The following is a 72,089-nucleotide window of genomic DNA, read 5'->3' on the forward strand; positions in this document are numbered from 1 at the left end:
GTTATCAAACTATTTTAATCCTGAAACAAAATACAATTAAATGTTATTGGAAAATACCATTTTATTTTACATAATTGGTACAAGCATAATCAGACTAGAGTGCAGTAGCCAAGCAAATACACTTTTGTTTTCTATATCAGTGCTTGAACCGCTTGAACCTAGTGTTATATCTTGTCAAATGGTATTGAATGAAATCACATGGACTATGAGGTAAAGTTGTAACATTAGTTTACTCTTCCTCCATTAGTACACTCAACGTAATGATGGCATACGCATACATGACACCTAGTGTTGAAACGTGTGTCATACCAGGATGTACCCAAACTGACCAATGGCGAAAATCAGTGGGCTATTAAGTAACAACCACGACTTGCGGTCTGCAGATATACCTTATTGACTAATAGCGAAAATCAGAGGGCGTAACTTAATATTCAGGAACCCCCATATTAAGTAATCAGACCTTATTGTGAAAAGGTTTCCCCTACATTAAAATCCGCGCTTCTCGCGTTCCTTCTGGAAGAGACAGGCTAATCCATCTGTATCAGTATTTAGAGGCGACTTCATCATTCGTGAATACTTTTTATAGCCGCTTTATTGTAGGTCCACCTCGGATATAAACGTTGTGAATGAGTAGTCTCCGCTTCAGAGAAATTACATGCCGAGTACAAATTTGCTCAAATTGCCCCGTCCTGCCTAACTTATTTCAAAGCTAAAGGGTAATTGTGTAGGAACCATTCTAGACCCATTTCATGAAACAAAATTACGGCGTTTTTAGTTTTTTTCCGAGTGGCTATGTCATGGTCTAAATAACAGATAAAAAGTATTGCTCTGAAACCCCAAAAGACTACTAAATACCCAACTCAATAATCAACATGCAGCAAACATAAACATGATTAGTTAACACTTGAATTACACATTGTTTAAGTTTTCATAGGATAAAAATCCCCACCTGTGTCTCGGAGTACTGTCATGGTGCAGCGCGTCTCTCCTCAATTCAGTTCGCGAAAAAATAAACATAAAGATAAAAATTAAGCTCGCAAAATTGAATATATAGTAGGGCTGGTCGTATCGATCTAAATATCTATACCAAGATGAGCATTGGGATCGATAATTGTTACTTTTCTCTCCGAGTTCAAGCGAGCACAGCTCTCTCCAAGTCTCCGTGCAAAAAACGCACCCCTCTCTCTTTGCCCCTCCCCTTCTCTGGCTAACGGAGGCGGAGAGTGGAGAGTCAGAACAGTGAGAGAAGCAGAATATAGCGGAAAGAAAGAGAAGCGCTGTGTGGAGTTTTTATACTCCAGCTGATACAGACTCTTCCACATGTGATGTGTGCAAAAAGATTATTCGCCACTGTGGTAACACCACCAATTTGCACAAACATATTAAAGTTCACCAGAGAGAGAACTCCGAGCTTCAAACAAAGTTGATGAAGGAGGAGGGGGGAGAACGCCAAACCAGACCCCCAACACAGAGACAGAGGTCTCTGGCAGAGGCTTTTCAGCCAAAAACTCTGCAGTATCCAGGTAATCTCTAGCAAGTAATGTTGTTCACAGTGATCAGAGAGGCGATTTTAGCAGACTGATAGTTACAATCATAAATTCAGCCAGTTGAAAAAAAATCTTAATCGTTTCACTGGAACTCAAAAATATACACTTATATAAAGATATATACCTCAAACCTGAAATATGAATATGGCTGAATATAATAACCCTTTGTGTTAAATTGTGGAACATTTGTATTCCTATTTAAGCTACATGCAGCTTACAGTTACAGACTTATTATCTTAATCATTTTGTTATTTCACCTAGATAATTCACAAAGAGCCGTGGAGATCACAAAGAGCATTGCTGAGATGATCGTGAAGGATCTACAACCCCTCTCTGTGGTAGAACATGAGGGTTTTAAAGGTGTAATAAAAACGCTTGACTCCCGCTACAGGATTACAAGTCGGACATTTTTCATGGGAGAGAAAATACCTTCACTGTATGAAGAGTGTTGCTCAAAAGTAAAAACAATTCTAGATGCTGCTAACAGTGCTGTATTGACCACTGATATGTGGACATCAAGAGTCACAGAGCCTTATTTAACTGTCACTTGCCATATTATTGATGAAGACTGGCAAATGCAAACATATGTGCTAGAAACCAGTAGTTTCTCAGGAAAGCACAGTGCTGACAACATTTGGTCAGAATAGAAAATAATCACCAATTGTTTATATTGTTATATTCATATACATTGTGGCTTTTGTTTACTTATTTTGCACAACTGACTTTGTTTTTCACAGATATCTGTGTAATGGAAGGTATTTTTGTTTGAGTGGTTGACTTTGTTTATATTTTGTTATATTATTTTTATAGTTTTATATTGTTCTAGTTAGTAAATAAAAACATTAAAATCTTTGTCCTGTGTTTTATCATAATCAACTAACTAAAGGCAAAATCACAAAATTATTCAATGATCGTGACGTTACAAGTAAAAAGTATTGGTATCGGCGATACTAGCCCTGTATTTACTTGGTATCGGATCGATACCAAAATTCCCAGTATCGCCCACCCCTAATATATAGATGAGAATCGGACACACGTCATTTCCTTCCTTTCGAACGACCACGTGCTGTAAAAGTGTAGAAATATTACTGGCACCATGTCTAAAAGTTGCTGCATAGTGTTTTGTACCTCAAAAGTGATAAAAACGGTTTTCGAGTTTCTTTACTGCCCAAAAAAGATGAGATCTGTGGTTTCAGGTCATCCGCAGAGAGGGTGGAAATGGTCAAATACAGGACCCGTCCAGTGAACGCGTTTATGTCTGTGGCCAACACTTCATCACAGGTTAAGTTAATGACGCTAAAGCCAACAGTTATAATGTTAAAATTCAAAGACGTGAATGTTGATGCTGTATTGAAAAGGAAGCACATAGAACATTCGGAAAAATAACGTCCCTGAAATGTTTTAATGTCATGATAATCTTCATAATAATCCCAATTCAAATTGTTGTTGTCTAAATGCTGCATTAATGACATGAGAAAGTTATAGGGAATTCAATTGAATCTTCAAAAATTAAATTAAGCATCAGATGTAAATGTCCGGAGCCAACTATTTTAGCAATACATATAATTAATCTGTGAGATGATTAACTGTACAGTCCATAATTAATAAATGGTGACTTTTTAGTAAAGTATCAGCTGTTTGTGGGCTCATACTCCAAACATTCATTATGTGTTGTCAGTTACTTAATTAATGCATATTTCATGAGTGCATTTAACCAAAGCTGTGTAAAGTTCTTTTGAACCAGTGCCTGCATTTGATTTGCACTTATCCTACTGGTTTCAGGATTCCATGTGAATGATTGCCAGCATCCAGACTATGTCCCATCTATTTTTCCACATCGGCGACAATTGACAGAAGGCTAAGTAAGGTTACAGCACTACAAAAATGCCAGGAAAAGAGAGGCTGGTGATGGTAATACAGTCCTAAATGCCAAAAGAAGGCAAAAAAGGGCACCGACCGAAGCATCTCCCATTGAGCCCACTGAAGCTTCTCTCAGTGAAGCTTCTCTCAGTGAAGCTTCTCTCAGTGAAGCTTCTCTCAGTGAAGCTTCTCCCACTAAACCCATTGAAGATGGTGCATTGAGCAACAAGCAAACACCAACATAGTGTCTGTCTATGGAGACACGGAAGCCAGCTCTCAAAACTTTTAGGCTTGTGTGAACCTTGTGAACCTCATCTGTTGTTGTAATGGTACTTTGGGCTGTGGACACTTCTAGGCCCAGAGCATACTTGTACACTTGTACTGCCTCTTGTTCATGCTCCCTCCCCCAGTCAATTCCAGGAGCCTTGAGTTGATTTTGGACCGACCCTGGACGAAGAATGTCTCTCAACAGCGTTTTAGATGGTGATGTTTGGGATGTGTGCAGTACTCTATGCACTGATGTTCCAGTCACCCTTCATTGCGACTGGTGCTTGGTTGCTTCTATGGCCTCTACTTGTTCCTCAGTGATGGCTAGATTTGTGAACCATGGTGTTGGCCTGAATGCTTCTTAAAAGTATTTAAAGGTGCTGAGACCAACAGGGAGTTCTCCAGTTGCAGGCAACATTCAGAGGAACTGCTCCAGCTGCTGCAGATTGGCTACTAGAATTGGACTCTTCTGGGTCCTGGCTTCCTTTTTCCTCTTTGCTTTATGTGATTAGAAGCAGATGTTGTACATTCTGTCTCCCTCCATTTTCTTTCTGGAGACATTGTACCACGCACAAGCTAAGCTGGTGGGTGTGACACTGGTATAGCCTAGACCAGGGGTGTCAAACCGGTTCCACGGAGGACCGAGTGTCTGCAGGTCTTTGGGTTTTCCTTTAAATTGGTTCCCAGGTCAGACCTGAACAACCAGGTGGGGGTAGAAATTAACCAATTAGTGAACTAATTAATCAATCAGGTACAAGGTGAGAGCGAAAACCTGCAGACACTCGGCCCTCCGTGGAACCAGTTTGACACCTGTGGCCTAGACGGACAGATGCCTCTATCTTAAAAAGCAACACCCCTACATGAGAGCATGTCTCTCCCAGTCTAAAATATATTATAAACCCTTTTAAATACAATAATTTTATAACAAAATGTCATTAAAATGCATAATTCTTCTTACTTTTCTTCTTAAACGATTTAATGTAGAACTGTGAATATTATTGGTATAATACAGTCATCTTACCTCATAGACATAATAAAGAGTAGACGCCGCATTGGCTGCTGGGGCGCGAGAAATACGGCCGCCATGTTTGACCGGTCATACTCCTATTTGCGTAGCAGCAGAAGCAACGATGCCAGAGCACTATGGAGCATACTCCTGCTCATATCGGCGGACCATCGAAAGCAGGTCTCGGGGGATTACTTTTCACAAGTAAGATTTAACATTACCGTATTATTGGTTGTATTTTGTGACTAGAATATTACCAGAGAGTTGAGAAGGAGCAAGGATCTTTGATATTACTGTACTGAAATCGTATCCAGCTAGCTAGGCTATGTTTACTGCACCAGCCGGTGTTCACCCAGCGAACTGAGACTTGATAAGTCATATTCTATAACAATGACTTAGATTACAACTGACTCAAGAATGCTATTGTAGAAATAAAGCAAATATTACTGGTATAACATTGGCCAGCTAATATATTCATATAAATAAAAGACTGTATTATCATTGTTGTGCAGTACTAGCTTAGCTAGAAACTTAGTATTTTGGTGGTAGCTTCACTATTTTCAGAATCAAGTAACTTTTTTCAGTAGTAGTAACTCCTTTATTTACCAAGTAGCTTGGCCACACAAGTTACTTTTCTTGTCATGTGAAATTAGCACAACTTAAAGTAGCTTCCTATGTAATGAACTAGCCTACTGCTGTGTTTGTGTAACTTTTTTTTTTATATATATTTTTTTTGTGTTTTGTGTTACTTAGCTTGCTACATTTGACTGGGTGGTAGCTTTTGTGTAGTGAAGCTTTATTCATGACAGAGTAACTAATAGCTTAGCTCACTGCAATTTCCAAGTAACTTGCCCAACACTGTGTATTATTCACATGTAATTCACCCTAACAAAAGTAAGTTACCTCTCATGTCTCATACCCACCATACTTAAAATAAAGGCAACAGAACATCTGATAGTAGAATGTTTTCAAACAAGCTTATTATTTAGTTCAGCGGTATGTGCTCACCTACAGGTTCAGCGAAGATCACTTGGAGCTCCTATTTAATTCAATCAGAGCGTCAGGTAGGGTTGGTGTTCTTTTAATTACAATTTTGAAAATATACCTAATGAAAATCTTTATGTCTTGTGAGTAATGTATGTATTGTGTGCCTGTTTTCCATATAAGGACGCTGGAATAACAATCCATCGGCACTTCCAGGCCATCTTCCGCCGCCTGATGGTTCGGTGTGGTGTCTCACCTGTGTAAAGCACTATATAAATTATAATGTATTTTTTTTTATTATTATTTTAATAAGGTGCTGAGTGCTGCAGAGAGGGTGATCCGCCAAGCTTCACCAATGCCAGCTCCTAAGGTGTCGACAGTCACACACATCGTCCGGGAGGAGATTGGAACGGAGGATGTTTTTCTGCTTGGGGAACACATTGAGGAGACTCAGTTTGGCATCGACAACCATCATTCTGACTTGTTGTCATTGGTTGTGTCTGTGCTTCTCAAAATAAGGCTGCACCACATTACCAAACTCACCTCTCTTGAACTGCAGAAAGGGAGCACGAGGAAGAACTGTCCTCTTTCAGGGGTTTTAGAGCGTGTGCATGTGTGTGGTTCCACGACAATTCAAGACTTTAATCCTAAATTCCAGCATCCCAAAACTAATTCTAAGCTTTATCTGTACTTTAACCTTACTCATCACACATAGTATCTTTATGTCATATCTGTCATCATTCTGACAAGATTAACACTGAATCTGAAAGCAATGGCTTAAAACTGCCTGAAAACAGTGGTCTGTCACATTTTATGTGAATACTGCTGTAAGTGTTGTTGGGTCTGTAAATACCTCTGTTTGTTTGAGTTTCATGAACTGTAGCCTCATGGTGTAAATTTGTGAGCTTGTGTATAATGAAGTTTATCCTTACATTATGTCCTTGTTATTGTCTTAGCCCTGATCCCTTTCCCTCTGGGTTCTGAAAAGCACTTGTAACTGTGTTTTGAAAATTGCTACATTAATTAAGTTTGCAGACTTTTCAAGCGAGTTTCAACAAAGTAAATGTGTAGTTTAAATAAAAACAGTCACTTTTCATTTCATCCTGCTATTTTAGACTGGGACCCATGTGAGTATGTTGGGATGGGGGCTGTGAAATGAGAGAGAGAGAAATATATATTTCTGACTTTACTGCCACTATTTACACATTAGGTGTTTCAATCAGAATGATAGTCAAACTGGAAATGTTCCTGTTTTTCTCCCTTTTTGGGGATTATGTTCACAGTTTTGATGAATATAAAACTATGAATATTAAAAGACGCCGAACCATGTGTCCTGTATCATAGCTACATGTATGACCTTTGCAGCAAAAAAACCCGCGTGAAAATCAGTAAGGTATTCACTGAGGTATGATTAATTAAATGCGCTGACAGGCCGTTTCACCTGCCAAAACAGATTACATTGAGTGGAGCAGCTGACCGGTCCAAGATGGCGGTCCCACGGCTCGTTAGCGCCAGTAGGCAGTAGCGGTCGATGCGGCGTCTATTCTTTATTATGTCTATGTCTTACCCTGCCGTGAGCCTCCAGAAACTTGTGAGCCTCCAGGGATTTGTAATTCCTCATTTTGCTAGCTGTGTAAATCCCTGTATGTAAGGATGAAAATTCATGTCAGGTGGGTGCACTGCGTTCACATTAATTATTTGGTTGTGATGAATTGATATTGAGCATATTTGTTCATGTGTATGTGAACTGTATGTGACAGGGATGAGGATGAAATTATAGTCTACTGAACGTTGTAGCCTACCATATAGTTGCAGTGTGCTAGCTAGCTTGCAATACACGTTAGATTTAATTACTTTACAGGAACGTCACACTGGACAAAATAGCCAAATAGCAAAATAAAGTGACAGATGTCATAAATACATTACCTGGAGATTCAATAAGGTTGTTGTATATGTCAGGATATGACACCTCCAGCAACTGGGTCGGGTTGTTCGTCCACTTTGATGTCGGCAGACTGAATGGACACTCAACCCCAATTTCTTTAGTTTTCTCTAGGTAACGTTGCCGATCAATGACTGGCCATAGTGTATGTGGTCTGAATAGCTAAAAAGCAATACGGTTTTCTTACTTTATATTAATTACTTCGGATTTTGTATTGACCGCCAGTCAACTTAAATGGGCTTTTTTCACCCAAAAGGGGGCGGGAGCAAGACGCGAAGGCAAAGTACCGGATGGGTTGCTCTCATCTATGGGGGTATTTAATAGAAGCGGGTTTAATGAAAACGTATAGTTAGTTGACTCAGAGTTGATGTAAACTCTGGGTTTACGGTTTTAAAGAGCCAGTTCAGCGTTTCTATGAGTCAGTTACAACCGCAACATACTCTGTGAAGCTAACCTGCACGCTATCAGGTTTCATCCAACTAACCCTGAGTTTGTCTTACTATTTAACTGAAACCTGCCGTCTGAATGTGTCAGATGGGGCTTGATCTTTTCTGAAAGAGACAATTGATATTGAAGCACAAATACTCCACAGAAATCTCAGTCGGGAGAGAGTGATCAGACCCCGCTTGGATGTTTCATCATTCCCTAATGATTATCTGTTTGAGCATTACCGTTTTTCTACACAATCGATCATTTATCTGAACAATATTCTCATCTCTCATATTATTCTTATGACCAATATTATTTTGTATGTACCATTCATAGGCGTATTACACTCACATTATATTTATAATATTCAATACTTCTACCCATATTGTTCATATTTCCCAAACTACTCTCTTTAAAATTGCTGCTAGTTTACATCGTTATGTATATTATTGCTATAATTTTACTATTACACACACACATAACATAAATGTTTAATGAGTGGAACACTCGAGATTACTTTTTTCAATTAATACTCACGCATTGTCTCAGGCAGCGACTTTCTGCCACGCTAGCTCACGTTCGTTTGCTGTTGTTGCTGTTTTGCATTTTTCTTTAATACATTCTGTTGAAGTCTAACACTTCCCCGAGTTGGTTTGTTGGAAAGGAGAATAAAACACAGGGAGTCAGGGCAATTACCGTAGTTATACGTCCATTTATTACAGAAGCTTCTGGAGACACGTGTCGCCGCACAATGTCTAAGGATCAACATTCAAAACATCATTTTTATACTTCTACTACGCCCAAAAAGATAGAGGCGTTAACTTACAAAGTGTGTGCCATTGGCCCAATCCCAGTTTTATTCCTTATAGGATAACTGCAAGTATCCCCTTGCCCCCCTTTCTGGTTTCTGTCTTGTCTGTCCGACTATGTGTGTGTGTCTCTGACCTGTGACCTGTTTCTCACAAAACAGACATACTAAATCTTTCTATCCCTGGCAACCGCTTGAACAAGTTTTCCTATTCTCCTACTTCCTCCTTCAGTTTCGGTTCATATTACAGACATTTAATATTTTGTTTCATTGGTTACAACAGCTTATAACAGTTCACTAACTTATACAATCACTACATCTACAATTCTCATATTCTGCATGTGCATTCATAAATATATCTAACTACTGGGGAGAAGCACGGTGTCTGACAAATTACAGTGCTAAACAAAAAATATTGTGATGGATGGGGTGGATGGTGAATGGATCCCACCTCCTGTTAGCATCTGTCCACAACACAGGCAATCTCATCCCTGGCAAGGCAACGGGGAAAACGTGCCCTTGCGTTCCGTATTGACTACGCCTCAATGTCTCTGCGTGGCAGAACAGGCAGGAGGTTCACCAAAGTGAGCCTAATGTTGTCAGAAATATGTCAAGCTATTTCCTGGTCCCCTTCCTTGCTCTTGTCCTCCCACTCCTCGCTCTTCCTCTTGCTGCCCCCGTGTTCGCTACGTTCTCACAAAAAAAGCTTGCCTGAAGTTTATTTGTAGTGCTGTAGTGCTCTATTTGTAGTTGGTGTTAAATTACGGCAAAAGTGATGTGTTTTTTGTTTCAATTTCAGGTATGTTTTGCATTTTTATCCCAATAATTACAAGAGATGTCTTGAACAAAGTGTCTAAGGTAAGAAATAGTGTGTAGCGTTTTGCAAAGTGTTATGCAGCATTGCAAATAAAGTGTAAACCAGAAAATGTTTTTGTACTTTTGGTGCATTTGTTTAAGACATAGTTACAAAAGTTAAGGTTTTGATTCTTTTGTCTAAGCATTCACTTTTAGTGTGTAAACATTTGGCAAAAACTGTAAGTGAACACTACATGCTCCCTTTTACATTTATTTAACCAGGGAGAGACCTTGGTTTCAGTGTGCCCTAAGAACATTAATCCATGAATAAAACAATTTAAATTAAATAGATGCAAATCTCAATAAATCAAAACAAACATTTCACTATAAAAATCTAACACCATTTTTTAAATGTACACATGGACACCAAGGCATCCAAACCAAACTCGAATTGATTACTATTCCACATGTGTTCTATCCATCCATTGTTCTATTCCTAAGTTTCACACAAAGGGCACGCTGGACCTCCCTTTTCGCAGGACACTAAAGGGATACTGTATACAACCTTTTTAACTCAGATGGGCCACAAGAACAGGTACACTGAAGGCTTCAATCAATCTATTAATCAAATTTATTTACAAAGCCCTTTTTACATGAGCAGTTGTCACAAAGTGCTTTAACAAAACACCCAGCCTGAAACCCCAAGGAGCAAGCAACATGTGTTGATGCACAGTGGCAAGGAAAAACTCCCTAAGAGGGGCCAAACTTAGGAAGAAACCTAGAGAGGAACCAGGCTTGGAGTGGTTACCAGTCCTCTTCTTGCTGGGCCGGGTGAACATTTTAAGAGAACAGATTGCAGTAATTAATAAATGCATGTGGTGTGAGTCTAGAAAACATTCAGGCAGGATGACCAGATGGACAGGGACAACCCAGGGGAGGAAGGGGTGGCAGAGTGGCAGCTGGAATCGTCAAGTATCGTCTTGATATACAACACAACCAGTTGGACTTTGGACAGGGACAGCAACAAGTCTTTCGAGCCTGGTACTCTGGAGGTGTGGGCCAAGACCCCATGTCCTCCTACGTTTAAACAGAACAGGAGAGAAGGAAAATTTAGAGCATATTCCTTAGATTAACAAGGATTTACAATCTAGGAGAACTGACACTACTCCCCAGGCACAAAAACATAGCAGCGTAAAACCTTGGGGTTGAGACAGGGGGCGGTCCAGTGACAGGGTCCAACAGGCATGAAGACAATCCACCCACATTGCCAAGCATCAACCAAAGGGACACCCACCAACCCCAACCACCCTGAAAGAGGGTATCGCCAACAGAGTTCACTCCCATTCCTTAACAAATTGACAGGAGGACTCAATTATCTACTGATAGCATTTAAATGTGTGCCACAAACAAAGACAAAATTCCCCCTCCCACATTCATGACACTATCAGCACATCTAGCAATCTTCTTGTCTAAATACAGACTCTGTACCTTCCAATCAGCTCAATACTTACCAATATATAAATATTGTAGAATTAATACATCAGTGAAATTCACATTAGTCAAGACTCTACATTAGACAAATTATGAATGTCGTTTAATTAGGCATGCCAAGCCATTCTTTAGTGTGTCACGAACAAAGGGAGACAAGACGCACAGAGAGAACAGAAGACTAACAAGAAACTCAAAAGGAACAAAACAAGACTCAAAAACAAAGGTAAAAACAAAACAGAATACAAACAATGATTGGCAAACACATGAGGAAAGAGTTACCTTAAATCGGTACAGTTGTCTGTTCTCCAAATACGGGAGAGGGTGTTGGGTCTGTGGTGCTAGGGTGTGGCCATGTGGAATTGCACAAGCTAAAAAAAAAAACATGGTGGGATTCCCCTTTGCCTGCATAAAATTAAAAATGTTAAAATTAAATTAAGCCAATACTAGATACAAAACTGGGGAATCCAGTTCTGGTACTGGAACCCAAAACAGTTCTTACCTAGTATTTAATTGCACTCCTCTGGTGTGCCTATTCAGCCCCTTATTATTAACCAAGGACACAAACCAGAAGGGTTTCATCCCTTCATGACTTAAGTTTAAGCAATTAACCTATTCCTTTTCAGCAAATGTACAATTCTAAACCCTACATTTTTGGGAATAATGTACAATGGAAATTAGTTGTCTAAGACACACTTGGAGGAAAATCCTCCACACCACAAAACTTTAAGTCAACGGCCTCATGTAAAGGTTCTTTGAGCAGACGAACACTATGAACACATCGGAGGTGAGCTCTTTGACTTCTTCAAAGCCTGACTTAGATGCAAAGATTAATATTTTTATTATAAAAGATATTCTCTACTGTGAATAAAACAATGTAAATTAAATAATGTAAATGCGACAATTTTCACGAGGGTCTCACACACATTCCCATAGTATGACGATCCAGCCAGCCATGAGGATCATCAAGAGGTTTGGCTCTGTGAAGGAAAAACCAACTAGAAACAGTAAGTGTGGAGTTTACATTACGGTAACCCTCAATACAGTCTTAACTACAGTGTAAGAATTAGTGGACTTAGTAATGTAACCTATAATTAAAGCAACAGAGTGAACTGTGTGGAATTCTATCAGCCAGGAAATGAAAGAGGGAATTTGCTTCATTTGAGGGATGATTGTGTGCCTCAGTGACACTGATGACATAACGTATATATTCGGCATTTTAGATTGTGCGCTAAAAATAATGAGTACATATTGTGAAACTACCATTCCACCATTACACCAGATACAAACGGGGGACAAATTAAAGGAAAAACTTTTGTAATGAGGGGTTTATGCACTGCAAACCCACTACAACATCCCCCTCTGTATAGTTCTACTGTAACATCCCCCTCTGTATAGTTCTACTGTAACATCCCCCTCTGTATAGTTCTACTGTAACATCCCCCTCTGTATAGTTCTACTGTAACATCCCCCTCTGTATAGTTCTACTGTAACATCCCCCTCTGTAGTTCTCAATGGCCGGTTCTTGCTAACAATCTAATCACATCCTGCTTTGACATTCTCAGTCATCTGGGAAAGAGTTGCTCTTCTGTTTTTCCCTACATGTTGCAGTAATGCACAAGCATCCCGTTCATTGAATGTGTGCTTTCAAACTATTTCTGACCCATGGATCTAAATGCAGATGTACCTTTATTCACTGCTCCTATTGAAACACCTGCCAGTTGAGCAGTGTTTCTGACTGAAGCTCCTGCCATCTGTGCCTTAATAACAAGCCCTCTTTCAAAGTCACTTAGATCCTTTCCTCATGCTATATTGATCCAAAATCAAGGTCAACCGGGCCTGTTCAGCATTAGAACACACGCCACAGAGAATGATAGGATGTTAATTGCTTAATTGTATCATGCAGTGCACCTGTGTGGAAGCATCTGCATTCATTATGTACCTCTACTCATTTACTCATTAACATGCAAGGAGTCTACATATGTCCCTTTAATGCTAAGAAAGTGCAATACATTTGTTTCCAAATACACAAATATTAGGAAACAGACACTGAACTTACCCAGGTGTCCAGAATGACTGGCAGATTGACTCAAACTTCCTCCAACGGTCTCCAGTGTAGGGCACGCTGAAATAAAAGAACATAGTTAAAAGCAGAGCTGGTCAGTCATCATACTCACATCCATACTAACCTATGTAGACAGAGCTGGGCATTTTATACAACATTAAAGAGGGCTCAGTCATAATACCACAGAGCCAGAAAGAGAGAGATTGTACCAGATAAACAATTTGAATCAAACAAGTTACAGTTTGAAATTACAGAAAACAGGAAAGCAATATGCTCCTCAGTAACCCTTCCATGGCATTATCTGCTCATTCTCTTCTGAAACAGCACACCACCACATAAAGGGGCTTGTTTTACCCTCAGACACAAAAGCAATTAGCTCCGTCTTCCAATTAGCGATTGTCACATTCACATTATCAGCTGGGAATGCTGTTTGTATGATCAGCTGGGAATGCTGTTTGTATGATCAGTTTTGCTTGCACAAGAAAAATCCTCTTCTGGCTCCCGTTGACCTTCACTAGCGATTTCCCCCCCACCCCCAGATCTGGAGTCTGAGAGCAACTAGCAATTCAACAAGACGAAACACTTAGCTTTAGACACGAATCATGGGTCCTCGTCAAATCCCAGCATGAGGTGAGTTAGCGATCCGAGGTGTAACAAGCTCTATGTGGTCGGAACTAAGGTCTACAATCACTTCAGTGTTCGCTGCCTTTTAGACCCACTGAGACCCACTATACTTCTGCCATTGGGGATGTAACATTTAATAACTCGACATCAACACTTTGAGCAGATACTATTAAGACATTGTAATGGGGTCCTATACTGTAGATGCTTAATAGCACAATGAAGTCATCAGAAATTGTTACCAAAACATTTTCATGGTTCTGTCCCCCATGGTACCATGAACCATCTCAGCGGTACTCACTGGCAGCAGTGTAGGAAAGACTCTTCCCATCAGAGGCCTCCAGGTCCAGCTCGATCTCTGCAGACACGTTGGAACACACAATGAGGACCTGGAGGTCCTCTAAACAGGGAACACACTGTCCAGTCATGGGAGGAGGGGTGCGGGGACATTTAGGCAGGCCTTGCTTTGCTCCACTTTCTTCCCACAAGGTTTCATCATTTTCCTTGTTAAAAATGCGGTTCATCTTTTGGCAAAATAAATCCTCCTCCAAGCATTTAAAACATGTGTTCAGAGCTGTAGAAGAGAGACGTATTAACAAAGCAGTTAAGAGGGACTGAGAGTGACGTTTTAGGCTTACATTTATAGTAACACGATAAAAAATACCGTATGGTCGTTTTGTAAGTTACTGTACAATACGATCAATGCCATATTTTAAAATTACAATACAACTATGCCATATTTTTTAAGTCACAGTGCCTGAAATAAATGTTTTGATCTTCGGTCTGCCCTAGCTGGGCCTTGGTACAAAATGATCCAAACAGATGTTTGACTTATGTGGGCTTCCTGTACAGGTCAGTGTTCAACAGTGTGTGAATTTACACTAGACAAATATACAGGTAGGCTATGTCAGAGGTCCTCCAACCTCTCCCAAACGTCTCCACTCAAAGTATTAGATGTTTTACAAAGCTAGCACACCTGGATTACCTACTAATCATGCCCTTTTCTACTTAATTCAAGTAAAGATACTTCAGGGCTACAACAAAACTGTGATGTTTGGGGCTCCCAGGGGAGAGGTCTGACAACCACTGGGCTATACAACCAACTTCCACTTTTAACACATCTGCTCTAAAATGTGTTTGGTCGGCAATTTTTTTCTCTCTCTCGTTCTGTCCCTCTCTCGTTCTCTCTCTCTCTCTCTCTCTCTCGTTCTCTCTCTCTCTCTCTCTCGTTCTCTCTCTCTCGTTCTCTCCCTCTCTCTCGTTCTCTCCCTCTCTCTCCCCCTCTCTCGTTCTCTCCCCCTCTCTCTCTTCCAACGGTATTTTGTAGGACTTATAATAGTCTGTGTAATGGTTGGCTATGAACACTGACCACCTCCTATGTGTCCTGGTATAAATGACTGTGTTTACGTTGTAAGCATTTGGAGAGTAAAATGAAAGAACTATGGAAGGTTATCATCGTAAACCTCATGCTGAATAAAGGCTCTCCCCTGACTTCTGGTTGCATTTATTTTGTTCATGGATCAAACTTGGACAGAATCTAACAGCTGTTTGAATTAGATTCTCATAGCTCTTCTTGCATTGACTCAGGTTGTTCCAGGGTACTCCTTTTTTAATAGTTTGAGCATATAAGGAGAAATAGGCTCCAAAGTCACAGCCTAGTCTTATTTATAATTTTAAAAAACTGCCTGGGTAAAAGCTACTTCAATATCAATAAAGGGGAGTTATCCCAATTTGAACTAAAGTATAAAGAGGTACAAAGACAGCTCACCTTTGGCATAAGACTGTGACTCACTTAAGACCATACACACTGCCCAGAAAGACATAGCTGGAATAAAGCAAATACGAGATCTTGTTAGGGAATTTTCAAAACAAGCCACTTGTCAACAACCAATAAGAAAAAAAATGCACTGAAATTTATTATTGTTGAGAAATATAGTTCTTTCTAAGACAACATAAAAGCATCATAACTGCAAATTTCATTACATTCCTAAACATTGTCTTGAGAGGCTGTTCTAACAAAATACCAGATATTAAACAAATGAAGGGGCTGGAGAATCCAGATGCTTTTTGCGCAGAGAATGAGAACAATTATCAACACAAAACAAAATCAGCATTATATATTATATTTTCCATAGCCACAATTGAATATTCTCTAGTTCAAATGAGCAAAGTACAATTTTGTGGATTAAACCAATTTAGTAATGGCAAGATATCGTCAGTAGCGTAGTCTACTAGGTGACTGTCGGTTACGTACCAGAGCGTGTTAAATTGATGGCACAAGTTCGCTCACATCATTAGTATTGACAAAAATAGTCCAGTACATAGTTCACTTACATAGCTCACAATTGCGCGGATTATTTTGAAGTAGGCTACTCACTTTATTTTTTATCATACTTTTTACATTATACATTTTACTCATTTAGCAGATGCTCTTACCCAGGCGGACTAAGAGAATATCACCTGCGCCGCTGAGTCTGTTCATACTGTGGTGTCGTCTGGAAAGAGCTGCGCCGCTGAGTCTGTTCATACTGAAGCGTCGCCTGGAAAGAGCTATTCCACTGAGTGCCGTACAAGTAGTGATGTGCGGATCCATACTAAAGTATCGATATTCACGATCCCAACGTCTCCTGCTCTAGTATCGATTCTCATATAAAATATCGATATTTAAACTCAGTAATGTGGAGTGAGTGTTTATGTTATCTTATGTAACTTGTTGTCACCAGAAAAGTGTAATTATAACCGGTAAGGGGAAGGAACTACTTATCCTTCATCCTTCCGCCGGTCAGTTGTGTGTGCACTGCGGCTCTGTGACGTCAGTTCTGGAGGACTGCCACAATTAAATAAATAAATAAACCATTAAATAATTACTTATTTAACCTCCACCTCAGACCGCCGCTTCATTATATCATCACATTCACTCTTATGACTTAACCTCACAAGTTTTAACGAGGTTTGTAGTGTTACCACTGTATTTCACTGTGTTTCCACACACATCACACACAGCTTCACGGCTGTCTTTACAGCTAAAATACAGCCAGACGTGACTCCTTTTGCGGTCAGCCATAGTCACTCTGTATGGAGGACTAAAAGGGCCACAATTATATAAATAAATGCACCATTAAATAATTACTTAAATGTGTCATTAATTAATTAAATACCAATTCATTTTATGTAAAATACATATATAATTATTTCACTATTTACATTTACATTTCATGGTCCTGCATTGCAGTGCTTCCTGAATTACTTAAAACTGTCAAACTGACCCATCAAACTCAGTGGGTGGGGCTAACGCGAATCTAGTCTGATCCATTGCTTTGGTCTGAAGTAGAGTACCTGGATAGAGACGATGGAGGATCTCTGTGAACTTTCCAGGGAGTTGGTGAGAGACATTTTTAACTTAGCGGAGGATGTAGAAGCAGGACCTGCTGACCCAGAGCATGTAGCTAGTAACGCAGAGGAACTTATTGAAGTTGTTGGAATCATTTCCGCAATTTACGACGAAGATATCAACCACTGAGTGATTGCAAATCTAGAAGTTGTCCACCGCTTCTCTGGGACCAGGGCGCATCAGGCCCAACACACACAGGGACTGGGGCCGTTTGTCATTTGACCTACCGAGTGCAGTTCTGGAGCATCAAGTTCTTTGTGGAGTTCCCCCTGGTCAAATTGCAGCAATGTTCAGAGTGTCAAAGAGGACCATCAGGACCATCATACTGTAAAATGGTATAATATAATAATAGAAAAGGATATAATCTTAGGAGGCGAAAAATCTCAGGTCATGTCTGTTGCATGTGGGATCTATATATATATATATTTATATATTAATAGGGACAATATCTGATAGTATAGTAAATTTTTGAGGCTGTGGTGGTTCTGTAATAGTTGACTGTTTTACACATATTATGAATTTAATTATGACACCACTATATCCTCAAAATAAGTAGCCAGTGAGTGTGTGGTTATTCACTGTGTCTGGCAATAATAAAGCTCATATGGTCTTACAGAGCTTTATCGCCGCTGTTGAGCAGCATGGGCTGCCATCAAGGGTACGGTCTGATAAAGGAGGGGAGAATGCAGATGTGGCAGAATTCATGATCAGAAGCAGAGGTACCGACAGGAATTCACACATCACAGGCAGAAGTGTCCACAATCAGCGGTTAATAAATATGTTTGGCAACTAGGCTCACACAACTAACATAACAGTTAAATGTACTTTAGCATATGTCACATATATTAACAATTTGCAATTTTATCCTAAACACAGAATAGAGAGGATGTGGAGATGTTTATGAACATGCCCTGGACCTCTTCTATCAGATCTTCACTTCATTGGAATATCAGGGAACACTGAATCCAGACAATGAAGTCCATCTTTTCGCTCTGCACCGGATCTTCCTTCCACTGGTTCAGCAAAGCCTCAACTCTTTCTGAGATGCTTGGAACTTTCATGGTCTTAGAACTCAAAGGAATCAGTCCCCACAGCAACTCTGGAGAAGTAACAGAGAGCAAGGCCCTGAGGAGGATCCTACTGAGGTTAATGATTAACTTTAAACACTTTTTAAAATTGTTTCCCCAAAGGAATTATGGGAGAAAATATTGCGCTAAATGTGAAACTTTAAATGAAACATTTATTATAGACTATTGTCTCTTTAAAATCTCCTGAGCTTTCAAAGATCAACCTGTGAGCTGTAGTTTCCACAGTGCATACTATGCACAGCTGTATTATTTTACAAAACTGAATTTAATAACTAACATTTCATTTCTCACCGACTTGGTGACCAAAAATAGCAGTCTTGTGTAATGACATGTCAAACTAGTTTTAAGTACAAGATTGATTATGCTTGTCATCCATTCAGGTTCCTGAAGAGTATGGGATCAACTGGAACGGACCTAACAGCCTTCATGGAGGCACAGTGTCTGGCCCCAAGGTTCAGCTGGCCCGTGAACTCTCAGATGAGGAGGTTGCAATTTTGCCAGCTCCAGGAGTTTCTGTTACTGAAGCACTTAGACTATATGTAAAGACTGAGGAAGTGTTATCAAGAATCTTAGAAGACTGATGTCCAACCCATGTTTTTATTTGTTGTGTTAAAACAAGCAAGGAAAAACTGAAAAAGTTTACTTAATAAGAAAAAAAAATAGCTGTTTTATAGCTGTCTTCCTGTCTCACTACGGTCCACAGAATGACTAACATGAATGCTGTACTGTTAGCACTGAAGGTGCAGAACTGTTTGATTTCAGTAAATGGAAAAAATATGTAGAATAAAAAAAATTGTCAACTACTGCACAGTGTGTTAATGTTTTCAAAGACACTGAACTTGTGTCAATTCATCTGAACAGTATATGCATTGACATCGGTCTGAAAAAGCTTAAACAAGCCCAAATCCAGTACTGTTTATGGCAGCAACAAGTGCTTTCTCAAAGTCCCTGTAGATTTTGAAATGAGCTGGCAGCTTTAGTGTTTCAAAGCATGTGGAGGATGTAGGAAGGGGTCCCCCAGAAATCTTCACTCTCAGTTCAGGAGGAAGCATCTCCCAGCCAACCCAGAATGTCAGCAGCTGGGCCAGGGTACCCGATGAAGCTAAAGGTCATAAAAGGGATTAAAGACATGTAGTTCAACTTTAATTGATCATATCTATCCATGAGACACAGAAGCATTTGTAAAGAGAGCAAATAAGGTGTTTATACCGGTTTCAATGAACATCCTTAGAAAGCCAGTGATGCGGCAGGTGGAGTCTAAGTCAAAGTCTTCATCATCACTGTCCTCAACTGGCCATGTGATTTTTTTATAGGAGCATCTTAAAGAAAACAAAAATGTTAATTATTTTAAAGGGAGAACTTATTTTAGTGAAGGAATTTGCAGATCACATTCTTGGAAAATGGAAAAAAATTTAATATAGGTTTAATTTATGTTTGTTTCAAATGCTACTGGATACTTGAATTTCCCTCTAGATAAATAAAGTATATATCTATTTCTATCTATCTATCTATCTATCTATCTATCTTTAGAATACAGTGCAGTGTGGCTCCATCCGTCAGTTTGCCCTGTGTACCTGTGTTGTTTGTAGATGATTCTCCAAGAGCAGCAGCACTCACAAGAAGCCTGGGAGGGATGACTGTGAGGGACCTCCAGCCTATGTCTGTAGTAGAAGATGAGGGATTCTGGGCATTTGTAAAAACACTTAGCAGAAAGAAAATGACTGTGTGGCAGCTCCGTCGCCACACAGCTGGCACAGCAATGCCAGCAAATTTTGCAGGCATTGAGACCAATCACTCTCTAGCTGCTAGTACATTTCTTGATGCTAGGTTTAAACACCTTGGATTTCAAGACAAAAACAATGCTGAGGGAATGAAAAAACGACTTTCCTCTGAGCTGAAGGAAGTCTACCAGACAGTAGAGTTCTCAATCAATCAATCAATCAAACAAATTGTATTTGTAAAGCGCCTTACAACAGCCAAAAGGTGCACAAGGCGCTTTCCATTAAAAGCTTCAGTAGACAACAGAATATAAAAAATATTAAAACATACAAAAATATAAGATAAATAAAGAAAAATGTATATATACATATATATACATACACATACACCCGCATACACATATACACACACATACACACGCATACACACACATACACACACATACACACACATACACACACATACACACACATACATACATACACACACATACATACATACACACACATACATACACACACATACACATAAAATATATAAAATGAGCAGTCGAGTCAGAGATTACGTGTTAAAAGCCTGTCTGAACAGATGTGTTTTCAACTGCGATTTAAAAACACTGAAAACGGTGATGTTTCGCAGGGATGGTGGTAAAGCGTTCCACAGAGTTGGGCCCTGAACTGCAAATGATCGGCCTCCAAACTTTTTGTATTTGAATTTGGGAACGACCAGAGAGGTGTGTTCAGAGGAGCGGAGAGCTCTAGCAGGTTGGTAGACCGTTACTAATTCGGTGAGGTAGGCCGGGGCCAGACCATTGATGGCCTTGAATGCAAACAGCAGGACCTTGTACTCCACCCTAAACCGCACCGGAAGCCAATGGAGCGAGCAGAGGACTGGGGTGATGTGAGAGCGTTTGGAGGTGTTTGAGAGGAGACGTGCTGCTGCATTTTGTACCAGTTGAAGCCGATTGAGGAGTGATTTATTAAATCCAGTGTAGAGGGCATTACAGTAGTCAATCCTCGAGCTGATGAAGGCATGAATGGCTTTTTCAAGGTCAGCTTGGGACAAGAATGTTTTGACCTTACTAAGAAGCCTTAGCTGGTAAAAGCTCGCCTTAACAACCGCACTAATCTGTTTATCAAATTGCATACTTTTGTCAAAAATAACACCCAGGTTACGCACAGTGGGTGCAAACTGGGGTGTGAGAGGGCCAAAACTAGGAGAACTGCAGGGTGAATCCGGGCTAAACAGAATGTATTCAGTCTTACCTTCATTAAAGTGAAGGCAATTCTGAGAAAGCCACAGTTTAATGTCCTGAATGAAGTTATGGAGAGGGTCCAGCGCAGAACGATTGTTCAGAACCACAGGAAGGTAGATCTGAAGGTCGTCTGCATAGAAATGGAATTGAATGTTATGATTGGAGATGAGTTGACCAAGAGGCAGCATATAGAGTGAGAACAGAATAGGACTGAGAATGGAACCCTGAGGCACACCAGATGACAAAGGGGCAGCTGAGGAGGAAAAATCATTAAGCATAACTGAAAAAGTTCTGTCAATAAGATATGAAGAGAACCAATTGAGCACTGTGCCCTGCAGACCGACAACATGTTGAAGACGGGAGATGAGGATGGCATGATCCACGGGGTCAAATGCAGCGGTAAGGTCCAGTAACACCAAAACCACCGAGCTTTTACTGTCCAGGGCTCTGAGAATGTCATTATGGACCCTCAGTAACGCTGATTCGGTGCTATGTCTAGACCTGAAACCAGACTGAAATGTATCCCCCATGCCGTGCAGTTGGAGGTGAGACTGAAGCTGGGTGAAAACAAGCTTCTCCATCAGCTTGGACAGAAATGACAGGAGGGATATTGGGCGGAAATTGGACAGTATGGAGGGATCAAGGTTGGGTTTCTTGAGCAGCGGTCTCACAATGGCATGCTTGAGAGCAGTGGGAACAGTGCCCAAACTAAGACAGCTGTTTAGGAAGGAGACAAGGAAAGGACCTATGATGTCAATAGCCTCTTTCAAAATCCTGGCAGGAACAGCGTCTAGAGGACAGGTGATAGGCTTCAACTCATGGACAGCTTTTTTTAGGTCCACAAGAGTAACTGCATCAAGTCTCCAGCACACATTGTGTCGGTTGGGAGGGAACGGCAACAGCAGGGGCTTGTGTGATGGTTTGCCTAATAGACAAAACTTTGTCCAAAAAATACTGTTTGAATGCATTGCAAGTATTTACCAATGCCTCATTCACTACACCAGACACCGGATTTATGACAGTGTTAATAGTGCTAAACAGGATTCCAGGACGGTGGCTATTGCTATTGATGAGATTGGAAAGGTATTGACCTTTCTCCCACTCCAACTCCAAGCTCTGCATTGGCACCTACTTTTAGCTCTGCCTCAGTGCCTAGCTCCAAGAGTCCTGCACTTGCCCCAGACTCAGCTCCAACAAAAGTAGGGTTGTAGGCAGATTTTGACACACAAGTTGCGTCTACCCAACATCACCGGTCAGCTACCACAGACGTAATAATTGAAATGCGTCGTTACTCAGAGGAAAAACTGATTCCCAGAGAAAAGGATCCACTTGTTTGGTGGCAAGAGCATCATCAAACCTTCCCAGGTTTAAGCAAACTTGCTGTAAAGTACTTGGGAATTGTTGCTACTTCTGTACCTGCAGAGCGGATGTTTTCAAAGGCAGGAGAGGTAGTGAGCAAAAAAACGGAACAGACTCAAGGGGAAAACTGTAAACATGCTCTTATTCCTTAACAAAAACCTGTGAATAAGGACAGTTTTCAGAACAGGCTCAGGTTTAACATTTTCAGGGGAGCTTATTTTTATTTTGTTTTTTTGTCAACATTAATGTTTTGTGAAAACAATTTGAGTTAACGGTTTTCAAGGGTGCCTGATTTACATGTGTTGTAAAGAACAGCAAAAAGTGGATATGGAATATTTTGTGACAAGGTTAAGAGTCAAAAATGTTTTGTGTGTGTGTAATTTTCAACCTGTTTTACAGTACAAGTCTCTGAGATTCTCTTTATAATTAAATAATATGAGAGTAGTTTATTGTCTTCTCATTATGCAGCTATAATTTGGAATTGATAAGCCTACAGCCTACTTTTTTACTTTACTTTAAACTAGTTGTCACATCACACTACAAATAAAATACTTAAAAAGTATTGGTATTGGCAATACCAGCCTGGGTATTACTTGTTATCGGATCGAATAGGAATTAACTGGTATTTGTAGTTCTAAACACATTTAGGGTGTTTTCACTCACTTTTTGTCTCTCCTACGGTGTTATTCCTCGCCTACAGACAGAGTCCATCACGTGCAGTTGGTGCAGTTCTCTTAATCCATGACCATGATGATCTCCCCTTGTGTGTCGCTATTTTCTTTCTAGCTTTTTGATTTTGACTTAAATAGCGCCCCCTTTTTTGATTTGTTCTTAATTTTTTTGCTCAGGTGATTATTTCTTGTACATGGACAACATTTGGAAATACGCATGTATATTCTTCTCCCCAACTAGAGTTTTGTATGTTAAAAAAAATTATTTAAAAAATCCATTCAATGATGCTGATGGGAAATTATGCAAACTAGGCGATGACGTAATTTAGCGACTTCTAGGACAGCCAATAGCGACTTTCCTTACTGAGGAGTTGGCAACACTTGTCCCGGCTCTCGTCAGACGATGTTGGATCTGGCCGAGTGCGGTCGGTGTAGCGGGAGACAGATGTATAAAAGACGATGTTTAATGTGTTTAAACAGGCTGATTGTTGTTAGTATAGATTTTTAACAGTTGGACAAATGTATTCTCTTCCGTGTATATTAGTTTATTATTCAGTTCTGAGTGTTTTAGTGAGCTAGCTTACATGTTATGTTTTCACATGTATGTGCGTTGGCATTCGCCATTTTGTGTTCTGCACTGCGCCCGTATAAGTATATATATCTTTTTCTTTATGTTGTTAGGCGTGTGTTGAGAGCGTATGACCAACGCTGTGATTTTATCTTTTTTAAAACACTGAACATGTATGTTATTTGCACAGGACTTGCTGTGATACATTTTTTTTTGTAATTTTGTAATGCTGAGAGGCAGTTAAAGTGTGAGTGTGTGACATGAGAGCAGTTTTATATAAACCTAAATATTAAAAAAGTATTTTTATATTCTTATGTGGTATTTTTGCATTTATTGTTTCATATGTTGGGATTTTATTTAATTGAGAAATGAAATTATTTCTCAGACGATGTTGGATCTGGCCGAGAGCGGCGTGTATCAACGCTGTGATTTTCTCTTTTCTAAAACACTGAACAGCAATAAATGTCCTGTGCCAAAGCCCGAGTCTCCAGTCGTCTGCTTCACACGTTAGACACAACGCAGGTAATCGGTACTGAGGCCAGGCCGGTTACACATCCGTGTGTGACTTTGGGCCAGACTAAAATAGACCACAACCCCTTGCGCAGTAAGAGGATTAGGTCTCCACGATACTCTCGTCTTTTCAAAAGTCTGTTATTCTTGTCATATGTTCTATCTATTTTGTCTTACGGACTCTTGTTTGTAATATTATTGAGATGTAAGGAAACGTTTTTTTTTTTTATTTTAGCCTACACATGGACTTAATCGCTGAAATTGACCCGTTACTCACTGTTAATGAATTTTGAGCTATAGGGAGTACACTGTAAGAGAGGATTCTGTGGTCATGTAGATTTGAATTAATGTATTAGGTCAAATATATTCAATATGATTGTTTTTGATTTTGTGGTAAATTTTCAATTACATTTCAAATAAAAATGTTTGGAATAAAATCCACCCATTGTAGTTAAGTAAAACATAAGCATTATATTCATCTAATCCCAAATCGAGAGAATATTGAGTGAATTCAAATTAATGTAATCAGGCATATTTTAATTGAAATGCACTTCCTGTCAAAGTGCGCCTTTTTTAAATGCAGCAGGCTACTATCTAGCCACAAGACATTTGAAGAGAGTACAGACAGTGAATCTCCGTCTTCTTCCACATTGCTCATCTTGCAAAATTGAACTCGTTGACTAAAGTAAGAAAACTTATTTTGTTATGACTGGGCTAGTAAGAAGAACGCATGTAGTGGTATATTACAATATAAAAAGACACAAATTTGGCTTCTGTTGGCAAGGCTATATATTAATGTAGTCGTGTGATTTTGTTGCGGTATAATATGAACACAGCGGTTAGCTAGCACTTAACGTAACGTTAGCAGGAGGTGAGGGAGGTTAGCTAACGTGACACAAACTTCCTCATTTTACAGCTAAGCCGTACACTAAACGTTTCTGAAAACATTTTTGTAGCAGAATACGGTTTCATATGTGATCAGCTGCGTTTAGTTTGATAGTTTGAGTTTCATGAGCCGGCCGCCGAACTCCATTGAAAAAAATGTCTATTTAACATAAAGATGACTGGTGATGAATGGCTTGTTAACTAACGCTAGTCATTTACATTTTTATCGAAATAACCCCACACTTACCCACAAAATATGTGCCGAATCAAACAGTGGCCCCTACAGTTACTGTATTCTTTAAAATATCATGTTGCTGGTCCTGAAGGCTTATTTCAATTTGTGTATTTTTATTGGGGAGTTCTGCATTACTTAGGGGCTGAACTTCTGTGCTTTCGGCGCCTTCAGCAGACACACCCTCTGTGTCTCAGAGCACTCTTGCCACTTTTTTTTTTATAAAAGACAACTTAGAATAATAATTTGTCTGATGTTTTTTCCACAAAATAAGTTAAATTATATATCATAAAAATCCTTAAAATTAAATCAACTCCTTTTCCCATCTAAATATGTAAATATTTTGCATGAATTCATTTCATTTTTCACACTGGGATAATTTTCATCTGTAGAAATGAAACTGAAAGGCACTTCTCATATTTAAAACTTTGTGTTTTTCTTAGGTGCCGCCAAATGAGATGGCAGTGTAAAGTCTGTGGATTCAGAGCGACAACAAGTGACCTTCTGCACCATTACAGACTACAGCACAGGACGTTTGAGATTGGAAATTCAGTACCTTGTCTCGATTATGATTGTCCATGCTCCTTTAAAACATTAAGTGCCCTCCACACACATTTGTCAAGATATCATGCAGAGGATAAAGCTAAGGGGACAGACGTAGTCCTCTCTTTCACGTGTTATTTGCTCAGCTAAATATCCTACTGAAAAATAATATTTCCAAAAGCTCTGCAATCACCGAAAGAGTCATGTTTGTGCACAAAAGCAGAAAGCACAACCATCATTCACTTGAAGACTTGAAGCCAGATGTCATTGGTGAACACCAAACTTTACCAAATGAAAGCTATCCTTTAGTCCCAGGTGATAGTGATGATAGTGATACCAGTATAAATCCTCCATTGGATATATCAAATGAAATTCACCAAAGAATTGGCTCACTTCTCTTGAAGTTGGAAAGTGTGCACCACGTTTCTGGTAAATGTATTGATGATTTGGTGGAGGAGCGTCATTTTACATACACGGCTTCTGCTCCAGCAATTCGTCAGCTTGTCAATGCAAGTTTGAAAAGGTGTAATTGTGCTGTGGAGGAGGACATTGTTAACAAATTGGTGGTGGAACTATGCAAGTCACACCCTACAAGCAAGGTACTGGGAGAAGATGGGCCCTCTGGGTCAGTTTTATACTAAGACACTAACAATTTAATGTTGCAGGACACTGAGAACTTGGAGGAACTTGGAACAGCTCATAATGGCCATTACTGTGACCCCAAAGCCTGGAGCTTCTACAAGCAACAGCCCAAAGAACATTGGAATCGTCATAGAGGGCGTGGAAGTCATCACGGGACTTTGAGATATTGCAAGGGCTTGCTCTGTCCTCCTTGGCTTGACCTATGCGCTGAATCTCAATTATCCAGACAGCTGAAGTACACCTTTGAGGTATTCCAAAAACTTTTCTTGTTACTGGATGATTCAAAGCTGTCAAACAATGTCCAGTCCCTCAAGAGCAAACTTCTGGCTTGAAATAAGACTGGTTGCAGAGCAAAATGTTGTGCTACACAATGTCCAGCTTCTACAGAGCTTGAGAATTGCAGATTTGAAAGTGTTACGTTTTTAAGTTGGCACTGATTTGTCCCACGAATGTTATGACATTTTACATTTTTGTAAGTTCAAAATACAAAGGTATTTTACTTTGTACAAATTGCACTTTTATGATTTATGTTTTGGCACATGCCATTATGGAGGATTTTTCTTCAAGATCTTTATTGATCTAATTGAAGTGAGAAAGCATGCAAAAAAAAAAAAAACTTTTTGATGATATTCTAATTTTATGACCTGTGTGTGTGTGTGTGTGTGTGTGTGTGTGTGTGTGTGTGTGTGTGTGTGTGTGTGTGTGTGTGTGTGTGTGTGTGTGTGTGTGTGTGTGTGTGTGTGTGTGTGTGTGTGTGTGTGTGTGTGTGTGTGTGTGTGTGTGTGTGTGTGTGTGTATCCCACTAATTGGACTAGCTCCAACTCGAAAAGCGTAACAGCTGACACATTAGGAGTGTCTCCTAGCCAATGGGATCTTCTCCTCCTAGCCAATGGGATCTTCTCCTTTTTACTTCAGCTGACTTTTAATCAGCGAAGTTTAAATGCGGGTCTTAGTGCGGTTTGTGTTCAGCCTTAACACTGAGGAAATGCTCTGAAAATCTCAAATCGCATACTTGCATAATATATAATACGCTGAAAATAGTACGACAGAACTTCCTGGATGGTCTAATATTTCTGGTGGATTTCCGAAGAATGTATCTGTAGCAGATACGAAGAAGTGTTTGTATTCCACCAAATATCCCTCGTTTTACTGCGCATTCGTTTTTGTTTATTTGCTCCTTATTCAATGAAGGGATTGGGTATGTATTTTTCATGGGTAATGCGCGTATTATTTGCGTGGGTCGTTTTGTGGACGTACTATTTGTTGTCCCGGCTCTCGTCAGACGATGTTGGATCTGGCCGAGAGCGGTCTGTACTTAGTGCAGTCCTCTCTTTCACGTGTTATTTGCTCAGATAAATATCCCACTGAAAAAGAATATTTCCAACACCTCTGCAATCACCGAAGGAGTCATGAAACCATAGTGTGTTTTTGTTGGATGTACATTTAAGACAAATATGTGTGGGAAAATGTTGTGCCCAAAAGCATGGGAATTGAACATCTGAAAGTGCTGCTATGTTTGTAAGTTAGCACTGATTTGGACTCTTATCCCACGAATGTCAGTGACATTTCTATTGTGGTTAGTTCAAAGTACAAAATGTTTTTACTCCATACAAATTACACTTTTCTGCTTTTGTTTTGGTACATGCACTTCTGGGTGATCATTATTGACACAATTTAGTGGCTAAGTGAGGTGAGAAATCATGGAAACACATGTTTATGGACACCACCATTTTGTAATATGGCATTTATTTTGGTTTTTACAAAATAGTTTGAAGTCAGCATTCTGTCCTTTTCAAATGTCTGGTTTGAAATGCAAGATCCAACTTCTGGTTTAAAATGACTGTGGTTGCAGTGTACACTGATGTGCTACAATGTGTCGAAAGCACAAAAGTGAATTGTTAATAATAAAATTCTTATTCCTAAGAAATAATATTTAGAATTCATTGCATTGATTAAATTCAAAATTTATCTGCATATTGATTTGATGATTATTACTCAATTATATATCATTGATATGTAGAATAAAAAAATTATTAGTACTATTTACACATTAGGGAGTTTCTACTCAGTATTTTTGTTTAGGTTATAATTAATTATGTACTGTTTTCTTTTCAAATCTACTCATATTAAATGGGATACTATTAAGGGTCTCTTAATTAATATTTACTCAATACCAAACCTTGTGAAATGTAATTAATAATATTGCTTGTAATCTGTTGCCTCATTTTTATTGAGTAGATACTGTGTTGAGAATAACTTCATTCTAACAATAATTTCAGCTGCGACCCCAGTGGAAAGTGCACCTGCAGCAAGTCAGAATGAAATATTCTATCAAGTGGTGTGTATTAATAGTTATCATAAATAAAGATGAGAACTATTAATAGTTCTCAACGCCCTAAAGACTGTGGAGATGATAGTGGACTTAAGGAGAAGCACAGATGCCCTTCGCCCCATCGCCGCCCCATCGCCGTGCGTGGCTCCCCAGTCAACTCTTACAAAAGAGATCAACCTGCCAATGACTATCATCATACCATCATAGAGTCCATCCTGACCGTCTGGAACACTGCAGCCGCTGCCAAAGACAAGGGCGATTTACCGCTCTGCACAGAGGGTGATTGGCTGCAATCTGCCGTCTCTACATGGCCTAAACACCTCCAGGACGCAGAGGCGAGCGGTAAAGATTGGGTCTGATCCCACTCACCCAGGAAATTGACTATTCAGTGCTCTCCCCTCTGGCAGAAGGCTGAGGTCTATCAGGACCTCATGAACATTCCCCTGGAACCAAATTGACTATAGCCCACTCGCCACAACACTGAACAGAAAAATCTATAACCTTCTACCACATACACACATAACCCTCAACTGGACAAGACTATTACCCCTCCCCACATACATAAACAACCCTCAAATGGACAAAATCTTGCACCTTACATATACTGACCCAGGACACCTAGCCTCCAGACTGGTCACCATGGACTGACACCTAGCCTCCAGACTGGTCACCATAAACCGACCCAGGAAACCTAGCCAACAGACTGGTCACCATGCACAGACACAGGACACCTAGCCTCCAGACTGGTCACCATCCACCGACCCAGGAAACCTAGCCAACAGACTGGTCACCATGCACAGACACAGGACACCTAGCCTCCAGACTGGTCACCATCCACCGACCCAGGAAACCTAGCCAACAGACTGGTCACCATGCACAGACACAGGAAACCTAGCCAACAGACTGGTCACCATGCACAGACACAGGACACCTAGCCAACAGACTGGTCACCATGCACAGACACAGGACACCTAGCCAACAGACTGGTCACCATGCACAGACACAGGACACCTAGCCAACAGACTGGTCACCATGCACAGACACAGGACACCTAGCCAACAGACTGGTCACCATGCACAGACACAGGACACCTAGCCAACAGACTGGTCACCATGCACAGACACAGGATACCTAGCCAACAGACTGGTCACCATGCACAGACACAGGACACCTAGCCAACAGACTGGTCACCATGCACAGACACAGGACACCTAGCCAACAGACTGGTCACCATTAAATGGTGGTCACATATCTATCACGTGACAAAGGATTTACGGCCATTTTAACATACTGCCATCACATAATGTGTCTTTCATTGTCTTAAATATAAGTAGGAGTTTTAAGCCCAAATAATGTAGGCTTTCCTACATGTCAGATCAAATACGATATGATCACGTACCTACACATTGACGTTGTGAAATGACTTCCTATTCACATAATCCCCCTCATGTTCTCCCAGGGGCGCTCTGATCGGGATATACAGTCAATCGCACCAATCACCCTCGGGATTCCTATGGAAAGAATGTGTTCTATACAGTGGATATAAAAAGTCAACACTACCCTGTTAAAATGCCAGGTTTTTGTGATGTAAAAGAATGAGACAAAGATAAATCATGTCAGAACTTTTTCCACTTTTAATGTGACCTATAATGTGAACTATTCAATAAAAAAACAAACTGAAATCTTTGAGGGGAAAAAAGGAAAAGTAAAAACCTTACAATAACCTGGTAGCATAAGTGTGCACACCCTCTTATAACTGGGATGTGGCTGTTTTCAGAATTAACCAATCACATTCAAACTCATGTTAAATAGAAGTAATTACACAGGGTGCGGTTTCACCAAGGCCCACGGTGGGTTGGTGCTTGGTTACGTGTGGCCTCGTGCTCTGCCTCTGTCATTAATTATTGTTTGTATTTTCACTTGTATTTTCAAGTGTATTTTCACTGAGATGAGAGTCGATATCTTAATTACAGAACACCATCGGGGTAAGCTAGAGGAGTTGCACGGTCTCTTCAAGGACACCAATGACCAATATTTGGGTCCGATATACAAATGTTGCTGTCAAAATTCTAAGTAGCATAAACATTAACACAAAACTTTCTTAATATGCATTTAAAAAAGCATATTATACTAGAACAACTAGTAAACATACTAGAAAACAGAACATTTAAAAATTATATATTGAAGAATAAAGTGCAGAAATTATTGGGAACATACATTTTATATAGATAAAGATAATTGGCTAAATAGCTCCCCAGGTATAGTACATTTTACTGTTTGCAATCTTTTTCGGGTCTCGTTCCTGTAAAAATTAATGAATGAAGCAAAACTTTACTGTAACTTTAACTTGTCTGTGGTATAGCCATCTGCAATGAAAGTTTCAAAAGTTAAGAGGGTCACAAAACTAAAATATACTTAAATTATTAGAGCACAAAAATGCTTCACTTATTACAGCACAAAAGTATTGGAGAACCTATGTGTGTAAGTTGGTCCCGATTCTAAGAACGTAATGTAGGCCTATTAACATGATAACAGGGAGCCTGTCATTCCAAATGCCGGCACATTTGGAAGATCCAGTCGACATTGGCGCACTGATTGTGAGAAGCTCACTACGCAGGGCGACCTTGATCACTAATAAATATTGGCAACAGTCCTGAAAAAACATTGTGATGTTTTCGTAATATGAAACATGTATTTCAAAACATTGAGAGCTGGAAATGATTTAGCGTATTTCACTCTGCAGTTTCAGTTTCATTATTATTTTCTCTCTCTCCGTGATCTTAGGTCTACGTATCGCGTGACATGACAATTCAACATGGAACTATGGCATATGGCAAGCCGTTTTATCATATAGAAATGTTTGATATCAACAATTCGAAAATTTTATATCAACAATGGCATTTTCGATATGAAGTAATGGAAATTTCTATATCAACAATTCGAATTCTTTATATAATTGTTTTGTGTGCAATTGACCTTCACGTGGGCGGGAGTACATTTGCAGGCAGTCTGTTTGCAGAGCTGTAACATTTTTGCTACTTTACAATGCCGCCATTGTAAACCTTGCGATCCGTTGGCGTCCGTCTTACATCTTAAAATGGATGAAGTTTAATTTTTTCAAACGTATCTATTCAACCTACGGCTCTTTTGTCGTGACAAGAAAGGTAATAATTAAATTATTGTTTATCAATGTAAAGCTATACATTATTTGTAATAAAACTACTATTGACTAACTTTCATTTTTGGAGCTGTAGGCTGGCATGGGGTTAAACGCCTCTCCTGTAATTCTCCACCAAACCACGGCATTTTTTTCTTAGCAAGTAATTCCACAAAAAACGATGTTGACATAAGTTGATCTTATTTTTTGTGATGTGATGAAATTGGACCATGAAACTGATTTTTTTATATGTCAGCAGGAAGGCCTTAGGCTAAGTAGTCCACTTGTTCAGAGATAACAGTTTAAAAAACGTTTTATAGCAATCCTGTTTTTATGTGGTGATCATGTTTGGGGCAAAACGCCCCCTCTCCTTTGGGGGAAATCCTAGGGAGGTATTTTACCCATGAGAAAATATTGGAAATATTATAACAATAAATGTTCTGAAATATTACAAAGGTTCAAGATATAGTCTAATATTAGTAATATTTTGTTTAATAGTTAGTTTACTGAGCATATATTAATACTAATATAATAGTCCTATAGTATAATGGACTAATAATCAATTGGCACTGATATTGAATTAATTGCTAAATATTACTGATTTAATGTTTTTAACTTAATACTTTCGCACGGTTAACAAAACCTTTAAAAATAGTCATCAAAAGTTATTTGAAATTGTAATTAATGTTATATATATAGCTTTTTGCCTTTAGATATTGGAATGTTCAATATCACGGTTAAAATTAGTTTCGTTAAGTCACTTTATTAATACTGCTATCACGATTGAGTTCTTTTCAACCGTATGGATTACATTCATAGAAAATAATCTATTCTATCCAGGGGACATATTACCCCATATGGAAGGGCATTTTGCCCCCCGATAGTGGGGTAAAACGCCCCATTTACATAGTTTGGCATTGGATTAAGTTGCAATAAAATAAAATCATTCCGCCCAACTTTTTTTTTCTAAATGTATTTGTCTGACTGTAGTCAATATGTTTATATAAAAATCTGACCAAACCTTGCTTTTTTGAGTCCGAAAACAGAGATTACCCTTAAGGGGGGCGTTTTCCCCCAAGTTACCGTAGATCCAAAAAAGTCCATAACAATACAAAACCAAAGCATAGTACATAAGTATTTTTTTCTAGATTGTAGTTACTTAAGTTCAAGTCACAGTCCTGACTTTGATACACATTGCATCCCTGTATCTGTCTCACTATAAATGCACCTGTGAAGTGACTTTGAGGGAACCTCCATTTTGAATGTATCTTTTTTATTAGGTAGGCATGGACAAGACTGGTAAGACGTCATCAGAAGAGATAAGTTAATGAATTCTGAAGTCACACTCAGGTGACTAGAGTAAAAGGGTCCCATCAATGGTCCGGCCCATGATGTGTATTTGACCATTGGAGGCTCTGTGGCAGCATCTTTCAGGACATATCAGTTTTGAAGTAGTCCAAAAGTACAATTTAAAGTAGGTTACTGAGGTGGAGACAGCTGTTGGGGTAGAACTCCGCTGGCAGCCGTTCAAATGAACGAAACAACCGTTCAATTGGACGAGAAAACTGACCGAGTCAGTCTTTCACCAGTCATTCTCACTTAACCAAAGGCTCTGTGTACGATTTCGTTTGTGTTAATCATTACAATTCAAAATATACTACTACATAATTTTTTTTGTCCTACCATGTGTCCAATTATAGGTTACAAAAATGTATTTATAATGCTACTGTCTTGATCTATTTTCCTTTGCGAACATAAAACGAACAGCGTATTCCGTGGTTGGGTAGAACTCCACTGCCAGTCGTTCAAATGAACGAAACAACCGTCACTAGTTTTTGGGAAGGCTCTATATGACGTGCTGGTCTTGTGTGACAGTTATCGAAGCTAATACTGAATTATTTGAAGTCACTCAAGTGACATGGTTGAACGGAACACACCTCGCCCTGTCATTGTATCCCTTAAAATAGCCCCTGATTAATATTCTGAGTTGTAATCTGGAAAGTAAAATATGGACGGGGTCTTATTTATTTATTTATTATTTATTTAACCGGGTGAATTGAAAACAGATGCTTAATTACCGGAATGGCCTGGGTAGGTCACAATCACAAGTTAAGTAGAATAAGGAATTTAAAACCATATTAAAATCAATACTAAAACAATGGATTAAAACAATACTAAGACAATAGCTAAAAGAAACATGGAACCAAAATGGATTAAAACAGAAACAGAGCATAGTCAAGAGAAACAGACACACTCCTTTAAGAAATTGTCTCCAAGCAAATGTTTAAAATCTCCTAAAGGTACCACATTATCCAATTTAGAAGTATAAAATCATTCCACATGCGAGGGGCAAAAAAGGTAAAAGTAGTTCTATCAATTTCAGTAGAGATCTTAAGGAACTCTGAGGTCAACCTTTCCTGAGCCCATTTCTGGTTGCCTGTGGATCTATAGGTTAAAAGTGAATTAATATAAGGGGGTAGTTTATAGAGATGAACTGAAAAATGCATAGCTCAACGTGATTTTAAAGAGAGCCAACATACTTTTTGCTAGAGTAAGCAATGATGAGCCCTGAACCTGTCACCAGTGATAAAACGTAAGGCACTGTGAAATACTGCAAACTTTAAAGGAAAGCCTATCATTGATCCAAATGCCCAAATATTCATATTAATGGACATGGTTAATGACGGCTCCATCCAATGTACAAATGCATGAATCAGATATACTTTCACATACATTGGGAAATAGCGTAAACTTGGTTTTGCCTGTATTAAGTCCTAGTTTCAGTTCAACAAAGGCATTCTGTATGACCATAAAGGACAGACTGTTTAAAGCTCTGAGAGTGCCTGGTTAGCCATCGGTGCAAACCATACACAACAGCGCCATCTGTATGAAGGTGAAGTTTACAGTTATTCAGTGTTAATCCAATATTTTTTATGTAAATGGTGAAAAGAACCGGTCCAAGTAGTGATGGCCATTTGAGGCTTCATTAGCGTTATTTTAGCAGCAGTATATCATGCTGCCCGCACTCAGATTTTCTTTATAACAATCACTAGGTCCAAGGATCGAACACTATAAGTAGGGTAGCAAGCCCTGTAAGTACAGTGGAGTCCGCTTATGGCGATCACGGTTATAAGGCTAAGCCCCCTCTTGTCACCTCGTGGCGCCGGGCCTGATCCGCTTATAGTGATCAAAAAGCTTGGGACGGAATCGTTCCTATACAAATGCTGTTTAAATAATTCGCTTATAGTGATCAGGTAGTCCGCTTATAGTGTTCATTTTGGGTATTTTCATACATTTCAACATTAAAAAAACCTAATAAGAATTCATAAAATGAGTTAATTTTAATTGTTCCTACGTTACCTTTTTTACTTGTCGTGATATGCTCATTTCGCTAGCGTGAAGCTGTCTGGTTGCTTTTGGTTACCTACATCGAAATCATGGCGGGCAAAAGAAAGTAATTTTCGCTCCAAGAAAAACGTCTCCAGGAGAACAATGACAAGTCGCATTGACGTTGAAATTACGTTTCCAGTCTCATTGAATAAATACATGAAACTGGAAGGCAATTTTTCTGTAGGCTAGTTGTTATGTATTTATTGTATTTTTTTTTACTAAAAACTGAATATTTTTTTGGTTACATTTGTTTTAAAACTCTGCCACCAATTCGGCACTGACAGCTTACATGTTATTTCAAATGCACTGAAACTATTGTAGCCTATCGGCAAACTGTTACTAGCCTAATTGCACTAACGTACTTTGAAAAACTGCGGTGAAGTTAGCTTTATATTCAAGAATCGGATTTTGAACGCGAATACCTCATCAACGAAACCTACCAGAAATACAGCAATTACATATTCTAAATCTGCTGGTGATAGTGAACGAGCAACACGCCTTGTTTTTCCATTTCTGTTTCATATTAACAGCGTTTTTATATGTAAACAAAATGGTGCGGCAAAAACCATTTCAAAATATAGGATACATACCAGTAAAGCTACAAAACTCCCTCTTGCTACTGATGTGTTTATTTAACACATCAACAAACAGCGTGGCTCCACAAAACACTTTGAACGACAGAGCGGCTTACTTCTACCAGGTGAGAGGCAGCTACATCCCTCAGTGTTATGTACCGTGTTTTTGCTATATTTTTGCTTTATGTTGGATTCTTTATTCGCACTACGTAGATGTCGGGTGCTATGTCACAAGAATTTCATTATGCAGAATGACGAGATGTTTTTCAGTGCATTTGATAAATAAACTTTGAAACTTGAAACCTTAAAATGTCTTATAATAAAACATATCTTTCATTGAAAGAACCCGTCTGTCAAGTTTCGTTTTATTTAATTTTTTTACCACTTTTGTCATGTCATAATAATGAATAATAATAGTAATTTCTGCTTATAAACTTTTAAATTAGACTCTCAAAGAAATATCGATTTTTGATGTATTTAGATTTTTTAAATATAAATACAGAAGTCCACCAAAACAGTAAGGGCCATGTAAGTCCTAATACAAATAGAAAATAATTATAAACAAAGAAATGATAAATAAATTGCAAGAGGCCTTATAATAATGTTAAAAGAAATGTTTCCATTTAGAGTGGAACATTTGCTATTAGCGTTTAGGCTGCTAAACATTTTCTTTTTTAATAATTGTAAACTATAGTCAAATAGTTCAATGTCAATAGTAATTTATTGAAAAAACAACCTTTTCCGTCTTATCCATGTTAGACGGCATTGGTCAACTATATCCCACAACTACTATAACATAGAGTTTTTACTGATAACAAAGAAATAGCATTATTGTTTGTAGCTACCTGTCAAAGATCCACAGTTGTGGGTTCTGGCAGCCACAATGAAATAGTGAAGAGTGCTGGAGGTCTGCTGGAACTACACCAGCACATTCTAAGTGCAGCCACCCATTGCAGCTGTCACACTCTGTCCACTGGTGTGTGGTGACCTCAGGATACAGTAATCTGAAATAACATCAATACATACAATATTATACAATTTGAGGGTGAAGAGACTGTTAATGCGTAACATTTATATAATTAATATATTATTAACTAGGCACATCATAAGATAATATTATACATATTGTACTTTATAACTAGGTTTTTTCCAACAGTTATATACTATTAAGTAGTGCCATATATTTGTGTATTAGCCTTTGTGTTATCTATTGTCTGTGACATAAGTAATAACATACTGTTGCTCTGATGAGCCTTCCTGGAACACACAGACATGGATGTTGCTGGCCATGCACTGTTGCGTTCTCTTTTTCTTTCTACCTGTCAAATGTTTTTTTAATCAAAACAACACATAACAATTAAAGGAATCAGTACCAATAGCCACATAATATTTCAGACTATGATGGCTATTGTCACGTCTTCGGGGGCGGAACAAGGAGGAGCAGGAGAACGGCGTAGTGGTCACAGTCTTTTAATATATTGAGTAAATCAATGTAGATGAGCGAAGCGTGACCCAGCTCTTTGATAAACAGAGACAATAACACACAAAGACAGGGGGAGCAGAGGGAACATATATACTGGGGGGAATGATGAGGATGAGAACCAGGTGCGCTAAACAGGACACAGGTGAAATGCATAATGAGATGGACGGTGGTGTCAGAAGGCCGGTGACGTCGAACGCTGGAGCCTGTCTGCTGCAGGGGGAGGTGAAGCAGCAGAGGGCACAGTTGTCACAGCTATCCATATATTGCATCAACATTCTTAATTTTATCAATGTTGTGAATATGGGCTTAAATGTTTTTTAATGAAAGACCGAACAAAGATACACTTTCACATCCGCCACCATCTCTGTGGCATGGTAGAGGCCAAGGTGCTGTAGCTGGTTGTGGCCCAAACCCTCCTCCAGAACTTGCAAAGACTGCAGTTCCATTTGTGCCATCTGCAGTGCATTATCAATGATCAATAAGGACACTAACATGTAGCCTTACTTTGTTGCATATTAATGTACATGAATTATTTACAACTATAAACATCTTACAGTACTGTGCAAAATTCTTAGGAACCTGAACCTGAACTACAAACCATTTCTTGGGGAAGTAAGTGTTTATATGTAAAATAGGAAATATGCAGATCTAAATTTTTATCATTAGCATTCAATCAAAGTACCAAATCAATAGTGTTATAGTGTTTTACATAACTTAATTAGCATTTCTGTTTCTGTGTGTTTAATAAGATTCCTTAAAATGTCTTACCTTCATACCAAACACCCCACAGTTGTTCCCATCATTTTGCTTCCAATGTGCTGGGTATTTCTGTGTCCATTCCGTGAGGTCCCATATTTTGCCAAAGACAATGCTGGAAACAAACACATTTTTAATTGTAACTCTTAGAGCACTGCCAGACCTGTTAGAAGATGTATTACATGTTAAGTGTCTGTTTCAAAATATTTCAAACTGTAAACTTAGCTTCATGTTTCTGATGCATTATAAATTCAACATGTCTTTTTTGACTGGAAAATTACAGTAAATATCCCAACCAATTATTTCTCTTACTAGAAAGCAAGGAAAGGAGAATATTGCATGCTATCAGAGGTGAAAGTATGCCACTCTAATAATGAAACTATTGAAATATTGTGCATACAAAATTGTCATGTAATATACATTTGGATCTTCAGTTACTAGTGTATTTACTGTCAGCAATCAACCAGAACAAGAATAATTACATATACATTTTGTTTATAAAATGCACATTTAAGTACCTCAGCAACTGCATGTATTTCTCATAATTGTTTTGTACAGGACCAGGGGGTCGTACACCCTCATTTCTTTTCATGGTCCATCAAAAACCTGCGTATGCATGCACCAATTGCACCAATGTTGGGACAGAATGCTGCTGCTGAGAGCGGTTTTTGTTCCATTCCTTAGACATTTCATCTAGTCATTCTTACCTCACATTCCCTTAAATCTATACCTTCAGTATTTTGTGATATCTGGTGGACCTAATGTTTGATTTGGGTACGGCAAAGAACATGTTGGTCAAAAGTAAATGCAATGTGATTTTTTTCCTATGAGATCTATTTTCATTTAAACATCTAAAATCAAAAGGTTGGTTACAATATAAATCAGTTTTTTACTAGGGTGATGTGTCAGTTTTATACAGCAACAATTTGGTAACTGGTATAAGGTCACTTGTATAATGTCACTTATACTAATTATATTCAAGTAAAATAATTCACAATTCAGCCTTGATGTTGCATATATAGACACTCTGATTCCTTAAGAGACAATTGTATAGGTATTTCATATGCTTTTGATAAAGCTACACACTTTATTACCCAAACAGTGAAATGGTTCCCCTTTTCTACATCTTTGCCACCTACACACCTGGGGAAGAGGACTTTTGTGTCTGCCTTTACGTCCTTAGGAAGATTAAAGAGGAAACCATCATGAGTGGGGTCAGGAAAAATGCAATACTCCACCTAACAATCAAAAACAGGCATAAGGATTTTTCATAATAATTTGGTAAATGCACCAGTCATTTCTTACTAGAAGTTAGTGTAACAAGGACTCGCGAGGGAGACGCATGCTCTCCCCCCCGGCATGGTGTTCAGCGTGCGTCATCGCCGGCCTTCTAATTACGCCGATCCTCCTCCCACGGCACTGGCATGTCTTGTTATTGCTCACACCTGGTGTCCATTCCCTCATTAGGTTGCCTATATTAGTTCCTGTGTTCCTCGGCGTCTTTGTGAGGTATTGTTCTGTTTGGTGTTGTAAAGAGTGCGCTATTGCCACGTCTAATTTTGTGCTTGTACGCGTTTACTTTGGTACGTGCATTTACTTTAAATAAGAAAGACATTTCTGCCTGCGTCTGGCTCCCTTCCTCGCAAACCACAAAACAACACACTGACAGACAGTTAGTCATCTGACACACCCTACCTCCAAGTTTTCATGAGTTTGTCCTCTCTGATTCCTTCAGATGAAACACCCAATTCCTCACACACACAACTAAGTTCTGTCTTGCTCGACTGTAAGAAGTATGGATTATATTACAACATTTCGCACCAACTGTCCAATATTTCTAGTGAATCATTTTCAATCATGTAGTTTGCTTTCTATTTCAAGGAACTTTTCATTATTACCTTTTTCTTCTGTAATAGCTCCAGAATAATGTCCTCATTCACTGCTGCTGAAGCGGTGGTTGTTTTCTGATGGCTCACTTTTCTTGAAAACCCTTTTAAAAGCTCAGTTTTTGGAACCACATTGCTAGCTCTTGTCTGTGCACCCATCCAGGGTGCAAAGTCTGAGTTAGACAACTGATTAGAGAAGGGATTGGGTGATTTTGTACCTGAAAGTACAAAATGTTTGGAAGCTATACAAAATAAGAATACACAATTATTCAACTTTTACAAAGTAAACCAACTGAAATTGCTTAAAATTAAAAACGTTTTTGTCTTTTTTTGTTGCAGGGCCTCTGTGGCTTTCATCTGTGGTGATTTTAGTGTGCTTTATTTCACTGTAACCTGTGTGTAAATGTAAATATATTACATAAACCAAACATAATATTTAGCAGAATTGTGTGTAATCAATCATTAGTTAGAATTTTGATTTACCATGGTTTTGAACATGGACTACGAAGTTGCTCCATTTAATAATGGATTTCAGGCAAGTTGGACAATGCCAGTGAGCTGTCTGTTTACAGTTGCACCGAATGCGGAATTTATCTAAAATGTTAAAACCAATTATTTTTTCAATGAGGAAAATAGTTTAAATTATAATTTTATTATTGTTATTGAATTACACTGCAAAACAGAAGTTATGCCTGTGCATATTAAACCACTACTACATAACACAACAGTTGGCCAAGTACTTAAAGTACTTAAGTCGATTATCAACAGTTTAAGGTCTATGTACATCTAACAGGTGACTATTTACATTGTAAAGTGGCCCACACAGCCAGGAAGTTTCATTAAAAAAATATTAAGACATTGTCTAGGATAATTTAGTTCTACAAAAAATAGATAACTTACTCGGTTAAATAAATTTTTTATAACAAAAATGTAGAATGTTTACTAAATTGGCCAAATAATAAACTTAACCAAAACCACTGTCTAAAAAGTGAACAGCAAATCGCAGATGTCCAAGCTGCAAATGCTTCTTTGTGCACACAGTTTGCACAATACAATAAGCACAGTCGAGGCCGTCGGCTTTCTTGTGGAAATCCCCCTCAGAGGAAAATGTTTGCTGTGTTTAAAATATGAATTGTTTTTTAATGCTGTCGTTCAATACATTTCATAGTTGCCAATGTTGAAGAACAGTCGACTACTGTAATCACTTCTGTATACTTTTTGTTGTTGTTTCTGCTAGTATCATAACACTAACAATATAATGAATATATCCTTTAAAGCCACGTCAATTTATACATTTTAAATAAACTAACTCTAACTCACGATAAATGGTAGCCAAAGCACCTCACCGCTGCTTTGGCTGCTTACACAAGTTTATGTAGATTAGACGCATATTTTCGAAACACGTACGCGAAGTACATTTTGGAGTACATCTAGATTTAATTTGCTGTAACACTCACCCATTTGTTGTGTCATTTGAAAGAAAACAACTGGCAATTATTTTGATTTAAGGAAATTGCTTCTTTATCTGTAGTCAATAAACAAGCAAGCCACGTCTAGCCGTATGTTACCGTAAGAAATTGTCATCGGGATAGTGAGATTTGTACGCAGTGTTTGAGTGGCATATTTGTGGCTTTACACATTCAATGTACATTGCATTGTACACACATTCACGCTTAGCCTATGGCCTACTACTGCGAACTCAAATCGGCGCAGTCTGAAGCAGCAAGGCAGGGACCAATGAACATGGTGGGGCTTCATGTTGGATTCTTTATTTGTACTACGTAGATGTCGGGTCCTATGTCACAAGAATTTCATTATGCAGAATGACGAGATGTTTTTCGGTGCATTTGATAAATAAACTTTGAAACTTGAAATCTTAAAATGTCTTATAATAAAACATGTCTTTCATTGAAAGAACCCGTCTGTCAAGTTTCGTTTTATTTAATTTCTTACCGCTTTTGTCATGTCAAAATAATGAATAATAATAGTAATTTCTGCATATCAACTTTTAAATGAGACTGAAAGAAATATCGGTTTTTGATGTATTTAGATTTTTTAAATAGAAATACAAAAGTCCACCAAAACAATAAGGGCCATGTAAGTCCTATTACAAATAGAAAATAATTATAAACAAAGAAATGTTTAATACATTTCAAGAGGCCTTATTATAATGTTAAAAAATAAATACCAAGCTCCACCAAAACAATGACAGCATTCCAAGTTATACAAATAAATATAAAAAAATTACAAATAAATGTAAAACCAACTGTGCTTGGCGGTATTTATTTTAATTTAAAATAAAAATACAAAACTTCACCAAAACAATAACAGCATTTAAAAAAAATCCACATACACTTCACAAAACAACTATGGAACAAGTAGTCATCACAGTATAACACCAAGTCAATTAAACTTTAGGGATATCAATGTGTCCAGTAGGGAAGCATAAGCCATTGTTGCCTCTCCAACGCACCTGTTGTCACTTTCATTTTCACCAAAACAGGTGACATTGATTCACAATTGCTTATGATTTCTAACTGGGCAGATTGATATCCCTGAAGTTATATTTACTTGGTGTTATACTGTGATGATACATTTTTCTCTTCTTTTTTTTGAGGTGTGTATATGAGAACACAATGTAAACACATTCATGTAAAGGAACAATTGCACTTGGCCCCTAAATAACTTCTCTGCTTTCAATAAAAACCTCTGCCATGTAACGGCACATCCCTTGGTGGATCTTCAGGATTTTTATCATGACCTAAAACAAGTAACAACATAAAAAAAGAAACATTGAGATAAGAAATTGAGCTATTGTCCCATCATTGCATTAAATGTTGTTGATTTGCATGGTGATACATAACATTTACCTCAGGAATCATGACATCAAAAAGCAGTTCCATGATCCTGATGTCCATTGTTGTCCCTTCTCCCAGTGCCCTCTCCAGCAGTTCGATGAAGTCTACGCCATTTAATTACACAGTCATCCATAAACTATAAAAACCATAAACATAACAAGCCTCATAGTAACGTAGGACCAACTGAACAAGACAAATATATTAGAGTAAAATAATAACTTAAAGCTTTCCCAGAAATCTGGAACCCACGAATCTGTGTCAGCCTCTTGAGCCACAGCGACGTGGCAGGGTTCTTCCAAAGGAACATTCTTGGGGATTGAATCACTCCTGTCTCCAAGTCAACAAGGATTTGTTATTTAACATGACACAGACACAAACAAAAAAAATAATACCTTTACTTCTTCCTCTGTGACAAGGCCCACGTCCCACGGCACTGGCATGTCTTGTAATTGCTCACACCTGGTGTCCATTCCCTTACTAGGTAACCTATATTAGTTCCTGTGTTCCTCGGCGTCTTTGTGAGGTATTGTTCTATGTTTGGTGTTGTAAAGAGTGCGCTATTGCCACGTCTAATTTTGTGCTTGTACGCGTTTACTTTGGTACGTGCATTTACTTTAAATAAGAAAGACATTTCTACCTACCTGCCTCCCTTCCTCGCAAACCACAAAACAACACACTGACAGACAGTTAGTCATCTGACACACCCTACCTCCAAGTTTTCATGAGTTTGTCCTCTCTGATTCCTTCAGATGAAACACCCAATTCCTCACACACACAACTAAGTTCTGTCTTGCTCGACTGTAAGAAGTATGGATTATATTACAACATTTCGCACCAACTGTCCAATATTTCTATTGAATCATTTTCAACCATGTAGTTTGCTTTCTATTTCAAGGAAATTTTCATTATTACCTTTTTCTTCTGTAATAGCTCCAGAATAATGTCCTCATTCACTGCTGCTGAAGCGGTGGTTGTTTTCTGATGGCTCACTTTTCTTGAAAACCCTTTTAAAAGCTCAGTTTTTGGAACCACATTGCTAGCTCTTGTCTGTGCACCCATCCAGGGTGCAAAGTCTGAGTTAGACAACTGATTAGAGAAGGGATTGGGTGATTTTGTACCTGAAAGTACAAAATGTTTGGAAGCTATACAAAATAAGAATACACAATTATTCAACTTTTACAAAGTAAACCAACTGAAATTGCTTAAAATTAAAAACGTTTTTGTCTTTTTTTGTTGCAGGGCCTCTGTGGCTTTCATCTGTGGTGATTTTAGTGTGCTTTATTTCACTGTAACCTGTGTGTAAATGTAAATATATTACATAAACCAAACATAATATTTAGCAGAATTGTGTGTAATCAATCATTAGTTAGAATTTTGATTTACCATGGTTTTGAACATGGACTACGAAGTTGCTCCATTTAATAATGGATTTCAGGCAAGTTGGACAATGCCAGTGAGCTGTCTGTTTACAGTTGCACCGAATGCGGAATTTATCTAAAATGTTAAAACCAATTATTTTTTCAATGAGGAAAATAGTTTAAATTATAATTTTATTATTGTTATTGAATTACACTGCAAAACAGAAGTTATGCCTGTGCATATTAAACCACTACTACATAACACAACAGTTGGCCAAGTACTTAAAGTACTTAAGTCGATTATCAACAGTTTAAGGTCTATGTACATCTAACAGGTGACTATTTACATTGTAAAGTGGCCCACACAGCCAGGAAGTTTCATTAAAAAATATTAAGACATTGTCTAGGATAATTTAGTTCTACAAAAAATAGATAACTTACTCGGTTAAATACATTTTTTATAACAAAAATGTAGAATGTTTACTAAATTGGCCAAATAATAAACTTAACCAAAACCACTGTCTAAAAAGTGAACAGCAAATCGCAGATGTCCAAGCTGCAAATGCTTCTTTGTGCACACAGTTTGCACAATACAATAAGCACAGTCGAGGCCGTCGGCTTTCTTGTAGAAATCAGAAGTGTTCTAGTCCTTCATGCCTTGAGTTGAAGCAATGAACATATTCATTTTCTTTCTTGTAGAAATCCTCCTCAGAGGAAAATGTTTGCTCTGTTTAAAATATGAATTGTTTTTGAATGCTGTCGTTCAATACATTACTTAGTTGCCAATGTTGAAGAACAGTCGACTACTGTAATCACTTCTGTATACTTTTTGTTGTTGTTTCTGCTAGTATCATAACACTAACAATAAAATGAATATATCCTTTAAGCCACGTCAATTCATACATTTTAAATAAACTAACTCTAACTCACGATAAATGGTAGCCAAAGCACCTCACCGCAGCTTTGGCTGCTAACACAAGCGAAACATGCAAAGTACATTTTGGAGTACATCTAGATTTAATTTGCTGTAACACTCACCCATTTGTTGTGTCATTTGAAAGAAAACTGGCAATTATTTTGATTTAAGGAAATAGCTTGTTTCTCTGTAGTCTAAACAAGCAAGCCACGTCTAGCCGTATGTTACCGTAAGAAATTGTCATCGGGATAGTAGTGTTTGAGTGGCATATTTGTGGCTTTACACATTCAATGTACATTGCATTGTGAGAGAGGGGCTAGCCACACATTCACGCTTAGCCTATGGCCTACTACTGCAAACTCAAATCGGCGCAGTCTGAAGCAGCAAGGCAGGGACCAATGAACATGGTGGGGCTGTGTGGGGCTGGGGTTGGTCAATTTGGGATCCGGGGCTATTCATAAAAGATCGGGGGATATAGCCCCAGGCGCCCAGGCCTAACGACGCAACTGCTTCTTACTTAATAGTTAATTGCACTCCTCTGGTGTGCTTATTCAGTCCCTTATTAGAGAGGACAAAAAACAGAAGTTTTCTAGTCCTTCATGCCTTGAGTTGAAGCAATGAACATATTCATTTTCAGGAAACACACAATTCTAAACACGTTTGGAATAATATACAATTGAAATTAGTTGTCTAAAACACAGGTGGTGAAAATTCCACTACCTCACAGAAAATGTTTAATCAATGGCTTCCATGTTAACGTTTTATTTGTGCAGATGAACACAATGAACACAGTTCATTGGGCACATCTGAGGGGAGCCAATAATAAAAAGTTTTTTTTAAAAAATTAACAAAATAACCATGTTGTGTAAAGTTTCCTAAAGAAAACACATGCATTTCAGGTAACATGGTTTATTGCTGATCAATCAACAAAAGATAATATGACTTGAATCTAAGTTAAATATCACAGATCAGACATTTTCAGCCGCCCTGAAAGGAGGTTATCAGTCAGATGTATTTTCAAAATACGTTTTTACATCAGCAGTCGTCACAAATGTGATTTTCCAGATACCCAGCCTGAGTCAATCCAAGTCAGTTGCATGACCAGAAGGTCAAGTACAGGGTTATTCAATGGGCTGTGGAAGTAGGAATCCTCAGGCAGCAACTAGATCTGCAACACAACCAGGATGTTGCCATGGGTCTGGGCCTGATTGCTTTATCTCACTGTAACGTTTGTAGTTTGACATCTTCACTAGCAGCTGCAGTTTAAACCCAAAATAAAACCGAAAACCACCAAGCATGTGAATAATAAACAAAAAAAATATGCAACAATTTTCTTGAGGGTGTCAGACACATTTCTGTAGTACGATGAAGATGAAGCCAGCCATTAGGATGGTCAAGAAGTTTGGCTCTGTGGAGAAAAACCAAACGAACAAATCAAGTGTGGAGTTTATATTATGGTAACACTCAATGCTGTCTTAACTACAGCTTAAGAATTTGTGGACTTAGTCATGTAACCTAGAGTTAAAGAAACTGTGTGAATTATGTAGAATTTTAGCAACCAGGAAATGGAGAGATTTTGGTTGCCCTTGTCTGCCATCGCCCCATTTGAAGCACACCAGTGACACTGATGGAGAGATGGTGTGCATCTTCTCTATTTGACATACAGTATATATTCTGCATTTTAGATAATATCCCTCTGTGCTGATCTACTATAATATCCCTCTGTGTAGTTCTACTATAATATCCCTCTGTGTAGTTCTACTATAATATCCCTCTGTGCTGCTCTACTATTATATCCCTCTGTGTAGTTCTACTATAATATCCCTCTGTGTAGTTCTACTATAATAATCTTCTCTGTGTAGTTCTACTATAATATCCCTCTCTGTGTAGTTCTACTATAATATTCTTCTCTGTGTAGTTCTACTATAATATCCCTCTGTGTAGTTCTACTATAATATCCCTCTCTGTGTAGTTCTACTATAATAATCTTCTCTGTGTAGTTCTACTATAATATCCCTCTCTGTGTAGTTCTACTATAATATTCTTCTCTGTGTAGTTCTACTATAATATCCCTCTCTGTGCAGTTCTACTATAATCTCTCATGTAGTTCTTAATTATCTGTTCTTGCTAACAGTCTGATCACGTCCTGCATGCTCAGTCACCTGGGAAAGAGTTGCTATTCTGTTTTTCCTTACATATTGCAGTAATGCACAAGCATCCTGGTCATTGAATGTGTGCTTTCAACCAACATTTCGGACCCAACTTACTGATGTCTGTCCCATGGCTCTAAATACAGATCTAAAAACATCAGTCACTGTTCCTATTGAAACACCAGCCAGTTGAGCAGTGTTTTTGACTGAAGCTCCTGCCATCCATGCCTTAATAATGTCACAGATCCTTTCAAAGTCACTTTCCTCTTGGCATCTTGATCCAAAATCGAGGTCAACTGGGCCTGCTCAACATTTTTATACACGCCACAGAGCGTAATGTACAGGAATATTACAGGAATATTAGGAAACAGACACTGAACTTACCCATGTGTCCAGAATGACTGGGAGGACTCCAACTTCCTGCAGGGCACGCTGAAATAAAAGAACATAGTTAAAAGCAGGGCTGGTCAGTCATCATACTCATGTCCATACTAACCTATGTAGACAGAGCTGGGCATTTTATACAACATTAAAGAGGGCTCAGTCATAATACCACAGAGTCGGAAAGAGAGAGATTGGCTTTCAGGAGTTTAACAATTGATGGTGCAAACAGTGTTGCACAATGTCAAAACTATACAAATACCAACAAGAATTCCCTGCCCAGTTTCTTGTGGTCAGATATGTGGCTGTCCAGGCCAGCCTCCACTGCATCCCTTGAGAGGGTCTTTAGTGATGGAGGCATCACTATGAGCCCTAACAGGGCAAAGCTAGTCAGCACAATCTTGTCAAACACTTTTTGCCGGACCGCGTAAGCGGAGGTGGCCTAGAAGAGCAAATGCGCCTGCCTGCCCGCCCCTTGTTAAATAGCGTAGTGGTTCGAGACGCAGACTACGGAACAACAGGACCCACATTCGGCTCCCATCACAGTCAAAACACATTATGCCTTAGGATTTGTTCAAGACAGACCAAAGTGTCCTTAGCTGCAACCTTCTGTAGGTACGTAATAGGAAGCCTAAAATAAAACAGTTCTGGTGAACATTAGGGTTTGTTCAGGATAGATAAACACTTCGCTGGCTACACAATTCTCTCGTTTCTTCACTTGACAACAAAGTCAGTTATCGTCACCTATATTGACAGATACTGTATCAATGTCATTTACAAATGGCTAATTAGCTGTTAATACGGCCAATAGCAAAAGAGGATTTATTCGGGACAGACAAAAACCTTGCTGGCTAAAACCTTCAGTAGCTATGTTATAGGAAGCCTAAAATTAAACAGTTTACTGTTATGAGACTATTTCTGGTGGATTTTCGAATTATGTCTCAGGATTTGTTCAGGATAGACAAAAACTTTGCTGATTAAACGATTCTCTCGTATTATCATCACCTATTTATACAGTAGTTATTGTATCAATGTCATTCGCGAATGGCTAATAGCTGTTAAAACGGCCAGTGGCAAAATTCATACAGTTCATAGATGCTATTTGTGGTGGAGGTAAACTTAAGAAATGTTACTCAGTTTAACACAATGGTTAAAAATGTCTAACGAAATATTCAAACTTGGCAAATGTAGAGCTCTGTGGTGTAGTGGATAAACACACAGCCTTTCATGTGGGTGACCTGGGTTTGAATATTGGGAGGGTGATAACAATCAACCCTTTCTATTTCAGGCCGTTGAACTAGGCTTTCCTGGTTTCTTTATTTTAGAGACCATTTAAAGTTTCATTCAGATTTGTGCCTCAAATCATTTGTGCCTGTGTAATAAATGTGCTGGCTATTGAAATCATTGAGATTTTTGGTTTTTTTCAAACTTGTTTCAAATTCCCCTTGAGCAAACCTAAAATACTAGCCAAGATATTATTGTTCTTCTCAGAACTTAGTGTAAATGTTGTTACTTAATGTTACATATCATCAAGCATATAGCATATTGTTGCAATGATCAGTATTTAGAATTTATTCTCTATGTGGAAATACTCTCTATCCAATCCAGCAAGGTAAAATAAATTTTATCGTGGCCATTCAGTGGATATTTGTTTACTCTATATAGGTAAATTGACAAAAGAAACCTGATATATTCACCAAAATGTCCATTATCAAACTAACTGGCAAATACAGCAATTGTAATGTTAATCTAATGGTGCCGGCACATAAAGGCGCTTGTTTTATGCTCAGACGCGCGAGGAATTAGCACCTTGTTCCAATTAGCGATTGTCACATTCAGACCATACTTCTCAGCAGGGAATGTAGTTTAAATGATCTGTTTTACATACACGCAATATGCTACCCGCTCTCGTTGACTTTGACTAGCAATTTCTTTTCCCGTTTTCAGATTCTCTCAGAGCTGGAGTCTAGCAACTAGCGATTCAACAAGACGAAACACTTAGCTTTAGACACTAATCATGGGTGCTCGTCAAATCCCAGCATGAGGTGAGTTAGCGATCCGAGGTGTAACGAGCTCCACGTGGTCGGGACTAAGGTCTACAATCACTTCAGTGTGCGCTGCCTTTTAGACCCACTGAGACCCACTATACTTCTGCCATTGGGGATGTGACATTTAATAACTCGACATCAACACTTTGGGCCGATTGTCACGGCACGGTGAGCAGCAGCGCCAACGTGCCGTGCACCTTCAGTTCCCATCACATACGAACGCATCCCGGACTGGTTTCGTGTCACGTCTTTCATCATTCACACCAGGTCCCGATCATGTCGTTAGTATGTTCAAACATTTCCCCACATTTGTGGATCATTGTTCCTCTATGTTGTCGTGTGTGTTGCCGTCAGCTGTATGTTTCAATATAACCGATGAATGCATCCGTTTTTGCTGCTTAAGTCAGCCCCTTTCTTTTCGTTGTTTGGTTGTGCTCGATATATATATTTTTTTTTAAATCGACCGCCTTCTGCCTGCGCCTGGTTCCTTACCCACGCTTCCCATGACAGAAACTGTGACACCGATACTATTAAGACATTGTAATGGGGTCCTATACTGTAGATGCTTAATAGCACAATGAAGTCATCAGAAATTGTTACCAAAACATTTTCATGGTTCTGTCCCCCATGGTACCATGAACCATCTCAGCGGTACTCACTGGCAGCAGTGTAGGAAAGACTCTTCCCATCAGAGGCCTCCAGGTCCAGCTCGATCTCCGCAGACACGTTGACACACACAATGAGGACCTGGAGGTCCTCTAAACAGGGAACACACTGTCCAGTCATGGGAGGAGGGGTGAGGGGACATTTAGGCAGGCCTTGCTTTGCTCCACTTTCTTCCCACAATTTTTCATTTGTCTTTGTGTTAAAAATGCGGTTCATCTTTTGGCAAACTAAATCCTCCTCCAAGCATTTAAAACATGTGTTCAGAGCTGTAGAAGAGAGATGTATTAACAAAGCAGTTAGGAGGGACTGACAATGATGTTTTAGTTTTACATCTACATTAACAAGATACAATACGACCATGCCATATTTTTATAGTTACAACAGAATAAAACCATGCCATATTTTATAAGTCACAGTGCCTGAACTAAATGTTTTGATCTTTGGTCTGCCCTAGCTGGGCCTTGGTACAAAATGATCCCAAAAGATGTCTGGGCTTCCTGTGGAGAACAATACAAGAACTTTCCAGCCAGCCATCAGTGGCTGTGGATCAGCACAGGTCAGTGTTCAACAGTGTGTGAATTTACACTGGACAAATATACAGGTAGGCTATGTCAGAGGTTCTTCAACCTCTCCCAAACCTCTCCACTCAATGTATTAGATGTTTTACAAAGCTAGCACACCTGAATTATCTACCAATTATCATGCCCTTTTCTACTTTATTCAGGTAAAGCTGGTTCAGGGCTACAACTAAATTGTCTGGGGATCCCAGCTTGAGGTTTGACAACCACTGGAATATACTACTGTTTAGTAGTATAAAAGTTCTACTTTTAACACATCTGCTCTAAAACATGTTTGGTCGGCTAAATTGTTTAAAAAAAGAATTGGAGACTATAATTAAAGATCTATGGATTCCCATGAAGTGAAATTAATAATGATCTGATGCAGAATGATGCTACTGCGGAGCCTCCGCCTTGGTGCCCTGCCCACTCTACCCATAGTTTGTTTTGGCGAGGCCGGGTGTCTCCGCCCTTGGGAAGAGGCGTGGGGGGGTACTGTAACGGTCCCAGCCTGGGGGGACTTAGTGTTTTGTCTTGTCCTTGAATGATCTTTCCTGTTCTTGTTTCAGTTCATTGGTCTACTGCTTTCACCTGTGTTTAGCCCCCACCTCTTTCTGTTCTCCTTGTTAGTCTGTGAGTTAAGTTCAGCCATTTTCTCCCTGTCGGTCATTGTGCGTGTTCATGTTTTCCGTGTTCCTAGCTCCTGGGTATTTCATAGTGCCCGGCGCTCCGTTTTGTTTTCTTTGTGTTTATTAAAAAAGACATCTCTGCGCCTGCCTCCGTTTCCCTCCTTGAAACGTGACACCATGGCTCATATACACACTGTATCCAAGTGTTTATTTTGTGTTGACACACGAACTGGCCATTCCAGATTCGATCACCTCTGCTAAGCAGTGATGTGTGGGATCACATACATAGTGCTTGAATGTGGTAACTATACTCTCTTTTCCCTTTGTCCTCTTTCCTTCTCTGCCTTTCCATCTCGAACTAAGACTTTGGATTTCCAGCCTTTCAGTCCATGCTTATGTTCTCTGTATAGATGCATTTTCATTAAATATTAACTTTTAATAACCAATATTGCCTTGTTTAATGTTTTCAACATGTTTTCATCAATTATAAGACTATTCTCATAGCCCTTCTTGCATTGACTCAGGTGGTTCCTTGGGTACTTGTTTTTCAGTAGTTTGAGCAGATAAAGAGAAATAAGCTCCACAGTCACCACTTATATTTTATATTTAAAAAACACTGTTACAAAAAAGGTACTTCAATGTCAATAAAGGGGATTTAAAACAATTTGAACTAAAGAGGTACAAAGACAGCTCACCTTTGGCGTAAGACGGTGACTCCCATAAGACAATACACACTGTCCACAAAGACAGAACTGAAATAAAGCAAGTAAGAGACCATGTTAGGGAATTTTTAAAACCAGCCACTTTTCAATATCCAATAAGAAAATATATAAAATATTGTTGGGAAATATAGTTTTCCTTCTAAGTCATCATAAAATCATTATCACTGCAAATTTCATTGTTCCTAAACACTGTTCTTAACAGGCTGTTCTAACAAAATGCAGAACATTAAATAAAGGTTGGAGTATCCAGACAATCTCAGAGCTATCAGATCCAAGTTAAGTGGAGATCCGTTGTGTGAGATGTTTAGGATCGAAACAATCAAAGGTTAAAGTTTTTAAGATTTGGTCCAGTTTGTGGACAAGTAGGCCAGAGTTGCATTGGACCCAGTCTTTGGTGACATCACAATTCCGAAGTCCAGAGAAAGAAGGGCAAGTGCTAAAGCCGTCAGCAGGAGAAGCAGTTTTGCAACCACAGTTAAAACGAAAACCAAAAACGAAATATATAAAAAAGAAATAATAAAAACAAGATCACAAGCAGACTGACTTTGAGGCTCCTTCACATGCAACAAGGGCAAAGGTTGTAATGTCAATGTCAGTTAACAAAACTAGGGCCTGTCTCAACACTCCCATCCGTAATGCTTAACTTCCAGTCAAGGGCTCCCCCTAGCGGTGACATCTTGAATACAACCAATAGACTAGGCCAAAGAGGAACTAGTTCCAGGGAAATTGACTTGGCCAAGGAAGAAGATATTTATTACTTCTAGAGACTTTCTATCCCTAGAAATATAGTTCTTGGACTTTCGTTTTCATAGTTTGTCATGTGATTATATTTCTGTATATTGGGATCTTCCAGCTCCCGGTTCTGAAACTCAATGTTAGATTTTTGTTGCGCCTGCTATCTTGTGCTTTTTTTTATCCACAGCTACGTCTCAGAATATAGAGTCGAACATCATTTTACATTTTAGAATATTTTTATTATCAGTGAATGAATATGAATAGTTTTAAATTTTAGGAGGAGATGAGGTCCTGGTCCTCACCTGCGGAGTATCTGGTTTGGGGGGCCCGTTGCTGTCCCTGTCCTTGTCCACCTGGTCATACTTTTGACCTAGTTTAGAATCAAATAGACTCTGGATTTAGCCCAGAGAAATGTATTTATTATTCTAATTGGACTCTTAATACCTCACCCAGCACAGCCAGAAGAGGACTGGTCACCCCTCTGAGCCTGGGTCCTCTCTAGGTTTCTTCCTAAAAAATCCAACACTATTGTTGTTTGCTCCTTGGAGTTTAAGGCCGGGTGTCTCTGTAAAGCACTTTGTGACAACTGCTGTTGTAAAAAGGGCTTTATAAATAAATTTGATTGATTTGAAAAATAAAAAAAGATTGAATAGAACATAAAATAGGCACGCCTATTCACCACAAATCGAATAAATAGGCCAACTCAAAATAAAATGTACAGACTAAATGCTATGCAGCACTAAACGAAAAATACATTTGACTAAAATGGAACAATCTTTTTAACACAAGGTCTTTCCAGGAATCATTGATCTACACTCACCTAAAGGATTATTAGGAACACCATACTAATTCTGTGTTTGACCCCCTTTCGCCCTCAGAACTGCCTTAATTCTACATGGCATTGATTCAACAAGGTGCTGTAAGCATTCTTTAGAAATGTTGACCCATATTGATAGGATAGCATCTTGCAGTTGATGGAGATTTGTGGGATGCACATCCAGGGCACGAAGCTCCCGTTCCACCACATCCCAAAGATGCTCTATTGGGTTGAGATCTGGTGACTGTGGGGGCCATTTCAGTACAGTGAACTCATTGTCATGTTCAAGAAACCAATTTGAAATGATTCGAGCTTTGTGACATGGTGCATTATCCTGCTGGAAGTAGCCATCAGAGGATGGGTACATGGTGGTCATAAAGGGATGGACATGGTCAGAAACAATGCTCAGGTAAGCCGTGGCATTTAAACGATGCCCAATTGGCACTAAGGGGCCTAAAGTGTGCCAAGAAAACATCCCCCACACCATTGCACCACCACCAGCCTGCACAGTGGTAACAAGGCATGATGGATCCATGTTCTCATTCTGTTTACGCCAAATTCTGACTCTACCACCTGAATGTCTCAACAGAAATCGAGACTCATCAGACCAGGCAACATTCTTCCAGTCTTCAACTGTCCAATTTTGGTGAGCTCGTGCAAATTGTAGCCTCTTTTTCCTATTTGTAGTGGAGATGAGTGGTACCCGGTGGGGTCTTCTGCTGTTGTAGCCCATCCGCCTCAAGGTTGTGCGTGTTGTGGCTTCACAAATGCTTTGCTGCATACCTCGGTTGTAACAAGTGGTTATTTCAGTCAAAGTTGCTCTTCTATCAGCTTGAATCAGTCGGCCCATTCTCCTCTGACCTCTAGCATCAACAAGGCATTTTCGCCCACAGGACTGCCCCATACTGGATGTTTTTCCCTTTTCACACCATTCTTTGTAAACCCTAGAAATGGTTGTGCGTGAAAATCCCAGTAATTTAGCAGATTGTGAAATACTCAGACCGGCCCGTCTGGCACCAACAACCATGCCACGCTCAAAATTGCTTAAATCACCTTTCTTTCCCATTCTGACATTCAGTTTGGAGTTCAGGAGATTGTCTTGACCAGGTCCACACCCCTAAATGCATTGAAGCAACTGCCATGTGATTGGTTGATTAGATAATTGCATTAATGAGAAATTGAACAGGTGTTCTTAATAATCCTTTAGGTGAGTTTATAACAGTTCTAAAATATATACTTCCATGCCCACATTCTGTAGGCTCCAAATTATTTGATATTGCGTTTGCAAGACAACCTCGGCTGTACCGCTCGAAACCATACTCTGGTACTTGTTCTGTAGCGAAAATAACAGCTAAATCTAGGCCCACATGACTTGAACTGAGCTTTACCAATTCTCTTCGAGGTTATATCTGTACGGATATTTCTTCATTGTGAAGTTGAAATGTTATGATTAGCCTATAATATTATTTGAAGTTCACATTATGGGAAAAGCATTTTCTTGTAATTATTTTTCTGACCGGTCTCCACCTTGCTTCGTATATAGACTGAAATTACGTAGTTAGTAGGGCTACTTTGGTTACCTTATATGGGTAATTGCAGGGGTTCTTTGGGCGGAGACCGTAATCACGTTCACGTACGCAGTAGTGTGGGTTTGATTTATCAACCCAAGCATGCGTATGTGTTGCGTAAACCAGTTTGATAAATGTGTGACAAGGACCCCGTCGTTAAACATTTCCTGCAGCGTTGCCGAGTCCGCTTATAATACTGACTTTGGGCTTCTTTTTTTGAAATAATCACGGGTAGCGTGTTACGGTTTTTGTGGCGTGTTAAGAAAATCTGACAAGCTACTTTTTTCACCTTTTTTTTTTTTACATTTATGGTCGCCACATTCCCTGAATAGATTGACTGACACTGCTCACAGCCACACAACAATATTAGTGCTGTAGTGTAATTTGATCTACTACAACCGCCCACGTGGATAAATACCCCTCCTTCAAATCACGTTAGAATTCCAAGCGATACCAAGTACAGTAGCGATGATGAGTCATGTTGAATGCAGCTGATCAGTGTTTCACAACCCGGTTCCTGGAGGCACCCTTATTTTAGGTCTCTTCCTGCCCTAACGCCTCTACTGTAGCTCATCTAGAACGTGATAATGAGCTGATCATTTGAATCAGGTGTGATAAAGAAGCGAGAGATCTAAAACAAACGCAACATGCTCAAGTAGACTTGACGTTAACTCAGCCCAGCATTCCAGATTAAGCTTTTCTCAATGAAAAACTTAATGAAATACAAACTAAAATGAATGATGAATTTGTATTATAGAAACGTACCGTGCAGAGCAATACACATATTCTGTTGTCAAGGCTAAAACGTCTCTTTAAATGCTTATGCGTTACAGTCGTGCTCCAGTACTGCCTTGCAAATATTGCAACAAACTTTTTTCGATTAATTCTTCAACGTAAAGTGTCCCTACCCTTCACCCTTTCCGCAGGGTTGCCATATCCGCTTATTATAAGCGACTTTGGGCTTCTTTGTTCAGAAAGTCGCGAGTTTAAATGACAGTTGTAACGTCCCCATCTACTGTATAGCCATGCTGCCTAATGTATACATGGGCAACTATGGCTGTGAGCGTTTCGCTTCCCAAATGAGTTCAATGGCTAGTTCAATCAATTCAGTTTTCTTTGCAAACAACAGAAAATAAATTTCTATTAGCTTGTATTCACAAATCTTGTGAAAATATATTAAAAATGTAGTTTGTATGTTCGCTAAATTGGAAGATGCTCGTGTCCATTTGAGCAACCGACTCTGTCACACCTCAATACTACACTTAACACTTGAGTGTGTATAACACACTCTTTTTGGGGCTTCGTTAGGCTTCTTTTGACAATATATTGCAATATATGGCAATACTGGTTTCCTGTTCACTTTTGCTAGCTGCTCTCCACTTTCTACTAAAAATAGCCTACTCTTGTCTCTGATTCATGGACTGATGGACGCAGGTTAGCCTATTTGATTCCGACCATCTCGTGTTCCAGGAGAACGTGAGGTTAATGGAAAGCAACCCGGCGTCAGAATTATCATTGGTCTCATACAGATGTGGACATGTTGAGAGCAACAATGTATTAATGAACACTTAATCTTTATAGCTGATCCTGGATGCTGATACAGATCTAGTGTGACCCCCGATCAACCTCAGACTGATAAAGAATCTCCCTTCGAAAAGGAACGACCTGCTTAGAAAATATTTCCCCTAGCCCATGCTGAACAGTTATCGCTTATCATGAACAGAGAGGTAAGAAATCTAAGTTCGGTTCACTCATTCCTGTCCTATTGGCATGTGCCTGGTCTTTTTAAGTCGTTGTGTATGTTTGTTTTTACATGACAATATCTAGAGTGGCTGTGTAACGACTTCATTATACATTTCAATACAGACTATATCACTCAACAAAATAAGAAAACAATGTGATGCAGTACATGGGCAAATTAACATGTATTTTGTTAATGAGAGCACTGATGTTGTTGCTGGGCGTAATCTGTATGAAGTCAAATCTCGTACAAGTGACCTGGTAACTAGTCAATCAATGCAAGTCTCTAGTATTCGATGATAGCCACTCAGTGTACAATAGTTGTGGACCAATATAAAAATTATATTTACGTTTTTAGTTTTTTCACAGTGGCTATGTCATAAATAACAGGAAAAAAATGACAAAAGACACATTTTCATCTCAATAATCGACATGCAGCAAACATACGTTATTTGTAAACACTTGAATTAAAAAAGTGTTTATACAGTGTATAAATCTCACCTGCGTTGAGTGTTTTCATAGTGTAGTTTCTTCTTAAAAGAGTATATCAACACTGGAGTAACCAACACTGAACGTCGCATCACCACGGACCCGACTCGAGTAAATAATGAAAATGTCTGGTGTTCTGCCAGCCTCACTACCGATGACGTCACAATCACCACGAGGAGTGAGAATAATAGACAGGTTTCCTCAGAAAGTATTTGCTTAACTGCAGAGTTCGCTTGCTTGGACCAAGTGAGGTCATCTATTTACAGGTGCTGGTCATAAAATTAGAATATCATCAAAAAGTTGATTTATATCAGTAATTCCATTCAAAAAGTGAAACTTGTATAATGTATACATTCATTCCATACAGACTGATATAGTTCTTTTAATTTTGATTATTATAACTGACAACTAATGAAAACCCCAAATTCAGTATCTCAGAAAATTTGAATATTGTGAAAAGGTTCAATATTGAAGCCACACTCTAATCAGCTAATTAACTCAAAACACCTGCAAAGGCCTTTAAATGGTCTCTCAGTCTAGTTCTGTAGGCTACACAATCATGGGGAAGACTGCTGACTTGACACCTGTCCAAAAGACGACCATTGACACCTTGCACAAGGAGGGCAAGACACAAAAGGTCATTGCTAAAGAGGCTGGCTGTTCACAGAGCTCTGTGTCGAAGCACATTAAAAGAGAGGCGAAGGGAAGGAAAAGATGTGGTAGAAAAGTGTACAAGCAATAGGGATAACCGCACCCTGGAGAGGATTGTGTAACAAAACCCATTCAGAAATGTGGGGGAGATTCACAAAGAGTGGACTGCAACTGGAGTCAGTGCTTCAAGAACCACCACGCACAGACGTATGCAAGACATGGGTTTCAGCTGTCGCATTCCTTGCGTCAAGCCACTCATGAACAAGCATCTCGCCTGGGCAAAAGACAGAAAGGACTGGACTGCTGCTGAGTGGTCCAAAGTTTGTTTTTCTGATGAAAGTAAATTTAGCATTTCCTTTGGAAATCAAGGTTCCAGAGTCTGGAGGAAGAGAGGCACAGAATCCACGTTGCTTGAAGTCCAGTGTAAAGTTTCCACAGTCAGTGATGGTTTGGGGTGCCATGTCATCTGCTGGTGTTGGTCCACTGTGTTTTCTGAGGTCCAAGGTCAACACAGCCGAAGGTTTAGAGCACTTCATGCTTCCTGCTGCTGACCAACTTTATGGAGATGCAGATTTCATTTTCCGACAGAACTTGGCACCTTCACACAGTGCCAAAGCTACCAGTACCTGGTTTAAGGACCATGGTATCCCTGTTCTTAATTGGCTAGCAAACTCACCTGACCTTAACCCTATAGAAAATCTATGGGGTTTTGTGCAGAGGAAGATGCGATACGCTAGACCCAACATTGCAGAAGAGCTGAAGGCCACTATCAGAGCAACCTGGGCTCTCATAACATCTGAGCAGTGCCACAGATTGACTCCATGCCACGCCATACTGATGCAGTAATTCAGGCAAAATGAGCCCCAATTAAGTATTGATGGAAGCAACCTGACGCTCACTGTATCCCTCTGTCAGTAACATCAGACCTGAACCCTTTTCCTCACTCAAAGCTTTTCTTTCCAACTCTTTTTTTCATGCTGAATAGTATTTTTTTTAATTCAAATTATCTTTGAGGTACTACTTGCAATGTTTTTTCCATCCAGCTGGTCCTATTGCAAGAGGATGGTGATGACCACAGCAGTGGTTTGTATACTTTTCCTCATTAAATTAGATTTGGTTCAGGTAATCACCTCAGGTAATTATCAGTACCTCATTAAGTAAAATGAGGTGTGCCTGTGTTGGAATTTAACAGAATGGAATGGAATGGCTGCCATACATGTAGAGATGCTGATTTAAGAAAAAACTGGAGTGGTCTCTTAATTTCTTCCAGAGCTGTATAGTATATTTCTTCTTGTAAATACCACAAAAATGAAACAAAGACTGGAGTAAATATCAAAAAATCTTGAAATGTAACACAAGTGGGTATAGGTCCTGCAGCATGTTTACATTGTTAACAAATCCAGTCAGTCATCCTCTCTGTAAAAGTGCTTTCCCTAAGCAGCAGTTGACAACCATACAGCCAGTCACTAACCCATGCAATAAGTGTGTATTTCTCAATAAATTAGGTGTTTCTCAATATCAGTGAATCGTTCTAAAAATATTTGACTTCTTGTTTTTCAAGAGACTCATTGAATTTGTTGGATAGTTCTAAAAGGAAAACATGAGGCACAACCTTTCATAAGGGAAAGGTCATGCTGAGTGTTAATCAGCCACTGGCAGACTATTGGATGAGTTAATCTCTCTGGTGCTGTTTCTTCATCTAGTTGGTCAAACTATCAGTCGCAGATGAATGTGAAGTCATCACTTCATTTAAAGATCTCGAGGTTCTTTGTTTGAATGGGGGGAGGTACAGGTTGACAAAATTGATTTGTAATAACTGTGCAGTCCTGGCTTCTTTACCCAAAGAAGAGGTGTTCTTTCTTAGCTCAGTGTATTACCCTATAGCATATCTTGCAGCCATTATCAAATATAAAATGTTTGTAAATCCAATTGTGGCCGGTATAGGAAAATACAAGAAGCCTTTGCTTCACAATGGAACAAAAAACTTTTGACAGACCTAAACCAGATGAATGCTTTCCATGTCAACAGATGCATCCAACCAAATGGCAGTGACATCTGCACAGTTTAATGGAGTGATTATTTCTCTGATAAGTATTTAAGTTATTTTAACACTTTATAGGACTATGCAAAACCTATTTACAACCCTATCTTTAGTTATCTACTGTAACTATTATGAAAGTAGTACAGCAAGCAACCTGTGTTATGGCAAAAAGACTATGACAGGTTTAATAATTCAAATAGGCTTGCATAACATTGTAGATGAAAACATTAAACAAGGCAACCTTGGTTATTACAAGATAATAATAAACATTTATCTATACATGAATCAAAGAGGTAGGCAGAAAACCTAAGCAAGCTTGAAAGACTAAGTTAGAGAGGAAAGACAAAGAGGGAAAGACAAGAAAAAGAGTGCGAGAGTGAGTTATATTTACCACAAATGCAGGAACAAGAGGAAGAGAATGAACAATTAATCCACCTGGTCTTGCTCCTGTAACTTTCTTCTATAAACGGAAATGGTTTACATTCTTGCTGGGTTGACTGACAAATCATGTAAACTTCCTATCAGATGTTCATAAAAAAAAACGCACCCAGTTAAACCACCTAAAAAAGGGAAGTTACATCGATGTTTGAAGCCAATCACACAGTTAACTCTCAGGAAAAAAAAGTATCAGAATGACAAAAACAAATGAGTCATTTGAAAGACAAATGAGTCATTTAAAAACCTCACAGTCTCTGCAGAGGACAAAAGTAGAGGAAATTGGTTTTATATCTGTGCTGTTTTCATAACATGAAAGACCAAAAAGCCTTATTTTTAGCTCTCATCAGACCACATGACCTTCTCCCATTCCTCCTCTGGATCATCCTGATGGTCACTGGCAAACATCAGATGGGCCTGGACATGCCCTGGCTAGAGCAGGGGGACCTGGTCATTCAGGTCATTGATCAGGTCGTGCCGTGTAGTTCTGGACTGATCCCTCACCTTCCTCATGAGCATTGATGCCCCATCCCAAAGGAGATTGACCGTCATCTTGAACTTCTTCCATTTTCTAATAATTGCGCCAACAGTTGTTGCCTTCTCACCAAACTGCTTGCCTATTGTCCTGTAGCCCATCCCAGCCTTACGCAGGTCTACAATTTTATTTCTGATGTCCTTACACAGCTCTCTGGTCTTGGCCATTGTGGAGAGGTTGGAGTCTGTTTGATTGAGTGTGTGGACAGTTGTCTTTTATACAGGTAACGAGTTCAAACAGGTGCAGTTAATACAGGTAATGAGTGGAGAACAGGAGGGCTTCTTGAAGAAAAACTAACAGATCTGTAAGAGCCGGAATTCTTACTTGTTGGTAGGTGATCAAATACTTATGTCATGCAATAAAATGCAAATTAATTACTTAAAAATCAATGTGAATTTCTGGATTTTAGTTTTAGATTCCGTTACTCACTGACTTGTACATGCTTTGTAAGTAGGAAAACCTGCAAAATCGGCAGTGTATCAGATCTCCGCACTATATATAATATTCCCCATAACATAGTGCATTCTCCTGAACAATTAATTATAAAACAGACTACAATATGCCCTAAATTAGGAATAGATCCTAAATAAAATAACATAGGAGCTATGTTGTCTGGGGCTATATGCCCCTGGTAGGGTCTCCCAAGGCAAACAGGTCCTAGGCGACGGGTCAGACTAAGAGCGGTTCAAAAACCCCTTAATGATGATAAATAATTTGTGTCCTGTGACGTCGCCCGGCATGGCGCAGCCGGGGCCCCACCCTGGAGCCAGGCCCGGGGTTGGGGCTCGTTCGCGAGCGCCTGGTGGCCGGGCCTTTCCCCATGGGGCCCGGCCGGGCCCAGCCCGAATGAGCGACATGGGGCCGCCCTCCCGTGGGCTCACCACCCACAGGAGGGACCATAAGGGGCCGGTGCAGAGAGGATCGGGTGGCAGTCGAAGGCGGGGGCCTAGACAACCCGATCCCCGGACACGGAAACTAGCTCTAGGGACGTGGAATGTCACCTCGCTGGCGGGGAAGGAGCCTGAGATGGTGCGTGAGGTTGAGAGGTTCCGACTAGAGGTAGTCGGGATCACCTCTACGCACGGCTTGGGCTCTGGAACCACACTCCTTGAGAGAGGATGGACTCTTCACCACTCTGGAGTTGCCCATGGTGAGAGGCGGCGGGCTGGTGTGGGTTTGCTTATAGCTCCCCAGCTCTGCCGCCATGTGTTGGAGTTTACCCCGGTGAACGAGAGGGTCGTTTCCCTGCGCCTACGGGTCGGGGATAGGTCTCTCACTGTTGTTTGTGCCTACGGGCCGAACGGCAGTGCAGAGTACCCGACCTTCTTGGAGTCTCTGGGAGGGGTGCTGGAAAGTGCTCCGACTGGGGACTCTATCGTTCTACTGGGGGACTTCAACGCCCACGTGGGCAACGACAGTGACACCTGGAGGGGCGTGATTGGGAGGAACGGCCCCCCTGATCTGAACCCGAGCGGTGTTCAGTTATTGGACTTCTGTGCTAGTCACAGTTTGTCCATAACGAACACCATGTTCAAGCATAAGGGTGTCCATCAGTGCACGTGGCACCAGGACACCCTAGGCCGCAGGTCGATGATCGACTTTGTTGTCGTTTCATCTGACTTGCGGCCACATGTCTTGGACACTCGGGTGAAGAGAGGGGCGGAGCTGTGAACTGATCACCACCTGGTTGTGAGTTGGATCCGATGGCGGGGGAGGAAGCTGGACAGACTCGGCAGGCCCAAGCGTACTGTAAGGGTCTGCTGGGAACGTCTGGCCGAGTCTCCTGTCAGAGAGATCTTTAACTCCCACCTCCGGCAGAGCTTTGACTGGATCCCGAGGGAGGCTGGAGATATTGAGTCCGAGTGGACCATGTTCTCCACCGCCATTGTCGAAGCGGCCGCTCGGAGCTGTGGCCGTAAGGTCTCCGGTGCCTGTCGAGGCGGCAATCCCCGAACCCGGTGGTGGACACCGGAAGTAAGGGATGCTGTCAAGCTGAAGAAGGAGTCCTATCAGGCCTGGTTGGCTTGTGGGACTCCAGAGGCAGCTGACGGGTACCGACAGGCAAAGCGGATTTCAGCCCGGGTGGTTGTGGAGGCAAAAACTCGGGCCTGGGAGGAGTTCGGTGAGGCCATGGAGAAGGACTATCGGCTGGCCTCGAAGAGATTCTGGCAAACCATCCGGCGCCTCAGGAGAGGGAAACAGTGCCCTACCAACGCTGTTTACAGTAGAGGTGGGCAGCTGTTGACCTCAACTGGGGATGTCATCGGGCGGTGGAAGGAGTACTTCGAGGATCTCCTCAATCCCGCCGTCACGTCTTCCATTGAGGAAGCAGAGGATGAGGGCTCAGAGGTGGACTCGTCCATCACCCGGGCTGAAGTCACCGAGGTGGTTAAGAAACTCCTCGGTGGCAAGGCACCGGGGGTGGATGAGATCCGCCCTGAGTACCTCAAGTCTCTGGATGTTGTGGGGCTGTCTTGGTTGACACGCCTGTGCAACATCGCGTGGCAGTCGGGGACAGTGCCTCTGGGATGGCAGACCGGGGTGGTGGTCCCTCTTTATAAGAAGGGGGACCGGAGGGTGTGTTCCAACTATAGGGGGATCACACTTCTCAGCCTCCCCGGGAAAGTCTATGCCAGGGTTCTGGAGAGGAGAATACGGCCGATAGTAGAACCTCGGATTCAGGAGGAACAGTGTGGTTTTCGTCCAGGCCGTGGAACACTGGACCAACTTTATACCCTCTACGGGGTGATGGAGGGTTCATGGGAGTTTGCCCAACCAGTCCACATGTGTTTTGTGGATTTGGAGAAGGCATTCGACTGTGTCCCTCGCGGCATCCTGTGGAGAGTGCTTCGGGAATATGGGGTCCTGGGTCCTTTGCTAAGGCAGTAAGTCAGACTTGTTCCCTGTGCATGTTGGACTCCGGCAGGGCTGCCCTTTGTCACCGGTTCTGTTCGTAATTTTTATGGACAGAATTTCTAGGCGCAGCCAGGGGCCGGAGGGTGTCAGGTTTGGGGACCACACGATTTCGTCTCTGCTCTTTGCGGATGATGTTGTCGTGTTGGCCCCTTCAAGCCAGGACCTTCAGCATGCACTTGGACGGTTTGCAGCCGAGTGTGAAGCGGTGGGGATGAAAATCAGTGCCTCCAAATCCGAGGCCATGGTCCTCAGTCGGAAAAGGGTGGCTTGCCCACTTCAGGTTGGTGGAGAGTGCCTGCCTCAAGTGGAGGAGTTTAAGTATCTAGGGGTCCTGTTCACGAGTGAGGGAAGGATGGAACGGGAGATTGACAGACGGATCGGTGCAGCTTCTGCAGTAATGCGGTCGATGTATCGGTCTGTCGTGGTGAAGAAAGAGCTGAGCCGCAAGGCGAAGCTCTCGATTTACCGGTCAATCTACGTTCCTACTCTCACCTATGGTCATGAGCTTTGGGTCATGACCGAAAGGACAAGATCCCGGATACAGGCGGCCGAAATGAGCTTTCTCCGCAGGGTGGCTGGGCGATCCCTTAGAGATAGGGTGAGAAGCTCGGTCACCCGGGAGGAGCTCAGAGTAGAGCCGCTGCTCCTCCACATCGAGAGGGGTCAGCTGAGGTGGCTTGGGCATCTGTTTCGGATGCCTCCGCAACGCCTTCCTGGGAAGGTGTTCCGGTCCCGTCCCACCGGGAAGAGACCCCGGGGAAGACCTAGGACACGCTGGAGGGACTATGTCTCCCGGCTGGCCTGGGAAAGCCTCGGTGTCCCCCCGGAAGAGCTGGAGGAAGTGTCTGGGGAGAGGGAAGTCTGGGCATCCCTGCTTAGACTGCTGCCCCCGCGACCCGGCCCCGGATAAGCGGAAGATGATGCGATGCGATGCGATAAAATAAGATTTAAAACTATGTTAACTATCTTGTGTACACAACATACCAACAATTTTGTGCACAGTTGGGTAGGTTACTTTTTAAATATAATCCATTACAGTTACAAGTTACCTGTCCACATTTGTAATCAGTAATATAACTTTGATTTCTAAAACTCAGTAACGTAATATGATTACTTTTAGCTTATAACCAACTGAACACCTTTTGTGGGATCAATCAATGTTAGAGTTTACATAGCTGGACAAAAACGGAATTTGCCTTTTACCTTATGGGTTGTGTAGGCTACAGTGCCTTTGGAAATGGGTTTCTAAACCAATGCTTTTTACTTCAATATGATTGGGAAACCTGGTCTCAGAAGGATTACGCAAACTATTTTACGTAGATTGTAGCCAAGGGATTTCGTGATGGCCACCAGTGATGGATTTTCAAATCGCAAATGAAAGAAATAAACTGTGATTATAAACCTGCACTCTTAGCTTAAAGTAAATGACCTCAGCAGCCAATGATAACCTGCAATGAAAACAATTTTCAGAGTTGCAAAGCAAGCAGAATCACATGGCAGAGTGGCAGCTGGAATCGTCAGGTATCATCTTGATCTGCAACACAACCAGGAGGACTTTGGACAGGGACAGCAACGAGTCTTCCAAGCACTGGTACTCGGGAGGAGGTGTGGGCCACGACCCCATGTCCTCCTACGTTTAAACAGTACAGGAGATAAGGGAAATTTAGAGAGCACATTCCTTAGATTAACAAGAATTTACAATGGAGACTGTGATATTTTTTGAGGAATAGTGAGTTCGGCAGATGCGTCCGACGATATTGGCAGCTGCCATAAAATAAGTTTACGGTTTGCGGTTATCAAGTTTCAGCTGAAGTGTTCAGAGATGGGAGATTGTTGGGGTTGCGGAGGGATCAGAAAGAAAGAGCGTTTTAAGTTTCAAACAGTGGTTTTAGTGACTCGTTCATTAGAACGGTTGGCAGAGGGTTTCTAAAACATGTTCATTTGCTCGCTGTGTACATTCACAGAGAAAAATAGATCAAGTTAGGCACTTCATAAAGCCACGTTTCTAATTGATAGTTGAATGCAGGTTACAATAATAGTTTGTTGATTATTAATGTAATGATGAACAGAGAGCCAGACGGGGGGGGGGGGGGCTGGGGTCATGGAAAGTCTGTGTCACTTTATTGGTCAACTGAGCGGGGGTCTTGCTGTTGGGGTCCAGGGTGTGTGTGCTGTCAGGAACCGGGTGTTGATTGTTGTTCTGTAGGTTGGTCCTATGGGCGGTGGTGGTGGTTTAGCAAGGCTTGTGTTGGCTGTGATACTCTTACTGGGTGCCTTTGACGGATCTGGTGCTGGACCCTGCAGAGGGGAGGAAGGACAACCTGAGGAGCAGGCCGACACACAGGGGAGTCCTGGCCCGAGGGTCCTTGAAGGAAATCACCTGTCTGCGGCCCGCTCCGGGTTAAGGTCTGATGTAGGCAGCCATGTACAGCCAGCCAAGAGATGTCTTTCTGTCGGTTTGTGATGCAGTGATGATTGACGTTTAACCAAACCTAATGCGGGGCCACGGCTGAGCTGGCCCTCAGAAGGGCCACTGTGTCCTTGTAGCGGATGTGGCCCATGATGTCTCTGTACTTCCAAGACGCCAGCCTGGCCGTGGACAGATCCGACCCGAAGGCAAAGTCTCCGATGGATTTGTAGACTTTTAGGGGATCCCAGCAATAGGGCACAGTATGGTTGATGGTACTGATTCAGAGGGTTCTGAGGATGGGTGTAGTGTAGTGTTTTTCAATTCTGGTTTAATTCTGTCTGGCATTTTTCATCCTCCTCCAGTCCCTGGAGCTTTTGACCGTTACATATAATGGATTACATAAAAACAGTAAATGTAATCTGTTAGGTTACAAACAAAAATATTGTAATCGGATTACAAAATAAATAATTATGACACGTTGTTTGAGTTTATTATAAAATGTTATAGAAACATTGATATTTGAACCAAAATATAAAAGGTGGAAGCGCATAACCAGTTTAGTGACGGAGAAAGCGCTAGTTTAAATTTCTCTGGTTTTGGTTGGTTGGTTGGATGGCTGGTAAAAACAGTATATTAGCTGAGCGATATAAAATGTTATTTAGTTATCTACTCGACGCATAATTCTCAGAACAATGATAAGCAATAGGCTTTTTACTTAATCTTTTTGTTTATAGTTTTTAATGATAACCTACAATGAATAGTTTCGGAACCTTGACAATCTATAATCAACACGTGAGTTTCAACTTTCTACAAGATTAGTTGAAAGATCCGCGCATGCGCAACAAGTTACCCATCATGCATCTCAAGTCAAATATCTTTAGGTTTTATTCATATTTTTGAAAACAAGGATATATTTAAACTACTCTTCTATTCTGCAACATATGAATATGATTAAACAGTTTACATAGGGCAGGATAAGTGTATCAGAGTGATGACATTTGTGTCACCATCATAGGGAATGTCATCTCCGTGAATCCCGTCCCGATTTCACTTTGAAACGGTAGTACGCTCTGGTTTCTCTTCAGATCGAATAAATCTTTCGCCTTTTACTAAAGATTTCCGTGGGGAGGAGCATTATGAGTATCAATTAATTTTTTGATGCCCTGCCTTACGGCGGGGCTTCCTTGAACTGTAGAATATAAATGCCAATCCGGTTTCTCTTCATCAATTCACTAGTTGGTGGGGAGGAGCCTAATGCGTATCTCTTCTCTTTTTTCCCTTCCTTTTTGTCTCTGCTTCACTTTCCCTCCTTTTCTTTTCTTCTTTCGACAGACTGAGGGACTGTACCAGTAACAGTGGCTTGACCGAGGTCTACGGACAAGGCTGGCAAAGAAGGACTGGGGAGGACAGGAAGGTAACAGTGGCTTGACCGCGGCCTCCCTAGAATCCCCAGTCCACGGATCACTTCGGACCCAATGAAACAAAGGGCGATCCTTGAGAGGGATCCAAGAACCCCCGCCAACACCAGGAGCGAGCGGAGCGCAGGGAATTGCCGTCCAAGGCCCTTGGGTCCCCCGGCCTCCTGTTGCTCCTGCTCGCTCAGAGGTTTCTCCTTTCCTCCGTAGGACACCAAGAACAAGGACCCCGGCTGCTACAACACCTGAGGACAGCCAGAGTCCTGAGAGGCCTGATTCTTTCCTATTAAAGGAAAGTTTTCATTTTTATATACCTTCCCTTGTCAATAACCTCCTCACCTCTCACATTTCATTTTAACTGAACGCTCCCTCCTCCCTATCCCCTCCCCCCCTTCCCTCACGACCAGACTCAAGGAGTGTCCTTCTAGCGGATGTGGCCCATGATGTCTCTGTACTTCCAAGACGCCAGCCTGGCCATGGACAGACCCGACCCAAAGGCAAAGTCTCAGATGGATTTATAGTTTTTAGGGGGGTCCCAGCAATAGGGCACAGTATGGTTGATGGTAATGATTCCGTGGGTTCTGAGGATGGGTGTAGTGTAGTATTTTTCAAAAGAAACTGTCTTTTCTGTCTGGTTTATTGATATTAAGGACCAGGTTGGAGAGTCGCTGTGCCCTAATGATGTTGAGGACATCTGGGACCCCCCTCCCCCCATTCTCCTCCGATTTGTACAAGGTGCTGCGCTGGAGTCGCTCCATCTGGCTCCCACAGACAAAGGTGAACATCAGACGCTCGATCTTCTTGCTGGTAGCCTTTCCTGGGGAAACACCCTGCCTAAGTACAGGAGAATGGGGAGCACGATTGCCTTCGGGATCAGGGTCTTACCCGACATTGTGAGGGACTGTGCGCTCCACTCGCAGATCTTCCATTGGATGTGGCAGATGTTCTCCTCCCAACTGGTGGATCTCATCGGTCGGCTTGGTGTCGTACAGCTTGCTTGTGGTCGCTGCTTGTTACAGAGTCACCTAGGCTGTTATAGAGAGACGGGATGTGTTTTTGCTTTGACCGTTCCCTGCGGAAGAAGTAGCGAGTGCATTTCTTATCCTCCTCCAGTCCCTGGAGCTTTGACCTTTTAGCTCATCCCCATAGAGGGTTGAGAGTTGTTCTTTGGTTTCGTACAGTTCTCGGGCTACATATAGTCCCTCTAGCAGGAGGTGGCAGAGGCGTTGCAGGGCCTTGTTGTGGTGGTTAAAACGCGCCCTTCTATCCCTAGCCTTCCTCCTCCCCACTCCACCAAAGTAGCACTTGACTCTATCCTACACCATTTCCCACCACTCTATCGGGGAGTCGTACAATTCTTTCAGTGATCTCCACTCCAGGTAATGTCTGGAGAAGGAGAGCCTAACTGCAGGGTCCTCAAGGACCGATGTATTCATCCTCCAGGACCCTCTGCCTATCTTCACTAGCCTCTCCCAATCCAGGGACACGGTCAGCATCATGTGGTCCGAGAAATGTGTGGCCCCACTGGTCAAGGAGCGCATTTTCAGACCAGGCGAGAGAAGCCCCGGAGGAACTCATTCATGTTGGTGTCAGGGGTGGGTTGAGTCACCTGCATCTGTGAGGAAGAAGTAATCGATGATGGATTGAATGCTCTTTCGTGGATCGGTCTCCTTGGTTTGCTGCGGTTCTTGTCTCTCAGTGCGCATTTGACGTCTCCTCCTACCAGGACTGGTGTGGAGACGAGGAGAGACCTGAGCTTCCGGTCTAGGGAGACTCTGTCAGCTACATTGGCGGGGCCGTACACATTGATGACTCTCAGGGATGTACCCTGGACCTCAAATTCTACGACCAGGATTTGCACGCTTTCAACCACTTGGCTGGTTTTTATTTGGATATAGGGGTTGGCCATCAATATGCCGACCCTGTCCGCTCTGGCGTTGTTGGAGCTGGACCAGAAAGAGCTCCCTGAGATCCATTCCATCTCCAGGAGACCATCCATCTCCTTGTACAGGATACCACACACCTAGAGAAGGTAGATGTCTGCCGGGTTATTTATAAGTTGCCCTTGGACTGTGTGTCGTCTGTCGGGGTATCGGATGCTTCACAGTCCTCTGAGTACAGTGACTGTGAGATTGGAGTTTGTTCTGGCTCCCCTTCGAGTGCGGAGGTGGCTGGGGAAGGTGCTGTGGATGTTGGAGTCTGCGTGGGTGGTGTTTCTGCTGTGTAAGTTGGATTTGTGTCTGCATGGTCTGAGTCTGTTTTGTCACGGTCTGTCTGTCAACTTGAGCTTTTCAGGCTATTTAGCTCTGTTGCGGTCCCAAGGGAAACTTTAGGGCCATTTTTACCTTTTTTAGCACCATGAGTATTGTTTTAGGACATTTTAGGTGGCGAAACTCTGGTTGCAGTTTTAACCTTATACAGTTCTGTGTTTATTCATATGGAGGAACGGGAGTCGGTGAATGTGTAAGACATGACCCATCCCGCTCTTCGGTGCCGGCGCTGGGAACCGTCCCACGAGAGGTCCATGAGACATTCCCGGTCAGGGTTGTCATGCACTCCTGGAGCCCCACACGCCACCAGTGCTCCTGACCAACCGGGCCACCTGCTCTGGGAGTAACATGTATGGGATTACATAATAACGAAAACTGTAATCAGTTACATTACAAACAGAAATATTGTAATCGGATTACAGATACTTTGGAAAAAATTTATGATTACTTTTGGATTCCTTCAATTGAAAAAGAATAGGTGCGTGAAATAATTATGACACGTTGTTTGAGTTTATTATTTAATTGGATAAAAACGTTATTTGAACCAAAATATGAAAGATGGACGAGCATAACCAGTGATGGAGTGATGGAGAAAGCGCTAGTTTATATTTCTCCGGTTTTGGTTGGTTGGATGGCTGGTAAAAACAGTGTGTATTTGATAATATTAGCTGAGCGATATAAAATATTAGTTAGTTATCTACTCGACGCATAATTCTCAGAACAATGATAAGCAATAGGCTTTTTACTTCGTCTTTTTGTTTAAAGTTTTTAATGATAACGTACAATGAATAGTTGTACGTTAACCGGAACCATGACCATCTATAATCAACAAGTGAGTTTCCACTTTCTACAAGATGCGTTGAAAGATCCCCGCATGCGCAACAAGTTACCCATCATGCATCTCAAGTCAAATATCTTTAGATTTTATTCATACTTTTGAAAACAAGGATATATTTACTCCTCTTCTATTCTGCAACATATGAGTATGATTAAGCAGTTTACATAGGGCAGGATATGAGTATCTGAGTGATGACATTTGTTGTCACCATCATAGGCAATGTCATCTCCGTGAATGCCATCCCGATTTCACTTTGAAACGGTAGTACGCTCTGGTTTCTCTTCAGATCGAATAAATCTTTCGCCTTTTACTAAAGATTTCCGTGGGGAGGAGCATTATGAGTATCAATTAATTTTTTGATGCCCTGCCTTACGGCGGGGCTTCCTTGAACTGTAGAATATAAATGCCAATCCGGTTTCTCTTCATCAATTCACTAGTTGGTGGGGAGGAGCCTAATGCGTATCTCTTCTCTTTTTTCCCTTCCTTTTTGTCTCTGCTTCACTTTCCCTCCTTTTCTTTTCTTCTTTCGACAGACTGAGGGACTGTACCAGTAACAGTGGCTTGACCGAGGTCTACGGACAAGGCTGGCAAAGAAGGACTGGGGAGGACAGGAAGGTAACAGTGGCTTGACCGCGGCCTCCCTAGAATCCCCAGTCCACGGATCACTTCGGACCCAAGGAAAGGGAAGGG

At 40.5% G+C, this 72,089-nt stretch overlaps 1 protein-coding gene, 2 long non-coding RNA genes and 2 other non-coding genes across 8 annotated transcripts; 3 read left to right on the forward strand and 2 right to left on the reverse strand.

Annotated features, from left to right (window-relative positions):
• Positions 1–10,446: 10,446 nt before the first annotated feature.
• LOC105008820 lies at positions 10,447–16,480 on the reverse strand. 3 transcript variants are annotated; one of them, XM_010868184.4, is made up of 7 exons: positions 16,273–16,480; positions 15,581–15,637; positions 14,114–14,386; positions 13,186–13,251; positions 12,053–12,106; positions 11,409–11,497; positions 10,447–10,715 (listed from the first exon to the last, which is right to left on the reverse strand). In XM_010868184.4, exons 1-7 carry the CDS (start codon positions 16,403–16,405, stop codon positions 10,536–10,538), a joined length of 852 nt encoding a protein of 283 aa, XP_010866486.2. In that variant the 5' UTR covers positions 16,406–16,480; the 3' UTR covers positions 10,447–10,535. The 3 variants fall into 3 exon arrangements, with proteins under 3 accessions (XP_010866486.2, XP_010866485.2, XP_012992111.2); XM_010868183.4 differs by having other exon boundaries at positions 16,249–16,480; XM_013136657.3 differs by having other exon boundaries at positions 11,409–11,531; positions 16,249–16,480.
• A 2,452-nt stretch (positions 16,481–18,932) lies between these two features.
• Positions 18,933–35,689, reverse strand: LOC105008821. Of its 2 annotated transcripts, none has more exons than XR_004576473.1 (5): positions 35,525–35,689; positions 21,276–21,395; positions 19,866–19,952; positions 19,501–19,610; positions 18,933–19,393 (listed from the first exon to the last, which is right to left on the reverse strand). It is a non-coding gene; the product is annotated as an uncharacterized LOC105008821 (long non-coding RNA). The 2 variants fall into 2 exon arrangements; XR_001198403.4 differs by lacking the exon at positions 35,525–35,689 and adding an exon at positions 25,506–25,646.
• On the forward strand, positions 24,968–27,181 carry LOC109616434. Its single transcript, XR_002197570.2, has 2 exons — positions 24,968–25,058; positions 25,934–27,181. It is a non-coding gene; the product is annotated as an uncharacterized LOC109616434 (long non-coding RNA).
• Positions 35,690–67,941: 32,252 nt separating the features above from the next.
• On the forward strand, positions 67,942–68,057 carry LOC114829547. The gene has a single exon (XR_003777459.1). It is a non-coding gene; the product is annotated as a U5 spliceosomal RNA (small nuclear RNA).
• A 3,608-nt stretch (positions 68,058–71,665) lies between these two features.
• LOC117593348 lies at positions 71,666–71,781 on the forward strand. Its single transcript, XR_004574794.1, has one exon. It is a non-coding gene; the product is annotated as a U5 spliceosomal RNA (small nuclear RNA).
• Positions 71,782–72,089: the final 308 nt, after the last annotated feature.

This window comes from Esox lucius, chromosome 2 (genome assembly GCF_011004845.1).
Source record: "Esox lucius isolate fEsoLuc1 chromosome 2, fEsoLuc1.pri, whole genome shotgun sequence".
NCBI lineage: Eukaryota > Metazoa > Chordata > Actinopteri > Esociformes > Esocidae > Esox > Esox lucius.

What these genes read in the sequence shown, in the direction of transcription:
- LOC105008820 (XM_010868183.4), bottom strand. Translation starts at nt 16,405, where the DNA reads ATGGATCCGCACATCACTACTTGTACGGCACTCAGTGGAATAGCTCTT. An exon ending in TATTCTCTTAGTCCGCCTGG is followed by an intron (nt 15,638 to 16,248) that starts GTAAGAGCATCT and finishes GCTTTATTCCAG; the next exon opens with CTATGTCTTTCTGGGCAGTG. An exon ending in GACAACTGTACCGATTTAAG is followed by an intron (nt 10,716 to 11,408) that starts GTAACTCTTTCC and finishes GTTTAAACGTAG; the next exon opens with GAGGACATGGGGTCTTGGCC.